Source organism: Trachymyrmex cornetzi, unplaced genomic scaffold (genome assembly GCF_001594075.2).
Source record: "Trachymyrmex cornetzi isolate Tcor2-1 unplaced genomic scaffold, Tcor1.1 scaffold16, whole genome shotgun sequence".
NCBI lineage: Eukaryota > Metazoa > Arthropoda > Insecta > Hymenoptera > Formicidae > Trachymyrmex > Trachymyrmex cornetzi.
In genome coordinates, this window is record NW_017296201.1 from 5,812,454 (window position 1) to 5,884,542 (window position 72,089).

The 72,089-nt window shown below is 37.4% G+C and overlaps 6 protein-coding genes across 6 annotated transcripts; 2 read left to right on the forward strand and 4 right to left on the reverse strand.

The window, feature by feature from the left end:
• Positions 1 to 8,630: 8,630 nt before the first annotated feature.
• Positions 8,631 to 22,592, reverse strand: LOC108758875 (uncharacterized). The gene is made up of 8 exons (XM_018504079.1): positions 21,861 to 22,592; positions 18,432 to 18,937; positions 17,784 to 17,987; positions 11,226 to 11,650; positions 10,184 to 10,554; positions 9,801 to 10,020; positions 9,502 to 9,721; positions 8,631 to 9,358 (listed from the first exon to the last, which is right to left on the reverse strand). The coding sequence occupies exons 1-8, from the start codon at positions 22,527 to 22,529 to the stop codon at positions 9,043 to 9,045; spliced, it is 2,931 nt and encodes a 976-aa protein (XP_018359581.1). The 5' UTR covers positions 22,530 to 22,592; the 3' UTR covers positions 8,631 to 9,042.
• A 919-nt stretch (positions 22,593 to 23,511) lies between these two features.
• LOC108758578 (uncharacterized) lies at positions 23,512 to 26,269 on the forward strand. Its single transcript, XM_018503577.1, has 3 exons — positions 23,512 to 24,328; positions 24,448 to 24,834; positions 26,238 to 26,269. Exons 1-3 carry the CDS (start codon positions 23,512 to 23,514, stop codon positions 26,267 to 26,269), a joined length of 1,236 nt encoding a protein of 411 aa, XP_018359079.1.
• LOC108758909 (histidine-rich glycoprotein) lies at positions 25,934 to 27,271 on the reverse strand. The gene has a single exon (XM_018504132.1). It carries the CDS (start codon positions 27,198 to 27,200, stop codon positions 26,463 to 26,465), a length of 738 nt encoding a protein of 245 aa, XP_018359634.1. The 5' UTR covers positions 27,201 to 27,271; the 3' UTR covers positions 25,934 to 26,462.
• A 1,193-nt stretch (positions 27,272 to 28,464) lies between these two features.
• Positions 28,465 to 31,554, forward strand: LOC108758910 (histidine-rich glycoprotein-like). The gene is made up of 2 exons (XM_018504133.1): positions 28,465 to 29,330; positions 30,865 to 31,554. The coding sequence occupies exons 1-2, from the start codon at positions 28,481 to 28,483 to the stop codon at positions 31,500 to 31,502; spliced, it is 1,488 nt and encodes a 495-aa protein (XP_018359635.1). The 5' UTR covers positions 28,465 to 28,480; the 3' UTR covers positions 31,503 to 31,554.
• Positions 31,555 to 35,059: 3,505 nt separating this feature from the next.
• LOC108758907 (histidine-rich glycoprotein) lies at positions 35,060 to 36,075 on the reverse strand. The gene has a single exon (XM_018504131.1). The coding sequence runs from the start codon at positions 36,058 to 36,060 to the stop codon at positions 35,209 to 35,211; it is 852 nt and encodes a 283-aa protein (XP_018359633.1). The 5' UTR covers positions 36,061 to 36,075; the 3' UTR covers positions 35,060 to 35,208.
• A 5,051-nt stretch (positions 36,076 to 41,126) lies between these two features.
• Positions 41,127 to 42,931, reverse strand: LOC108758747 (spore wall protein 2). Its single transcript, XM_018503832.1, has 3 exons — positions 42,673 to 42,931; positions 42,173 to 42,409; positions 41,127 to 41,671 (listed from the first exon to the last, which is right to left on the reverse strand). Exons 1-3 carry the CDS (start codon positions 42,902 to 42,904, stop codon positions 41,430 to 41,432), a joined length of 711 nt encoding a protein of 236 aa, XP_018359334.1. The 5' UTR covers positions 42,905 to 42,931; the 3' UTR covers positions 41,127 to 41,429.
• Positions 42,932 to 72,089: the final 29,158 nt, after the last annotated feature.

A 72,089-nucleotide genomic window follows, 5' to 3' on the forward strand; every position in this document is an offset into this window, starting at 1 on the left:
CTTTCGCTTGCGCTTTGATATTTTCTTTACTCCCAAAAATAACAATCCTCTTTGCTTGATGAAGCGACGGAAACTATAGTCTACCTTGTAATAATACAAGTTAATATAATTATTACTGAATATATGTTGTTTGAAAATATATTATTAATACGAGAGAGGAACTACATTGCTGTATAAACTCATCGTTTTTAGATTCGAAAAAAAAAATTGCATCTCGCTGGTGCAAATATCTATTCTATATTTTTTTATTTATATTTTAGTGCAAATGTTTGCAATACGAGAATATTTTATCTCTGGATGGGTTTGAAAAATTATGTTTTCATATTCCATTCATTAAAAGTATAAATACGCGTTATGGTGCTTATTGACATCGCGCGTTTTGACACCGACCACCGGCGTACCATTAATTTTGCTCGTTTACAACAAACACATAAAAGCGTGCAGACATTTACACGGGCGATCCCACAACCGCTAGCACCGATTCATCATCGACCTGAAACATCGCACGGAACATTTCGTTCCATACCGATATTCTGAACGTGCACTTTCCGCGGAATTACACCATCCCTTCTTAAATCGTTCACCCGGAAAGCGCGGAACGAATTTCAGTTACCAGCCTTAGCAAATATTCGTTCAACATCGTCGACGCGCGATGCAACTGACAGCAAAAGCAGACGATTCCTGGAAACTTCTGCGAATCCTGCCCACGTACCTCGTGGCTGTGGCACCTTGTGATTTCGCGATCTACAATCTCCTTTTTGTTATGCTCGATGAAAATCGCCCAACGTTGTACGAAGCTGCAGGGGGGAAAAAAATTCCAGTAGAGAGAGAGATGAAATTTAAAAAAAAATATTCATTCTTTTGAGATTTATTTTCAATTTTATTTAACAAAAAAAAAGCTAGAGGTATGGTTACCGCGGGAAGGATCGAATGAGAATAGTACGAGCAAGAATTTTCGAGGGCGCGAACACATTCGACGAAGTAATTCAACCGCAATTCCACTTTGACGATTGTATAATTGACCGCGTCGTAATTAAGACGTGCGGACCTCGTCACAGTTGTTAATTAAATAATCTCACCAACATCATCGCATGCACGTAGCGAATTTCCGCCTTGAATCTAGTACGGGTTTCAACGTCTCGGCCCCGTTCGTAAAGGGTTGCTGTGGGTGCTCAGCGGGGTAGCGGAAAGGAAGGAGGAGAGGGAATGTGGGAGATGGGGAAATGGTACGGGGGCTATGAGTTTCAACCGGAGTTGCGAGTGAATTATGTCTCCTCCGTGAACTCCACGCTCCATCTAAAGTATTCCTATTCAATTTAACGTATCCTAGTAGTATCTGCTAATTTCCCCTTATATCTTACGAAATTCGTTCGCCTTATTCGCACTATTCTGCCCGGCACCTATCCGTTCTTTTTGCTCGCCGCCGAGCTTTTCCTGAAAGGTCCTTTCAGACCCGCTTCTTTTGTGTCGTTTTCGGTTGCTTCTTCGTACGGACGAAAGGTAAAAAGCGTTTGCACGAATAAGAGGAGCTTTTTCCGCAAAACTCTTTGGTTGGCTCTTTATCCTAGCCGTTTCTTGAAGCAAAGTGCGATTTCATGGGAGAAGTGCGTCTTTGCAGAACCTGGCGTTGCGTCGGGAGAGAAGAGACAACACGCTACAACGTTGGTATATTTGTCATGAGGATATACCGATACGTATAGGTTACTGATTTTATGTTTAATTCGATGAAAAGTGCAAGAAAGAATTATGAAAAATTACGAATTTACACGTTACGCTCGAGGATACGTAACTCGCGAAATCTGCAGCGTTGGATATATACTATATATTCCGTACAAGTTTACATTGCGGGAGAGCCGCAATCCTCGACAGTTCGCTGTGCGATTTATCGTTGACATTAGCATCATCAAGAAATTCAGAGCGAGACGAGATTAAATGTTTATTCTGTTAATTGCCCCACTGTGGTAGCTTTCATCCACGGTGGAACAATTATTCGTCCGTCGATTGAAATTCTGCGGTCTTAGCCGAAAGGTAATTAACTTTTAATCGAGAAAGTTCAGTGGCTCCAGGTTACCCCCGTCTCCGAATTACTTCTTGCCTATTTCTCACCCTATCTTTCCCTTCCGTCGATCTTTCCTCAGCCGGGTTCCTGCCACTCAACGTGTCTAAACGTCCAATCGAGAAACGTGCGCGCTATGCGATATATCTCGCCTATATATACTAGCGCTTCTAAGCTCTTACACAAGTTTCGGCGTTCTAGCGCTGATCGATGCGCATTCCTTCTTCGGCAATGAATGTAACGGATCGCATTATTCGCAAGTACCCTGACTTTTATTTAAAATGCAACAAATTCACGCGTCAGACGACTGAGCAAAGCGATAAAAGATGCAGCGCGTTACGGACCATGACCAAAAAATACAACGGAAATGCTAGGACGGGGAGCCTTGCGCGCAATTGCGCCGTTTCGCCGTTTCGTCGTTACTTTAGCAGTCCGCCGCCACCGAAAGCGGATCACTCTCGCATTCAGGAGACACGTTATCACGTTTCGCCGCATCAACGGAATTTCGAGTATTTTCAATTTCCCACGGTACACAACAACGAGCGAGTGTTGATACGAGTGCGCGCGATTCTCGTAGACGAAAGCCGCGGCCCGCAGCCGCCAATAAAGGACAACCATGCAGAATCACATACTGATTCCGGTGAAATCGGTCGTCGCATGCACACAACGCCGCGACGTAAACGAAAAGTCGCATCCACGATATTGTACCATTGGATTGAAACGCTTGTCCAATTACAAAAATCCGAATTCTATTCTTATTGCACTTATTGCTAGCTATCCTTCCATTTCCTTCTTGTAATTCCAATTTGCAATCTACAGCTTCTATTGACGAAATCTAAATGTATATCACATGGCATAAAGGGTAACAGTCATACTAATGAATTTTCATGAAAAGAACGATTTCCTGAAGTGTCTAAAAATTTAACTAAATACAGATCTGAAAATTATTTTGTTAAACAAAATAACTATTTACAGTTTTTCAATACATTATTGCATCTTTCTAATAAGATACCAGATTCAGCATCAAATTATTAAATTGCTTATCAATTTAATTTGTCGGTCAAATTTTAGTCGGTAACAAATCATGACGTTTTAGTTTAAAATTCGACATGTTAGGACGAGCATAGCAATCCCTTAGGCCTACTCAAACGATACGACATGTGTATTTTTGTAGATATGTTTCGTAGTGAAAATAGATAATGTGTGTGTGTACAAAAAAACAGCCGATAACAAATCATTTTTTTTTTTCGCTAAAAATTTACCACTTTAGTTTGGTTGATGGCCCCTTCGATCCACAGAAACGATATGGCACCTACCTTTCGATTGGTTTTTTTAACGTAAACTATCACTAGAAACATATTCCAACAGGTAACATATTAGGAAAAAGGCAAAAAATTTTTTACAACTTTAATCACACGCTATCAATTTTAAAACCGCGGGAGGTTTGCCATACATTGCGTTTCATTCATATTTACCTAAATAAATGACGAATTATGACGATTTTAAGCGGTAACAAATCAAGACTATTTTAATGTCATCATCTCCCGGACTATTATGACGTAGAAAAACACTGAAATATTGAAACACATTTCATTTGATGCAATTACGTAGACATAGATGCATGTCTATTTACGTATGATGTGTAAGCTCTTCGACAGAAAGTTTCCATTAGAGTTCATTGAAAAGTCAAAATCCTTCTGACAACCGCTTTGCAAACTTTTATTAACAATGAAAGAGTGTCAGCAACATTCGTGGTAGTATTCTCTTCCCATCTCCCTCTGTTCTCGTTAGATCGGCTCGATCAGTCGATGAGTCCATCAACGATGAATCGAAATAATCAAGTACAGATGGATTTGCATACAACACGAGAGTCGGCTATATCTCTGTAAGTTGCAGTGAAAGGATTCCTGATTGCGCACCCCATCCTTCTACCCGGCAAAGGGACGCGTCCCTACCTCTTTGATCGAACGTTGCCTCTGTTCTCTTTATCGAGATCGCATTAGCCGAACAAGGAAGAAAGAAAAAGAATTCCAATATCGCGCAAAAATTTGTCTCCAGGCAACCAATAGTCCGCTTGGAACGCTAAGCCGGATTTTTATTTCTCGTTCGGTACTACAAACTCGGCGTGAAACAGTAATAAGTCAAACTAAAACGAAGTATATCCGCTCTTCATTCTGAAAGCCGGATTTGACTTTAATTTTGAGATTTAAACTAACGAATACATCGTTGAATTTTTACCAATGTTAATAAAAGTAAAGCGTGTTAATCGGGCGCAATTATTGAGTAAACGACATTAGTCTTAATGTGGGATAAAATATACGTAGAAAATACAGCACACAGCAGTATTTCTGATAAACTGGTAAACAATTAAATATTGCAGAAAAAGAAGAAAAATAAGGAATAAATAGAAATTCTTGTTTAAATTTACTTTTAATGTTTATAATAATTGACAATATACATATAAATTAAATATAAATATGTTAATTTTATAAATTTATACCGAAAAGAAAGAAGCGTTCGGATATTTTTAAAAGAAATGTAATTAAAAAATTAAATGTTTTAAAATACAGCAGCGCATCTGACTGCAATATTTGAATTTTTATAATTTGTATGAATTCCTTCCTCGCGCGCATTTCCTAGACACTCATAAAGTATTCTATAAATAGCTCTTATTATGTTGGCCAACAAGATCTTTTTCGCCCGCCAGACCAGCAGCCGCTATCTCTGAGATTTATTTTAATTCGTTCTCAGAATAGAGAAGGTTTCCGCAGTCACGGCACGAAGTTCAGTATAATTACAGATAGTAGACAAGGCACTCTGTCAGAAGCCGTGTGCGTATGAGAAGTATTACGCGTCTTCAATTTGTGAAGGTACGAATGAAAATGGAAAGGTGCAAGCGAGAATAGAATGCTTCGTATTTAGAGATCATTCGCTTCCATTTCCTTCATAATGAAGAGATAGTATAACACAAAGGAGAATTAATTGGAGAGGAAGAGTGAAGAGAGTTAAAACGAAGAAAAAATAGGAGTGACATTTTCGGTATAAGAGAAAGAGGGAAAGAGAGAGAATGAAAACGTAATAGAATATTTTTCATTAAAAATAATGAAGTATATAAGTAACTTTTAACAAAAGTGTACGGCAGGGAAGAAGGAGCACTTCCTTCACGGTCGATGATTTCTTCGAGCGACCTGCTCGTAAATATTTGCTCTTGCGTTAGTGCGGTGAAGGTAAATTCTGAACCAGGTCGTAATTATATTTGCATGATAGAGATTTACATTCCTCTAGCGGGTAGATTTAAACAAATCAAGGAGGAGGGACAGGAAGAGACTTTTTAACTTCAAAACAGCTCATAAAGCTAAAAGTATATAAATGGATAGAAAAGCACATGCATAGAACATAAGTATCTCAACCAATGAGATATCGAGTGTAGGTTGCTAGAATATTTTATAAAGTTTGCTTTGAGTAGTGGACATGCTTATATCTGCTATCCTTGTTCTTACACTACTTGACAGCATTTTCATCGCGACACATTATCATTTTATAAGTATCAGTCAGTTTCTCGATTGTTTGCTTTCCTCTCCAGGATTTAACAGCGAGATACGTCTTTTAAATAGTTATACATAAAATATTATAGTCGGAGACGAATGCAAATAAAAACAGGAAATGACTGAACTAAATTGTATCAAGATTTTTATTTAGGGTTTACAAAATTACGAAATTAAATGCTCATGTTATTTATTTGAGATATCTCCCGTTTCTCCTTTTATACTCAGTGATTTCGTAAATGAATTTTTGCGTCAAGAATACCAATTACGTACCAAGCTAACTACATTTCCAGAACGTTCCGGTTGGAAACAGTCCAATGCCGCTCGGCGAGGTCTGCCAAGTGCGTTAAAATCTATCGATCCACAAATTGCCGCGCGAATCCATTTAATCTTCGCCGTTGTAGGTGGAACGGAATAAAATAGACTAATAAGAAAGCGTTTTGCGGAGACCGTATTAGTACCGAAACTCTGAGATAATTTCGTAGGTGCGTCGATAAAGCGTGATTCTCTTTTCCATAATAAAGAGTTATGCCATTCAATCCGCTTTTCGAGATGCTGCAGTTAATAAAAAGAAATATTTATTTATTTATTTTTGAAGAGATATACACATCTGAAGTATATTTTTGATATTTGTATTATTTACATAATTTTTTTACAGATCAACGTCGTACGTATTATATGTATATATAACTTCGCTGTGCGATGAATAATTAATCTTTTTCTATTTTATTCTTGAAGTAATAAATTTTTACTAAGCTTTAATCATGGAATCTGTGCATTCCGAAATAAATAGTGAAGCTCGCTCGAATCACCGATCAAAATTTCTGCTCACTATCGACATAGAGTGTCGTTCTGTAGCAAAATCGTAATGCATCTAACGATTGAATGCATGGTGAAAATCAGATTTACATTAACAGTCGACAAGTGTAACGCAAACAAGGCGCATATCGCGCTGCGAGATGTTGCTTTCGTCGGCATTGCGTCCACATCACGAATCGCATTATCGTCGTGGCGCGCGATGCAGCATTGACGACAAATACAATAAACACCGAGGCGCGTTGATGATAATGGCCGGATCACTCCGTATATTACTGCGGTGAATTGAAGCGAGCAGGCATTATTCGCGAACGCGCCAGAAATTACGTTGCCTCGCGCGCGAAGCGGTTTTGTCGTCGTACGACGCGTCGCGGTTGCAAAAGCCGACCGACTGCTACCGGTGGCTCGGCGGCGCAGCGCGGCAAAGCATCGGGGGCAAAATTGCATACGGTACGGGTAATAAATGAGATTTCAACCGGTTGAATGCGAATAAACGAAGCGCGCCACGACGATGGACCGGCGCGAGGCGGAGGGAAAAATCGTCCAGAAAATTGACGTTGCCACTAGTCGTGCGCGCCGATCTGCGCCGCGGTGTCGTTTTCAGCTTGCCCACGATGTGGGCGAGGCGAACTTTCCAATTCAATTTCCAGATGGGTCGCACAAAGGCTTATTTATGAAACGTCCACCAAGAGTGGAAGCGAGCGCGACGGTTGTCAGGATGTGCGCGAGATGAACGGAGAAGACAAGACCTTCGTTCTCCTCCGGCTTCGATAACGTGGCCGATGCCGGTCCCAGGATCGCTGCCGGTAAAAGATATCAAAATAATTGAAAAAGTTTAAATAGACTTCAATGTTATTTACGGCAGGCTATGTAACCCGTGCCATTTTTGGCCTCCGAGTCCCTCATTTCCGCGCTAATCGCGCCAGATCGACTGAAAATTCGTATGCCGTAAAAACTACTATCTGAGCGTTAATCGTCTATCTCTTTAATTATTTTTTTCTTGCCGTTAAAAACTTCTATGTACAATTCAGTCAGCGTTGAGAACTAAAGAATGAGCAAATTTTTAAGATTTAACTTATATTGTAGGTAACATATAGGCTTTCTTCCTATAGTAACGTAAGAAAAAGAAAAAGAAGAAGAACTTTATCGTTGCAATTGACACGTAAATTGATAGGTAAATTACTTATAATGGATTAAAACATTGAAAATTTTTTTTCAATTCTATATCAAATTCTGAATCGATATCCTGATTAGTCAATGTTTCGCTTTCGCGATATGAATAGCGTATGCACGACTATATGTTACAATAGCGATGAATGCCATAGTCATCGGTGCCATGTGTACCTGTGTACGTGTTCCCCATTCACATAGGTTTCACACAGGCACTTGAAATAGCCGTAGATATGTATTCCACCCAATGGCAAAGGGGTTTCCTAATTGTTGTTGCAATGTTCATAGAATACGTGTGCTTGGCGTTTGGCCCTGTGTACGTGCGCGATGTTAGCATCGTATACATTATCACGCTATACATTCCTTGGGGCGAATATACGTGTTAATGGATCCTTGCACTCTGAATTAGGTCCATCTGCCAAATGGACGCGTGGACCGATGGCAAAGGGAGTCTCATTAACCGGATATTCGAAATGCATCGGTCATGTTAACAATAACATTTGACACTTAGTACCATTTCCGAAACTAATTAAGTTTTGAATTTCTACAAGATCACAGGGAATGTATCGAGAGGATGTATCGGAAGTACGACTAGGGATGCATTCGAGGAGACGCTATTAGCGCTATTTGTGTCACTATCTTCATCGTTTATTAGAAACAAGGATAGAATGATGTAAATAGCGCTAATAGCGTCTCCCCGAACTCACTTTATGCATAACAATAGATCTGTTCGCATTGCTTCTACTTTTTGCACTTAGCATCTTTGCTTTCTCTCTCTTCAATACCCAAATATGTAATTTTATTTCTTGTTAGATCAAAATATAGCTTAAAAAGAGATATATTTATCTAATAACAAAGTATTCAAAAGGCTTCGATGAATACAATTCAAATCTAAGATATATATAAAATAGTCTCCCAAACTTTTATTTTATATACATACTCAACTCTTTTTAAGTTTGAAAATCTTCGGGGATTTCGAACAACGCGAACAGATCTAATTATATATTCTCGTAATTATAGAATGTAATGTAATTAGCTTCTTTGGTTTTGCTTTTTTTTAGGCTTTTATTAGTTCCTTTATTTCCTATATCTCGTAATCTGCAAAAGCTACGCGCAAATGAACATAATGGGCCTTGGGATGTAATTTCGTGCGTTTACAAAACCCATTTCACTCAACCTCCAGTTTTATATTCACAGTATTCTCTTCTTGCCGAAATTTACCCTCTCTCACTTTCTCCGACTTCCATGCTTCCCTATTTTTCGTATAAATGAGCACTGTAAAATTCACATGCAAATGCCCGAGGGATAAAAGAGGTTCACAACTATTTCATAGTTTAAACGATTCTATTTCAAAACAATTCTATTGTTAAGTCAAATTACGCTCAAATTCATACACAGAAAAATAAAAAAGTACACAATAATGACTTGGATGTTTTTTCACTTTACACAATTTGATTATTCCGATTTTATCTTATTTTTAAGCCACATGTATCGATTGCTTATATTATTATAATGCGTATTATATAACTTTTTCGAAACCCATCCTATAATGGCTAAAATAGCGCATAAAACTAAAAATAATGTTATCGTCAGGAATACAATGACATCTAAATCGAATTGCTGATACCACGCGATATCGACTCCATTGAAACGTAAATGAGGTGCGCCATTGTGACGCATTACGAACTCGATCCACCATATAACATTCTCTAAGCTATCGTAGGGCTTGTCCTTTGTGAGAGCACGCAGCGCCAACATTCTATCTTTGTATCTGCAAACAGAACGCCAAATATGTGTGCATGTTAGTTATTATATGTGAACATCGCGATTGTTGTTCTCTATCCACATGGAGATTCATTATCATACATGCTCGTATATGCGCGCGCATATACTAATAATTGACATTGTAATTACCCTTTATCATCTATGACTTCTATTATAGCATCGTGCAATTCTGACCCCGTAAGCCGGACTATGTCTAGGTATCTTGCAACTCCCAGAGAAACCATTTTCATAACTTGGTACACCTGATCGAAGACAAACGGTATTCCTATGAGCGGGACGGCGTAATGAACCGCTTCTTCGGTGCTCTGCAGCCCGCCTTGATAAATGAAGAGCTTGATGTTCGGATGAGCTAAAATAAGGATAGAAGAAACAATTAATAATCTCGGTATTAATTTTTATAAAATACGAGCTTGTCTGCTTCAATTTACCCAGCACACCCTGCTGCGGGATCCATTTTGAAATAAAAACATTAGGAGGAACATGATAGCTATCGTTCTCGAATTTCCACAGTACTTTATACGATAAACTGGCAAAAGTGTTGGCAAAAATCTGTAATATTTTCTTCGGTAATAATTTGCTTTTTGTATTTGATCCCAGACTCATATAAACGAAGCCATTTGTCGCGCTATCCAAGAACGCTTTTAAATTCTGTAGATGAAAAATTTTATGAAAATATTAATTTATAAAAGTTATTGTATTATATATATATATATATTTTTTTTAATTGTTTATTGCATTAAAGCGCGCGAGAATCTGTAATAAGAAATAGAATTTTTATACTAATCGATAATTATATTACAAAGTATCCTACTTTTGGTAACGACGGCGGTGTCTTTGTGATGTGCAGCCCACTGAAGTGAACGATATTAGGTATTTCGGGTCTCGCGTATGCAAGTAACGGTTCTTGATTGATCAAGACGAGACTCATATTCTTCGCAACGTCAGTGATATGTGGTATATTATTACCGAAATACTTTTCGGCAATCTTTTGCTGTTTGATCGCGAAATTATTAAACCATGAATGAATACTCCACCAAGTATTGATGAAATTTATCAATCGCCTCCAAAATGGTAAATTTAATCCTGTGAGATTTTCGAGCTCCCAATTCGAGGAATGCGATGGTAGCACGGGACTACCAAGAGTGAAACGATGACAGTTTTGTAAGTCCATAGACATGATACCTGTAGTTATAAAACTCGTTGAGTAACACCGTTTATAGCTGTTAGAAGAGAGTGAAGGAAATGCGAATATCTAAGGGAAAAGTTAAGTGAAACCGATTATTTATGAATTATATGTAGAAGTCTTTATTCAAAAAATATATTTCATTTAATTGACTTTGAATTTCAATAATTAACATTCATATTATTAACATATTATTAATATAAACTGTAATTTTAAACAAAACGTTTTTGTTTATTTTGTTTAATCCACCACACGGAACAAATTCCGAATCGGATTTTGTATTTATGTATTTAAAATTATAATATATATTATATTAATTATTGTAGTTGAAGTCCAATATATCTTTTAAATAAAAACTTTTATAGTTATTATAATAATAATTGTCAACTTCATTTCACTTTCTTTAGGTATTTGCAATTTTCTTACTCTTCCCTATATCCAAAACATCGAAAATATGTAACAATATTTTTACAGCGTGTGTATTCTGTAGTCTCGTGTTGTAATACGACGTTAGTAAGTATGTATCAGACTATCACAGGAAATGAGTTATCACTATTCTAATATATATTGTAATAATATCGTTCGCGTTTACTCCGTATTCGCAATTCCTGTTTTTCATAACACATAATATCATTAGTTAATAATTACATAATTTTATTTAATCTCTTACCTATTAAAGGTGCATTAAATCTGTGCGCTAGCATGTAAATCGCAGGAGTCATAATCATCTCCGCTATTACTGCATCAAATTGCATATCAGTTCTATTCGTATAATACTTCAAGAGATCTGGATGGCTAAGAGCATCCTCAGCGATATTATGACCTAATGTTAGTAACCTTGTTTTTAATCCCGCTAATTGTGTGAGATTCCAACGGGTCTGACTCATGTCAGTATCATCAATTTTTTCGTATATAAAGCCGAAGTCTATTTCCGTATAATTAGTTATGCCAGTATCGTTTAAGACATTAGGAGTCAATGTTACTATTTCGTGTCCTCGCTTATTCAAAGCGAGACATATTACCCGAAATACTATCTGATGACTGTAGGATGGAGTTGGGGTAATAATCAATAGCCTTTCACTGCATGTTAGGTTACTTGTAACCAGAATCCATAGGATGGTAATTGGGGAGATAGCAGTAATTAGTCTCATTCTGTGAGTAGAGCAAGAAGACTGACAATTATATATACTTAACTTCTAACCACTATATATGAGAATAATATTGTTCCTTACTTCAAAATGTGATTTTCGAGTTATTACTAAGAATGAATCCTATAAGTAAATATTACGCTATTAATTATCAACAGTAAACTAACTTAACTTTACAATCCGTTTAGCACTTATATGTCATTTTAAGGGTCTTCAAAGAGGTAATAATAGCTTCTACAAAAGTGATACATTTTCTGTTATGTCGTCTTTGTAAATAAAAAGGAAAGTCTTACAAAATTTTATAGAGAACATTTAAAGTCAAGACAGGTGGTCGAAATTTGAAGAAATTGTTTTAATTTAGATTTAGTTATTTTAACTGATCAAAGTAAATATAAACTGTTGATAATTCAAGCTATGCCACTTTTAATAAATCATTCAGGATTTGTTATAATTTTGTACAATATCAAAATAATTACAACTCAAAAAAGGATTAATTTTTCTTTAATTGTGTCACTTTTGAAGTAAGAAAATAATACATACTATATGTATGTCGAAAAAACGTAATAACTTTATTTTACAATCGAAAAATTACAAGATAGATATTATATATAATGACGTGATAAATTATATTTTTCTGTTTTTTGACATAATCTTTCGAAATAATATAAAATCAATTTTTATATTTAAATATAAAAATTAATACTATTAATATTTAAAATAATTAATATCTTTTTATATACCGTTTACACACATATGCCCGAGCAAAATAACATTTTTCCTTTATATAAAAATATAAATTTAATTATTAATATTCTGTAAAGCACTCGATTGAATGAGATTGCGTGTACTTACGTTGTTAATAAAATATTCATATTATTTTAATTAATCCTCTGCAGGGATTACACTAATACTGAATTACCACAGTGCAGTATATTGCATGGTTTCGATTGAAGAGACACTCTTAGACTGGCTCCATAGAACGAATCAATAGCATTATGTAGATTCAATCGAGGTAAAGTTTTTTTCTATAATTCCATTTTAATTTATGATCTTGTCGCATGTTAATAATACTCGGTGAGTAATATTCAAATGTGTTTGTATGTTGAATCCGATAAAAGATATTAAAATCAAGAAGCTCACCTCTAGAAAAATTATTTCAAGGAAACTTACCTCGATACTGAACAATTTGAAGTTTTGTGGTTTTATAAACCTTTCTGATGTGAAGAATATGCTTGTGTATAGTTGTATCTATAATCTATAGTTATATAATATATTACGTCTAGTTTATCTATATTATTCATTATATTAATTATACACGGAAAAAAACAGCTACGTTTGCCACGTCCAAAAATCCTATCAATGCATTTTTTTTATGTAAGAACTATATCAGTATGATTGTGATAACCGTAAGATTGGCATATTTTAACGGTTATGGCTGTAAAGATATGTCCATCTTACAGTTATTACAACTAAATGTTTGGATGGGCGAAAATTATCATTATTTTCGGTTTTGGCAATCGTAACATTTTTGCTGTATATAATTGCACAATTACATATAATTTTATCGGATGATATGTGTAACTATTTTATTATATTTCTATTTTATTATATATATTTTTTTTATTTTTGCTGATAGAATTTCTGTAACAAAAAGTGCATTATCCTTTTATGTTGCGTAAATAATTAGTAGAGTTAAACTCTTGATTTTTTAGTTTCCGACATTGAAGTAACTTTATTGATACTTATTTCTAATTATAACATTATATAAGTGCAAAAACACATGAAAAAAATTTTAATGAATTTCAATTCCGATTCATTCAATCCAGGAAGTTCCGTCTTTGAATCCAGGCTGCTTACATTTTTCACATCTAGACTTTAATATATCACAACGAAAAAGAGCAAACGAAATAAGGGTAGCGAACTGCGAGACAGCGAAATCCAATTCTTTTACCGATTAATATTGTCTGTTGCACCTGGAAACATGGCGAACACGGTGCATCGTACATGTATATTTCAACGTACGGAAAAACTGATTTATTCGTGGATTGCCGAGATCTGTTTGTCAAGTTATAATCACTTATTTGTAATATTCGCCAAAGTTTGATAGTAAAAATATTGGAATTAAAAATACAATTTGAGGAAAGAGAAAATATTTTGCCGTTTTGTTTCGTTCTCATATAATATATCGTAACATCTTTAGAAGATTAAGGTGGTACGACTGACTCTAATGCGTAGTTCGTATTTTTTAATTAAGGATTATATGGAATCGTCCGCTTACGCTATAATACTGCCACTAAAATTATACACATTGAGTGCATAATAATATACGGTACTAATTTACCGACTAATTTAAGTCGTAAACAAATTAATCATTATTATACACATACTTTTAATTCATTAATATGTAATAGCTCATTAACATGTCTAGGCAAAAGCCACTGCTCTGTATTCCATTGAAATTATCATGAAATATATATATATGACCAGTATAATAACTGTAGCTCGTATACGAAATGCGTTTTTCGTCCTTATATAACGCTTCTACATATATATAACACCTCGTAAAATTATGGAATATTTGAAATTGTCTATAAAACGGAAAATTAATATAATGCAAGAGATCGTGCGGATTAACACGATATATTGAAAACGATCGTTACGAGTAATGTACGTTTCCATGAATTTGATTAGAAATACGTCGATTAACATGATTAAATCCCGTTCTGAGAACTTCATTCGTACTTGAGAGTATTAAGACGTGAAGATATTGCAAACGTAGCAGAATCGTTGATAGAAGCTATGATTAACGTCTGCACGCATGATTACAATCGCGGAAGATTCAAGGCCGGAAGTCTCATATTGAACTATTTCAATTTAGCAAACAATTGCCGATATTAGCGGACTCACTCAGAATAGTATTTACGATGCGCAAACGCATAGTTCCATGTAGGTACACAGACGTATGTGCTGCGCTGAGGATTGAAATTATGCAGATTAAGCTCGTTCAAACTGTCCGAAAGCCTAGGTGAGAACGTTGACTTCGATTACATGTGCGAGCAATTATTTCTGCTGTACCACTATCGACGAAAATTCAAGTTTTAATCAAATATAGGAAAAATATTGTTTTGTTAGATGGTATAATTACAAAAAATATTGTTTTATTAAATTGCTTTGTTAAAATGGCAATTGAAACAGTTATACGAAATAATTACAATCTTTATCTAATAGTAGATACTAGTAATTGCAATAGATACTAGTAATTGCAATCGGATTGTTCGGACATGTCCAGATGTATGTATATTTTGAACTGTTTCTATAGTTCTGTCTCGCACGCGTATATATATGTATAATGGCATAGCAACACAAGTAAGAGCTTATCGCCGTATCGGCCAACGGAAAACGTTCATCCTTAGTCGATGCACGCGCGCCTGGCACGCAAGCACGTGTATTAAATGCGTTTCTAGTGTACGTCGAATCAAAATCAAATCGAGCCTGGTACGTGATCGGATGGCTGCGGAACCAAACAGAGACGACGGGATCCTTTCCCGATCGAGACAACGACGGCTCCCCTAACTCGCCCCGTGTAGTTTCTCAACTGTAATTTCAACTCGATAGTTGCCACGGTATTACGGAACTGTGCGCGTAGCTCCCTAACTCCATTAATCATTACGGCTTCGGAATCGGCCCAAGATCGTTTTTGAGAGATCCGAACAGTTTCTACTTCAATCCTAATCCGTCTTGGCCACGTCCTATCCATTTTCTTAACCTCTGACAAGGGCACGTGTTAATGCGAATATATAAATCAACATGCTGACGTGCAATGGAATACAAATACTAATTTAAAAAGCTTATAAAATACACACACACTGAGAGAAAAATGTATTCAATTTTAATAAATAATTGTTTGAATAGTACTAATATAACATTTACTTACGGAAAATGAATATTTGTTAAATAAATATAATAATAGGTAAATCAAGTTAACGGATCTTGTATCAAATAAATATATTTTTATATTTAGTAAATATTTAACTGGCACTATTCAAACAAATATTTATTAAAATTTAGTACATTTTCTTCTCAGTGTATTCATATATGTACATTATTACATAAATCGTATTTATTTTAGTAAAAATAAATTGTACCTATATATAACAAAACTTTTGTCCACACATATGCATGTAATGCCCTTAGAAAAGAATATATTTGAAATAAACATGTTATACAATAGTATTGTGATATTCGGATCTTTTACATTTAAATTTTTATATAAATTCTGACATAAAAATTGGAATATTGTATGAGAAACAAGTCTGGCAGGAAATCTAGGACGAGAATAACCTCCGGCGCATCTTTTTTTATAAGCAATTTATCCATTTTATCTCCATTTAATGTTGAAAGCAATTTACGATACAATCGTGGAAGATTTGATTATATAACGATTAATGCGCAGCGGACTATTATTCGGAATTCAATCTCAATTAGGAACGAGTTATTGCAGCGATCTTATCGTACGGATAGAAAATAAATTTATCTGTATGAGAATATAACGCATGCAATTTTCATGAATTCTTAGCAAATACTAAAATTATATTGTAAGCATTTTGTATTGACAGTATACTTAAACCATTTTAATGATGGCGTTGCAAATACATTTGGAAGCTTTTAGAAACGTATTCTATTGAAATTGAAAATTAGCGAAATAATTTTAAATGAAAATACTATTTATGATTTTAAATGCAAATATTGCAATACTATTATATAAACAATTTTTCTTAATAAGCTATCTCACAAATGCAGATTGTATCCTGAATCGTACCGTTATACTTTCTTTAGATTAACAACCTAATTTTCGTAACGTTAGCAATTGAAAGAGTTGCAGTCATCAAGTCAATAAATTGTAGTAATAAATACAATAATTTTTTAGATTTATGATGAAAATTTATGAAAAATTTATGCAATTTGTTATCGTAGAATCTATGACGTAGATTAAACGGAAACTTTTTTAATGTTGCACCAACTAAACGTTTATTCTCTTTTTTCTATTGCTTTAGTACTATTGCTTGAAGATAATGGTCTACTTATTTTACACAGGTTCAGTAATAATAGATCCTAGTAGACAGTTAATATCCGTCTTAAATTGTTTTGTAAATGAGTTGACGTAATTGACAATAAATTATCTCAAGCCTACAATTTAGCCTTTATCATTTTCAAACATGCTTCAGCTTTATATTGCGTATACACGCAGTAGAATTCGTTGGACGGATCATTAATGTTTTATGACGGTAGTTGATCGGTGAATGGCCTAGCCTGTTTAGCAGGCAATTACCGATTCTATGATGCCCCCTTCGGGAAGACTCGATAGACGTTCCAGACGCAAAAGAGAATCCGTCTCTTTCCGCTTAAATTTGGGAACCGAGTTCGGTACACTCGCAACTCCGAGCAATCGTAATTTCGCAGGCAGCAGAAGTTTAGCCGCCGGGTTTTCGTTCGAGAGATAGAGCTTAGAAGTCAAATATCGGGAATTTCATTTGCGCGCCGCTATGTATTATTCAATCGTACTCAAAGGAGTTTCCTCGCGGGATAAGCTGCCGTTGAACTCATCAATCACTGTTCTCGGCTCTGACAGACTATTCCAATAAGCTCAACTGTCGGGATTAGTACTTGTGAAATCGATGTATGTCATCAAAGTGAACAAAAAGTGAACTTTGTTTCAGACTACTGAAGGCACAAGAATGCCCTGCGCTTATCATCATGGGCTTTATTATAATTTTTTTCTTCATTTCGATATCGCATGAATAGAGAATATACACATAATGACTGTGGATTATAAATATTTACTTACTAGCAATTTGGAATCGTATGGAGGAAAGTACTTATACATTTAAAATGTACAAATTTCCTTATAAATTATCTTCACAATAGAGCACAAAGTAACAAAACGCTGGATTGTATTGTGGTATAAAGATACTACATAGTATGATATTTTTATGAAATATTTATTAACGTTTTATTGATGAAGCAACTTAGCCTTATGTAGATAATAGTCAAAGCAACATTAGCTGTCCTTTTCAGATATTTTTGGTGCTGAAATAATTTTATCGCATGTTTTATAAGGTGGACAATAATCCTTGCAAAATGTAACTTGATCAATATAAATCTGCACTTCGGTATGTGGCTCCTTAATATGCTTAAAAACAAGTTCGCCATCCCTTGCATATTCATGAAATGGTATTATGCATACTCGTTTCCAACCGAAACCTTTCGCAATTCGTGCAATATATCTGTAACGGATATGCTCATATTAGATATCAGATTACTGATTTATCTGTGTAAATCTGTCGATTAAATTTTGTACGTTGCGATCCTATTCGCGTAATATATGAGATGCAAGGATACGATAGATAATGTTTCGTATCAAGTAACACGCTCATACGCTAAGAGACGCATCAAATCATCGCCTGCTAATTCTAATTAAAGCGATCGTTATTCTTTTAATACGACACGAAGCCATATATCAGCTGTCTCCAGTTTGAATTACAAGGTAACAGTTACGTTGTTACACGTGATGTACAACGGATAGAGTTCGACGATCTTTCTCGTTGATGCAGCCCGTCGCGAAAATTACTCAAGATCCTGTCGAGGCGAGCGAACCGCGCCGAAACGACTCGCATTCCTTACGAGTCTGTAGCCTAACCAGAATTCCACGGTCAGCCAGCTGGACTTACCTATTGTTGCAGTCAACACGGAACAATCGATAGCCGCAATCGCGCGCGAGATACCAGCTATCTAGCACGAGCTTTCTAGCAATACCCTGGTTCCGGAAGTCCGGCCTGACCGCGAGATAGCTGCACTCGAAGATCTTGAGAACGCAATAGCGTTCCCAGAGATTCGGTTTGCCGGTCACGTAAGCCTCGAACTCGATCACGTCGCGGGTCGGCTCGCATTCACAGCACCTAGCGAACTCGACGAACTTGTCGGGATCCCAAGGACAAGAGCCGGCGTTCACCGCAGCACCTATGATACATTCGTCTTCTTCTTCTTCAGCAATTAACGTCATACCCTCTCGGATTTCATCGTACATAATTTGTAGTAATGATGAAGCAGGCTCCTGTTTATTCAAACCAATGTTCACCATGGTTGGATCGTCCTTGTAGAATGCGTCGCACATGAAAGTCATTACATTGTCATAGTCCTCCGGAAGAGCCAATCGTGTCTTGTAAACTGGTCGATTCTATTACACATATTATTATACATATATTTTTTTATACAACACACATATATATATGTATATAATATAAATTTTTCTGATAATAAATGTAAATATAAGTATCAAGAATTTGAGTTTATAGTGAGATTTTTTTACGAGTATATAACACTTAGGATTTAACTTATTTCACAGATTGGAAAAATATTTGTTAAAATTAATACATTATGTATGTGTGTGTATTTTCATTTCTGTAATATTTTTATAAAACATAAATCTCACATAAGGAACTTATGGAACTTATGGAACTTATGGAACTTACGGAATAATTTTTCATTATGATGCGCAAATGATAGTCCCGATTTCTAAATGCACCAAGGTGCGATTCGTATTTCACACATCTTGCAACTGGGCAAATAAATCTTGACAAAATCGATATCATATTTCTGTCACAGTGACCTCTTTGAAAACATGTATCTACTCGGTTTTGCAATTCTTTATTAAAATATGCACACGCCTCGGAGCGCCCCTATATGCATTCCACAATAGATCTGCTGCATTGACGTCGATTGACATTTTACGTGTAGTTTTCCATTTTTATTATTTTTAGATTCGTTTATTTATGTATACGTTTACAAGATGTAATACGCGAGATATTATAGCGGCATAAAAACCAAAGTCCCTTACCTGGCTCTTTTTAGCATATTAATAATAAATTGTAACTCGTGAGACTACACACATGTGCTTGATGGAAAATTAAAATATATTATTCACGTTTCTCCTGTACTTCTCTACGATGTAATACTCTCTACTTTTCTGTCATTTTTTTACGATAATCGCGTACTTCGTGTTATTCACAAATTGCGAAACAAATGCCTCCAAAATGTAGTATTTTTGGTAGACTTTCTTGCTGTTTCACTGCTAGGGTTTTTTTTCTATTGAAGATAAACGGTGACAATAAACTATCGCGAAAAGACGATCAGATCCCCGAAATCAGGCGTTCTCAGAGAATCACACGAGCGCATCGGACGTGCGACGGTCAAATAAAAAGGAAGGAGAGCAAGATACGAGGTGAACGTCCGCTTTCGAAGGATTGGAGATTATCAGAAGATAAATTGCATTTCTTCTCGGGATAAAACGTCTCTGTCGAGGCAAACTGTCAGATCTACTTCTTTGACGTAAATTATCCGAGATCTGATGGTTCGTTACGTACGTGTTGAGGTTTCGCGAAAACGTTGATTGAACGAAATAAAACAATTCAGATAACGTTTGTTGTTACTTTTCTTGAATTCCATGTTGAATTCTATGCAAATTCGTAAAGGAGAGCGCGCTTCACTTCTATTAAGGAGCATTCCGGACGGTAAAACTTAACGCCGACGTTCCGCAGTTTCTAGAAGACCAGGTCGGACGATAACTCAAACACGGCTCTATTCATTCATGGCCGTTGTACGAAGTGATATGGGTGGCAGCCTGCAGAGCGGCATCTGATTTATGTATTCGCGCCGCGTTCCACCGCTTCCGATATACATGCACCTTTATATACACCGTGTACATAGCCGACAGATACATATAATACAAGCATCGCGTGCGTGCACGTGTACACGCATCGACGACGTGTTTACGTGAGGGTGGTAGCTACGTGCGAATATACACACGTACATATTATATATATATAAGGTGGTACTCGCAGATACGTATGCGAGAACGGTAGGTGCCGCGGCTTATTGTTGATGAATGCGGGGAACCCGAGCTCACTGAGCCACGAAGGGGATGCGGGCTTTATACATACATATAGTGTAGTCAGACTACAGTGAAGTTGGTAGGAGGCCGATAGGTATACGTTATCCAAGTGAAATGCTCTCGCGAGCTCCGGTGGCGAGTCCGTAATGAGAACGCAAGGAGACTCGTATATGCATCAATTATGTGCCTTGATTCTCATTTCGCGGCAGGACTACTCGCGAAAGATTGCAATTTATCGGTACAACAATGCGGGCATTGTTTAATATCCATTAACCGCCCGCCGGCCGAATGCGGTTACTGCTGGGTCGTATATTCGATCATTTGCCAGTTGCATAAATAAAACTAGACTCACTGCGTACTGATGAATTGGAGAAGGTGGAAAATTAAATTTATTGCCGAGACTCTAATTATGACTGCCAATTTTCATGCGAAAATAGAAAATTGTTAAAATAATAAAAATATTGTCAACTTGACAAATACACGGAAAAAATAATTTTGCTGAAAAATCTAAAATTTTATTGGATACAGATCTGAAAATAATTTTATGGTCCATTAAAATATTTATGTTAGAAACTAAAAAAATGATGATCATGCTCTACAAAATTTTAATCTTTTAGCAATTAGTTTGAATTTCCAACAAAATTATTTTCAGATCTGTATCCAACAAAATTTTAGATCTTCCAGCAAATTCTTTCTATGTAGGGGGAAAGAAATTACAAAATTACAATAATATTACAATAAATAGTATGTTTATCTTTAATGGATTTATTAGCAAAACATTAATCAACTAAATGTAAAAACAATATAAAAAAGTCAATCAATGTAAATATAAAACGTGAGAATTAAGAGAGAAAAGATTCGCGTTTAATAATTTTATATTTCACTAAATGTGCAACGCGTGTATTAAATGAGGCGGAATACGATAAATGTTTGAATATACAATAAATGTTTAAATACGTATATTGTACATTTGTTCGAATCTTTTTATATTTATCTTTGAATTAGCGGCTATAATATTGTGCTATTGCGACTCACGCAAGCGTCATACATGTTAATATAGACCGTCGTTGCTGAAAGCGAGCTTTCAACCCCTCGTTAAGCCTGCCTGCTTTATGAATCCGCCCAAGTTCCCGAAGAATCCGTCTTAGGGTGATCTTAGGCTTCTCGGTTGTCTCATCTTTTTTTCGTTTCTCTGCTTGTTGGCTTCCACCTCGATGAATCTGGAATCGTTATTTCTGCGTTTCGCATATTTGCCTTCAGCAGCAGCGTGTTTTTCACCGTATCGACCATGGTTCTTGAAATGTCCACTCCGACGCCCGTTGCTGTAGAAATCAGCGTCCTTCTTGAACTCGTCTTTGTGATAAACGTTGCGATATCCGGCGGTGTTATGAGCTTTCTCGTGACCATCTCTTGTCTCGTAGATAGCTCCCTTCTTTTTCGCAACTTCTTCTTTATGATTCTTCGCGCGATCCTCGTTTTCGGAATGGCCTTTACTCTCACCAGAGACTTCGGAGTACTCAACCTTTTCGTTCTCCTTTTTCGTGTCGCCCTTCGAACCTACCTCGAAGACGGCGAGGCTGTCGGTACCATGATCATCTCTCGCAACTTGCGTCTCATATTTTGACGCAGCGTAATGCGCATCGTTATCTTGATTAAATCTGTTGGATTTACCAGAGTTCCCGTCGTTCGTCGCCGAGGCTCGTAAGGTCGCACTTTTGCGATTCGGGCTGGTTTGCGGTTTCGCAAACGCAAGTTCCATATGGGTGACTCCAGGTGGCTTCACGCCCTTATAACCGACCGGCAACATTTCCGCTTCAGGTTCTATAATCAAGGGTAACAAGACCGGACTGATCTTTGCCTTCGTAACAATCGCTCTCATTGTCGATGGTCCCCTCTCCTCGAACTCTTCACTATCTTCGAGAATCTCGAACAAGTTAGTCGCAGATAGCTGCTTCTCGAAACCGTAGGCGTTAGATGTTGATTTTGGATTGAACGATCTCGAGCTGCTAATGTACATCTCGTTAGATCGGTCTCTCGACGGATGCGCGCAAACACAGAGCACAGTGCAAGCGGCGTACCATGCTGCATAGATCTTCATTTGTTTCGTGGATATCCCCGTTGCTTGGAAGCCCGGGTAGTCCAATCTAATTCACGAATTTACTCGAAATTATATTTATATATCTTCGTAGAGATAGATAGACTAGGTACAAGACAGTAACTTCTGATGTGGTAACGCGCCGGCATGCACTGTAACAATCGCGCAATAATACCAGCTCTTTTATATCGCTCGACAATCGTTCAGCCGAACCGAAGACCGATCATCGATTTCACATGGCCTTAGTGTATCTATCGTAGCGTATAGTCAATTCAAGATCAACGGCGGTTTACGGTACTAGTCGATCAGTGATGCAAATCGAACTCATGGGATTAGATTGCAGCTTCGGAGAGCATGAATGTTGTGAAATATAGACATTCTTGCAATTTGTACAAAAGGAATCGAATGCTTGGGAATTTTATTTTTTCAACCGAAAAAAATGAAATGACTGAGACTCAGATATTCTCTGTAGATTCGATTAATCGACGAGTAACTCTTCGAATTATTACGCAATTCCGTCGGGATATTGACTAATGTCGTGGTGAAAGAAAAACCGTTAATAATGCGCTCCGCATTTGAAGCACCGACGCGACCATGAAACTCTCCACGTCGCTAAATAGCGTGTCACTTACACGACGCGACAGAAGGATAACCGTGTCCTTCTGGCATGCGTATATAAAGTGATAACGTTGACGAACGGATATAACAGTGCCGGACAATTCGGCGACACGAGACGGTAACATTGTTATCCGGCGTGGTTACCGGGATGCGGGATTTGGTTAGCATGATTGCGAGTTTAGTGTTGGCCCTGCTGTTAGCTAATACACGCGGCGATGGTGCGTCATCGGCAAGGACAGCACACATGAAGGTCTCTAAGATGAGAATGACCGATCTGGAGACCTCGGCAAGCGGATACGCGTACAATCAGCAAGGGGGTCTTCCGGTCTTGTACATGCGGTATACCAATCACGGAAGCGGACGTTACTACCATGCACCGGCGGCAGTGCATTACATCGTTGGCAGTCCTGCACCTGTTGCGCCCACCGTTTCTGAAACTGCGTCGTCGCACGAATCCGTTCCGCTCGCGTATGCGACTGCGAAGCACGAAATTGCACCGTACGTAACGCGCCAGCCTTACCCGCGCGATGGATTCATTAATTATGGCGTGGGCCAATTAGCGAAATACGCGCAACCGCTTGAGCTGTCCCAACTGACTGCACGTGCGCCATACTATGTGCCTGACACATTTAAACCGCTTGAAACGGATAAAAATATCGACAAGAGAAGCGACAACGAGGAGAATGAGGACGATTATGACAGCGATGAGAACGACGACGGCGATAAAAAAGAGAAAAAAGGGCATGTGCCTGAGAATCGCGAAAAAGCAGTTGATTTTATAGCAACCCATCCTATTCACGGCCTCGACAACTCTCGTTCAGATATCGACGTTTCGTTTGAACACGGTGAAAAGTATTCGGCCGCGCAGAATTCCGCTCATGGAGAAAAGGGTGACAAAGGGTACAACAAACGAGTGGAATTTGACGTGGGTGAACGCGAACTGCATGATAAAGGCAGGCAACAAGGTGGATTTTTGCTTATTTTTTCTACAGACATTGATTTTCTCAATACACTTTTAAACATGTATGTTTTTGCATAAAATGTATTTACTCCGGGTGAGACTACTTTTTGCTGAATCTTTCAGAGCATTACGATACCGAAACTGGGCGCAAAAAAGAACACAGCGACGTAGCTGGAAATTATGGCCGCTACGATGAAACTGAGAATAGTGAGAAGGGTAGTAGTTATGGGCAGACGTCATACCACAAAAAGGGGCAAAAGACCAGCGGCTTTCATAAAGTCTACCACAAGGATGAATATAAAAAGCATACCGATTTCTATGATGAGAGCCACAAGAAAGGTTATTTCGACAAGCACTTCGTTGCTGACGAGCATCATAACGCTGCGGAAGGTGAATCCGAGAAAGGCAAACATCATGAATCCAAGTTTGATAATAGAAATAGTGGGAAAAAAGGATTTTATGACAATGGACATATACAGAATCGCGAACGGGGCTATAATAAAGAAAAAGGTGAAAATTCTTTTCATAATAATTATGAAAATTACGGCTCCGACGAAGGCACGCGTTTAACTAAGAAACACGGGTATGACAAAGTTGATTGATATTGTCGAACATGTATAATTTAAGGAAAATGTAATTTTATCTACTGTTATTTTATATTCATTGTCATTTATACCATGCAATAAAAAGAAAAAAAATTCTAATCGTATTTTTATGATACGGATTCTCGCTACGTATATTGAAAATGATGCTTTATATACGTATATATATAACGTTGCTTATAAATTATATTATTACATTATGGTTAGAATGATTATGGAAAATGTAATTAAGGTAATATTAACTTTGAGAAATAATGCAATTAACTATGTGGAACGATTTTATTAAATATCTAAAAATTTAACTATACTTACACATTAGAAAATAGTTTTGTTGGACTACAAAACAATTATATATGTCTTTCAAAATTGCTAGAATATCAAAATTCCTACATGATTATTCTGATGGTCCAATAAAATTATTTTCAGATTTATGTGTGTGTGTGTATCTAATTAAATTTTTTAATATTTTTTTAACAAAATTCTTCTATACTGTCATAATATTTTAGTAAAAACGTTCTGAGACCATCCTAATATTATTCCTTATACATATAATCATTTGTTTCTTGTGCTTTTTTTTCTTTAAAATATTAGAAATATTTGGCTAAATAATGAGCTCTATTCTTTTCTTTTTTTAACGTACTTTATAAATATTTTTTAGGGGAACAGAACTTATATTTTTATTTTAATTTTTTAAACATGTTAAAGTATATACAAGAATTACTTTTAGAGTAATTCTTACAGAGAACAATTTTTATATATTTATTATATATTTTATATATATAATTTTATATATTTATTATTAATACAAGAATAATTTTTATATATTTATAAAAGTAATGAAAATTAACCCGTGACACGAATGACTTATCATGTGCAATAAAGAGTTGGAAAATTATCATCGAGTTATATACGTAGAATTATGTTATATTTGTAGAAAAAATACCAGAGATCAATTCAAATATTATAATGTAGATAGTTAATATTAAAAATACAACTCCTAACCAGCACCTGATAAAACAAATATAAAACCGTGTCAATTGCACCACTGAATGCGGTAACTGGCCGGTACTATTGTTTTATGGAAATAGCATGTAACGAGCGGCCATATTTTCTTGTGACAGCTGTTACACCGCAGAAGCGTGACTGATGTAGCACAAAACATGAAACTCCACTGAATTATTACGACAGTTACCGATTTCGTAACACACGTTATGGTTGCAGAAATAACTCAAATTTCATTTTACGTCGAGTATACGTCTATAGCGTTATGAGGGTTTGATTAATACAGGCTATTGCACATTTTTTTTGCAGAAAACATATACGCAAAGAAAATTATGACTTAATAAATGCAGGTCGTATTTTGTAGTCAATTGACATAATACAATATGAGATAATATATAAACGATGTGTAATATATCTACTGGAAAAGATTTATTCTGTTTGTCGACATGTACAACAATTAATGCAGCGATGACAATCAATCAACGCAACTCAACGAGTAATAGCAGCTAAATTATAATTCTCCGCATGTCCGTATTAATGTCCTTTCTTGAATCCCCAGTGTTTATGGTCTTCATGGCCACCTTTCTTGCCATGATGATGATGATGATGATGATGCTCATCGTGTCCACCATGGCTTTTGTGACCCTTATGATCATGATGATGATGTCCTTTCTCATGATGACCCTTTTTGCCGTAATGATCTTCGTGATGATGGTGGTCATGATGCCCTTTCTTAAAGTGGCCACCTTTCTTATGTCCGTGTTCATGATGATGGCCACCATGTTCTTCGTGATGGCCATGATCATGATGTTCGTCGAAGAATTCCTTATCCTTCTTAAACTCGTCGAGTTTGTGAACGTCGTGATGTCCCTTCGTGCTGTGGCCCTTCTTGAAATCCCCTTTCTCATGGAATGCGTGACCCTTCTCTCCCTTCTCACCCTTGTGGTGTTCGCCATAATAGCCATCGTCATGATGATGATGCTTCTTATGACCTCCGTCCTCGTGATAATGTCCAGAATGGCCTCCTTTATCGTGATGTCCCTTTTCTCCTTTATCGTCATGATGCTCCGACTTGTAGCCTTTGTCACCTTTCCCGCCATGTTCGTGATGATGATCGGAATGATGCTCGCCTCCGTGGCCGCTCTCATGATGGTGATGAGAAGCGGCTACCTGCAGATCGTCGTAATGCGCCCTGCTGATCTCACGTGCAATAGTCACGTAATGGGAGGCGATACATACTGCCAACAGGCAGATCGCCACCAATCCGTTCATCACGCGTGTTGTGTTTGTGTTCTTGTTTGGTCCAATATCAATGAGAGATATTTGACTTCGTCGCTGTGATCGGTAGGTATGATTTAGCTAGTCGCCCCGCTCGGATTATATATTGATCGCAGAATCGATATGAGAGTAACCAGAGTTCTTTCTTGGATCTTAGATCGTTGCGAAAGTTAATGTCTCCTTAACCTGTTTAAATTGTAATGCGGATTTCAGTGAGCCCGCTACAATCGCTCGGGCTATTACATAATATCATTGAAATCGTTGCAGTGCTTACCAAACTACGTTTATAAAGTCTAAATAATGCATTTTTATCTTTTTTTTAGCCGAACGGTAATACGCTAATTTCCAATAACTTCAATTCAATGGGAGGAAATTTATATGATTAATATATTTGGAGATAAACGTAGAGATGTAGTATAAATGACCGGACATTACCATTGTGTGTTAGCGAGTAGTACAATTTTTAAAAAATAATACTTCGATTGACATCGGAAATAAATTGAACGGTTATGAATGAAAGACGGTAAATCGTCCTGCTGTGCTGCATCTCGTTCCACCGGTCGTCGATCGTTAAACTGGCAGATAGCTTTTATTTATTTATCAAAAAATTCTATATTAGCTTCATTATTTTAAATGCATCTAACACTCTCTCTCTCCCTCTCTGACGGACTATTATATTTAAATTAATTGGATTTCGAGGGTTGTAAATTTCCGTTATTTATTTTTAACAAAATGTTCAAAATTAATTGATATAATATTCTTTACGTCATTTAACAAAACGTTCGTTTTTTACTATTATGTTTGAAGTTTCAGTTTTGAAAAAATATTTCATAAAAATTTTACTGCATATGTGTGAAAGATAATATTTTTTCAAATATATACATTACATGTTCGTATATTACACGCATGTTGCAATTTGCTTAATATTTTTTAACAAGTTTTGATATAATTTTAATGTATAAATGATGTAACAATAACATAATTGCATATCTTTTAATTTGTTTTCTCTTGTTTCTCTCTTTTTTATTTTTCTATCAAGTTTATTAAGTAATTTGAGATTGACAATAGTTCTATATAATTAACAGCGCATTCAAGCAATAATATATAATACGAACAAATGTTTTACGAAATACGAGTGCTATATTGTGTCCGAACAAGAGCGAAGGAACGAAAGTGATTACGTACAAAGCATTGGTGGAACCGCAGGTATATAAGCTTTGCTTTAAAGATTGTTGGGCAGTCAATTGCACTTGTTGGTTCTACAGAGTTCCAACATGGCTAAATACGTAGGTTCATGTTTGTTTTTGGGATTGGCTGTGATATGCACAGTCATTGCCATATCTTCGGCGCGAGATGTCCGAAGTTTAAAAGGAGATTTGGAGACGGCTGATACTCATCACCATGGCCATGGCCATGGTGGCCATGGTGGCCATGGTGGCCATGGTGGCCATCATCACGAACATGGTGGAGGTCATGAGCATCATTCTCATCACCATGGAGAACACGGTGAAGAGGGTCATAAAGGCCATAAGGGACATCATCATCACGAAGAGGGAGAACATGGCGATCATGGTAAAGAACATCATGAGGGTCATCATGACGAGCATGGCGGTCATAAGAAAGGTCATCACGACGAACACGACGAGCACGGTCATCATCACGAGCACGAACACGGCCATAAAGAGTCGAAGTTCGGTCATGGAAAGGGTCATAAAAAGGGCGAAAAGACTCATGGCTATCATCACAAATCCCATAAAGATGAATTCCACAAGGAACATAAATTCTACGATGATTATCATAAGGGTGGCCATCATGAGAAGCATGGCGATCATCATGAACATCACCATGGCAAGGAAGGTCACCACAAGAAAGGCGGACATCATCATTCTGGTCATCATGAAGATCACCACGGTAAGAAGGGTCACCATGATAAAGGGCATTACGATGAAGATCACCATGGTCATCATGGCAAACATGGTCACGAAGAACACCATCATCACCACGAAGATCACGGAAAGAAGCATGAACATCATGGCGGCAAAAAGCATGGTTATTCGAGCGGCCATGGCGGCCATGGCGGCCATCACGGACATCACGGCCATCACGGGCATCATGGCCATCACGGTCACCACGGCCACCATCATCATCATTAACGATATAAAACTTGTCAATTTAGTGCGACACAAAAAGAATAAATTGTTGCACCATTTGTTTATTGTTCTTTCGTTGATTATTTTTAAGATGTCAAATAATAATGGATTTACTTCGTTACTGAAAAATTAAAATGCCCTATACCAACCATAACTGAATGCATTATTTCTTCTAATAACCCCTATATATTTATAACTGAAATTTTATAATGTTTATCTGAAATAATATATTTACTCTTATAATGTTTATCTGAAATAATATATTTACTATTTCTTATATCAAAACACGCGATATTGTATTTAGCTGTTATCAAATGAAATTATGCTTTTAATATACAAGCCTCATGAATACGAACTGCATTTTACTATTTTATTTATATCTATCTATAAAATATTTACCTAAATATCCTACATATTTATTATTATACTTTTATTAATGTTTTTACATTTAAAGATTAAATATTATCTAATGCACATATTAAAGAATTAAAAGTTTATCGAACATATAAATTTTTCTTTAAATAAATATATGACTAGGACAGGATAAACACATAGATAAGCATGAAACGTTAAGACACTTTAACATTCTGAAAAATACCTTATTAATGCACGCAGCATCGAGTCTTAACTGTATCTGGTCTTAACTAATGTTATGGAGATATTATATGAATATTTATATCAATATTATCTTTTATATCAAATTTAAATTTGAATATTTAATTAAATGTGAATATTTTGAAAGAATTAATGGAATATTAATAGTGTAACGTCAAGTTTTTCCGTGCACTGAAAATTAAAACCTATAAAATCGTTAAAATATTTTTTAATAATTTATAGAGATGTATAAAATGATATATGATAACCCATATTCTGTTGACTATAATAGATGTATATAAATCTGGATTAAATTATAAGAATAAAGATTCTCTCATAACTGTTTTAATAGAAATATTTATTTTAATTTTTTATATTTGGTTTTAAATTTATACAATAAAAGACAATATTGACACAGTGTAACTTTCTACCGTAGGTTCAGCGAACTATTGAAAATCAATAAAGGAAGTTTAATCAGTATCACGTAATTCCATTTATATAACTTTAAACAAGTGGTAAATTACAAAATAGAACAGACTTCATATAACTTACCGCAACGGAGGAAATGAAATGGAACTCCCCCACTCATCTTTTATTTATAAAAATATATACTTCTTCTTACAAAATTTGATGGCTCACTGCACCAGAATCGCAATATAAATAACACCCCACGAATCGCTGCATCATACAGCTTGCATTGCTAGAAAGCGCTTGGACGCTTTATTAAGAAGACTAGTCGCTAAGACGATTATTAATGTGACTAAAAGATTGAGTATTCAATATAATTGTTATCATGGTTTCACTACGTCGTGTATTACCACTAATAACAATTCTTGTAGCAATTTATATTGCCACTAATTGCGTGACCACCGCACGTGAAATTACCAGGAATCATTACGACGATCTTCAGGTAGCCGCCAGTCATCATGGCCATCATCATGAACATGGCGGCGGGGGGGAGCATCATTCCGGTCATCATCATGAACATGGCGATCATGGTCACAAGGGTTATAAGCATCACCATGATCACGGAAAAGGTGAGAAAGGACATCATCACAAAGAGGATCATCATGGACATCATGACGAGCACGGAGGACACAAGAAGCATCATCATCACGACGATGGTCATCATCATGAGCACCATCATGGTGAAAAGGGAGAGAAGGGTCATGAGTTCCACGAGAAAGGACACTATGGCAAAGGCCACAGCACTCATGGCCATCACGAGGTAAATAAGAAGGATGAGTACAAGAAGGATAAGGAATTCTTTGACGAACATCACGATCATGGTCACCATGATGGACACGGTGGAGATCATCACGAACATGGACATAAGAAGGGTGGTCACTTTAAGAAAGGACATCATGACCACCATCATCATGAGGGTCATCATGGTAAAAAAGGTCATCATGAGAAAGGCCATCATCATCATGATCATAAGGGACACAAAGGTCACCACGATGGTCATGAGCATCATCACCATCATCATCATCATGGCAAGAAGGGTGGTCATGAAGATCATAAGAAATGGGAATACAAGAAGGGACATTAAAACTTGTTACTACTCAAGAGATACCACCAGCTGCTTTTGAATTGGATTCTGTTACTCTTTCTCATTCCTATTACTCATATTATATAATAATCCAGTAATGTATCTGTGTTAATTGTTAATTGTGTATACGTTGTTGAAATAAAGTAACATATTTAACATATCTTTTTTATATTGCACGCAATTTCACGCAATTACACGTGTGATACGTATATATAATATCTATAGTTACAAGATTCTACTTCAGCCGAGCAAATAGTTAAAGAAATCCACGATTATTATATAAGGCTTAAAAATTGCTATTACCTATACCAGATTTCTTTAATATTAAAGCGTTCTGTGCAATAATTATCAAATTGCCAGAAACGTACTTTCTTAATTGAATAGACATATATGCGTTATTGATCGGCAAATTACGAGTACCGTAAATTATCAGCGTGCTTGGGATCTTCGCTTTTAATAAAAATTCCTACGCTCTAGCTATTTATCAAATTCCAATATTAATAAACAGCATTAAATTTGCCGTTGGTTATAACGCATTATCGGGCAGCGGTAAATAAAACGTATTCCCGCGGTAGTACGTATTAATATTTAGTTCAGCGAACACTGCCGAGGGTATCCTATAACTCGTCTAGAACGTTCATTATTAAAATAGAATTTAATTAAAAAGAAACTATAATTGTTATTGTCATATACGCGTGAAAATCGTATATAAGGTATACATAAAAAGCATTCTATAATTTTCAATTAATATTCGTTATTCATTAGCACACGCATTCTCAATCTGCTTTGCAAGATAATGATACTGGACTACTGCACTTTCGACCGCGTTGCATATGCGTCGTTCGTTTGTAAAAACAGGAGGGCAAAAACTCACAGGGGCCTACTATCGTATTCATCGCGCCGCGAATTTGATTAACGATCCCACCCTGCAGCAAATGAGATCGCCACTTCCATGGCGTTCGTCCGAATTGAATTCCGGTACGCCGAGCACGGATTAACGGGACTTTATGCACTTCTTTACTGCCACGTACGATGTAGTGAGTGTTCAGGGTTGTGCGAGCCCATTCTCCGCCGGAGATTGCATGCGCGCGGCAACGAATCTACTTGAAATGCTCCGCCCTGTGACAATTCCGGCGGCCGTCGAAAAGGTCTGCTATTGTTTCGCTTGTAATGCGTGTACGTGTGGGTGGTTTAATTAATGTAATTGAAGTGGCTCCGGTGCGGAACGAAAAAGAAAAAAACAAGAAAAGAGTGTGAAACGCATGAGCTCAAAGAAGTACGCACCCACCGCGGTGTACTGCGATTTCGCGTGCTTTCATGAAGCCAAAATAATCGCGCCATTTAACCAAATTAATGAAGACTTGGAAACACGTGGCATTTGCATTGCATTCCCACCAATTGTTGCCAGACTAGAAGCTTTTAACGAAAAGAAAAATAATCGTTACTTTTTGCGGGACAAAATTTACATTATTATGTCGCATGTTTTGCCTGTGCGGCAAATAGAATAATAAGTTATTATTTTTTAAGAATAAACACAATAAGAAAACAAGAGTTCTTTAATAAAACGTTGCTGAAAACTGGCTAAATAAACTCTTCCCTGCCTTTGATAAAATTTTCACAAAGTTGAAGCAACCCTTCGAATAATAAATGATCTACCTGCTACAGTCGTATAATGAAAATTGCATCATGAGGCTGCGCAAGAAATCCTTTGACGTAAGCTACTAAATTAAATATTTGGATTAAGCTCATCTTGTTGGCGTATTCATTGTATTATGCTAAAAACCGATATAATCAAATATGTTCATAATCAAAGTAAACTACTAGAGATAGTAAGTGTTCTAATCTACATATTTTCGTGGAGCATCAAATAAAAGCAATGAAAAATCGATTAAAAAGTTCTGTTTACTTTCGATTCAATTTGAATCAGTTTTTTAGTTTATCTTTTTCAATGACATTTTTATTTTCAAAGATACCAAATTGACATTTTTATTTAATAAAAATACTGGTTGCGCATGGTTACTGGAGATTTAGTTTTTATTATTCACAAACAATTTATAGCTTATAGATTAGACTTATAAATTATATACATAACGTAAATGGATTTAAATAACATATTCTAATATCATCATTGATTAATCAACGAATAATAAGCGCTGACTATGTATACGCATTGCAGAAGGCATCAGCAATTTACATTAAGTGGTCATATGTTTTCGACGGCACGCATCGGCTGATCAAATCATAATAATGTGACAGTATAAGAAAAATACAAATCAAGATATAATCAAATATACTTATAATCGAAGCATTACACTACCAGAGATAGTAAATGTTTTAATCTATTTATGTGGAACATTAAATAAAAGCATTAAATGAAACCTCGATTGAAAAGTTCCGTTTACCTTCGATTCAATTTTAATCAATTTTTTAGTTTATTTTTTTCAACGACATTTTTATTTGGTAAAAATACTGAATATCGAGATATTTAACTAAATAAGTCTATAGAAAGTTAATTGTGCAAAACTAACGTCAATATTGTTCTTTAGGAAAATAATTGACGGTAAAATGTTTAATTCGATTTCTGAAAGAAATTAACGATATAAAGAACAATTTGGATTAAATTCGAGCATAATTATAGAATAATACGATTTAACTCTGTTTTTTTTTAATACCATTGTAGTATTGATATCATATAAAAGCATATTTTTATTTTAACGTTTTACAATGGACAACATAGTATTATGTTGCATACCATTACATGAGTATGTTGCAACACACACATGTAGACATATGCGGTATTTATCTACAAATTTAACCGTGTCAACTCGCAACGCGCGTTTCTGTGGCCCATTAATATCCGGTAATCAATTCAATCAGCTGACCAATCGATTAACCTCAATTATTGGTGCATTAATGATCTGTGCTATATGTGACATTAAAATTCATACTGCAAAATTACCAATATATATTACTCTTGCCCGACAATAGAGACCTAGCTCTGATAAATATTTTTATTGTATATACAGTAAATCAATTTATGCCTTCTTGAACCAATCAAATTGTCGTTTTCTCAGAAAAAGTCAACAGGCCATATATCATTTTCAAGACAAATATTCAATCAAATTTAATTTTTTAACCGAATTGATGATAATAATACGCAACAATAACGCGATAATATGCCATTTTTCGATTATTTCTTCGAGCAACTATAATGTGTGAGTAAAAATTCTATTCACATGATTTGAGAACAATGACGTGTTCTTTCATGCGCAATTGTTATCTTTGTCAATAAGCGAAGGCACAAGGCGAGAAGAAATGGCAAAATTACTTTAGTTTGCCGATGGGAAGTGATAAAAGGACGCTGAGAAAAACGGCGGCAATAAATCGTAAGGAATCGATAAGGCGTAATATCACGTTGCCGTCTTGACTGTAATGTAGCTGCTGGGACAAATATGGGCTGGGAGGGGAGAAGAAGGAGAAACTTATTTGTTCCATTAAGACTTAAAGAAGAAAGAAAAGTCAACGAGTCGCAATCAAACGATTATTTTTTTGCGCGTGTTAGTATTCGCAGGTTTATTCTATATAAAGAATGGTACAAAATACAACAATCGCGCGACTTGGTCGCGTGACTTGGTCCGGAGCAGGTACATAAGCCGTAACAGTAGAACGAGTAATCGCTTTTTGATACGTATTTGAACGTACAACTCTAATGCCCCTTCTTGTAGCCGTACTTCTTTCCGGAATGATGATCGCCTTTCTTGCCATATCCATCGTGATGGGAATGGTGATCCTCGTGGCCGTGTTTACCATGATGACCTTTATGTTCCTCGTCGTGATGACCTTTGTCATGATGGCCCTTCTTGCCATGGTGATCTTCATGATAACCGGAATGATGATGACCGCCCTTCTTATGCTGGCCTTCCTTTTTCTCATGATGACCGTGGAAATCGCCGTGCTTCTCATGGTGCCCACCCTTATGATAATCATCGTAAAACTTATGTTCTTTATGGAACTCATCCTTATGGAATTTGTTGTGATAACCTTTGGTTTTATGACCCTTCTTGTGGCCCTTCTTTTCACCGAACTTTCCACCTTTGTGACCCTTCTCACCTTCGTGATGCTCACCATATTTTTCGTTCTCATCATGATGGCCCTTCTTCTTGCCTCCGTGTTCCTCGTGATGGCCTGCGTGATGCTCCTCATCGTGCTTACCACTGTCACCTTTGTCATGATGATGATGGCTCTTATACCCCTTTTCACTTTTTCCACCGTGATCCTCGTGATGATGAGACTCATGTTTGTGACCACCTCCGGACTCGTGATGATGGCCCTTGTGTTTAGTCGCTGCTGTTTCGAGATCGGTTTCGTCTATTTTTGCAATCGAGGACGATTTTGCGGCAGGCTCTAAATGACCTACATGGTGGTCATCGTTCTCTTGTACATTGCGTCGACTGATGCGCGATTTCGCACTGGCCAAATCTCGGGCATGACACGTCGTGTGCAATGTGAGCGAACATATTGCAATGAATGACAGAAATAACATCGTACCTCGCACCATCTCGATCGCACTCGGTTTCGATCGAACTGATGGCCGATGTTACTACGGTTGACACTTAAATATCGATGGTCCAGCTACTTCCGTCACGGCGCGGCCGTATGTTTCCGCCGAGTCCACTTTCATCCGCACGACCGCAAGTATTCCTAAATTTCGTTCCAATCTCCGTTGATACGGTGGGGAGGCACACGGTTTCACACTTTCTCGCATCGCCGCACATTGCGTTTATTCTACTAGAATATTCCGTCGTGCTATCTTGCAGCGTTCAATCGGATGTTAAAATATTATTCGTTGAGTTGGATCTCATTTCTTGCTTACGAAGTGACATAACAAATCGACTCGTTAACGTTTCTCTGAGTAATATTCACAAAATTATGGGTTTCCAACGATTGTTCCGAACAACAATGTAAATTTTTATTTGATTAATCGTATCTCGATACACTGCGTGAACGCATTGTTTCCGCAAAAAGTTGTATCCGGCGTCAGGAAGAACTTTCCATTACCACTTTTTCCGCGAGCATCGGTCTGCCGCAGGAACAATAACCACGGAAATTTCTAGACCGCAACAAATCGCATTATCGATCTTCGTATCGATCTGTTCCTTTATCCACTTGCAATCAACACTTGCGTTTAAACATACTTTAACGTAAATATTAGAATAAAATATAAGATATAAATTGAATTTATATTTTTACTTACTTAAAGAAAAAAAGGAATTTCTTATTTTCACAATGTTTGTTAAATAAATATTTGAACATCATTTAAGTAATAATCGTTGTTAAAATATTTATTTAACAAACTTTGTGAAAGTAAGAAATTTCTTTTTTTTAAGTAAGTAAAAATATAAATTTAATTTATATCTATTCTATTCAATAATAATATTTACGTTAAAGTATGTCTAAATGATAAAATGTTACTGTTATTTTTATTTTTTAACACAATAGTAATTAATTAATACATGAAACGTAAAAACTCAATCGCGAATGGCAAAATATCTATTTTAAATCAAAGTGGCATCTTGTTGTCCAACACATGCATGCGCCCCGATCAACATCTCACGTAGCGATGGTGACCTCAATCGATATTTGAAGTTAAGTACCCTACCAGGTGCTTGCGCAATCATTTTAATTAACGTCATGACGTACAAATACAGGATATGCATATGTCGCGCTGAATGCCCTAGAAGCGTTTTGTTATCACAGCATGTGCGCGTCGTCGCGTTCGCTAGCTCATCGATAAGCTGTCTAATTTTACCATTAATTCTATCACCTGTGACATAAATTCGCCTCTCGTAAACACAGCGCCATTTATAACGTCATAAACCAAAAACAATTTATTAAGTTTTACAGACGTCGGCGACGCGTATATCACGCGTGGCGTTCGTTGCGCGGATCGTTTCGCTAACTGTTGACCCATTTGTTCTGGCAACCCTGACAGTTTTATTAGATGATCTCGAAAACCATCGAAAACTAAGGAAAACTAATAACATCCGCAGCCTTAATCATCCAACGATTCTAATGTCAATGAAAAGACGAAACCCGATATTTGGAGTTACTCAATAAAATCAGAAAGTCTGTAAATGTTATCAAACAAAAAATAAATTTCAAAATTTGTAACTGATGATTTGGTATCATTAAAATTTAATTTGATGAATTCCGTCGGAACGGAATAAACAAATAGCAGCGACTATGATGTATATGGTAATAAGAAGTGGAAAATCGCGATAGTATCGGTGTTGATTTCCATTGCAAATCCAAAGTATCGGCCCGTTTTGCAGTCTGAAATACTACTCGATAGATTCTGATTCTTTACGATCTTACTTGGCAACCACTTTCGATTGGAGATTGGCTTTCGCCGGTGTTGGCGCTGCATAATCAAGATAAAGATTGGTTACTGCCCAGTTTCGAGGATCTCTCAGACAGAGAGAAGACTAGGGGTTCTGCCAAGTTCGATTTCGACTCAGCGCCGTAACGGAGATTAGATTAGGTAGCGTTCGCCGTAGATCTCGACTCAAATGGAAAGATTGCTTTGTAAGCAGATCCAAGGCGGCGTCGGACCATCCAAATCATTCGTCTCTTTGTTTGGCCAATGAGCTCAGCGCATGACTTCATTTCAAATCTAAAATATCATTGAAATTTTTACGTACAAAGAAGCGTTCGTGAATCGTGGCGTAACTCGTTGATTCATCAAGCGTTTTACTCTCGCTCGGTTGCGTCGTTCCCGAGGAGTGTTAACAGTCGAGATTTGAAAACTTTCCGGGCATAATCTTCATAATTAGAAACTCAACCATATCATTAAATCTGACGTGCGAGTGGTGCATTCTGATTATAATCTTATTCATACTAATATATTAGTCCTAGTATTATAAAAAATGAAAGTTATTATTTACAGGACTTTTTTATTTTAGAAATATAACAAAGACGGAAAAATCACGAAAAATAGAGAACTTTTGAAAACTCTTGTTCGAGATAATGCCATTAAAGTACGTAAGTTGGATAAGTTTTTTTTTGTTGATTTTGTTCATAATGAAAGAAATAGCGAATACCGCAGACATCGTCTATTCCGCGTCACTAAGTTGTGAGGTGTGCAATCAGTTGATGGAACCGTTAGTCCGGGCTCTCCCAATCCAACGACTGAACTGTCTCTCACATTCAAGTCTTACCCTCGCACCATCTTTCCTTCTTCCTTTCTTCCTTCTCCGTTCCCCGCGTTACCACTCTCGGTGCATTCTCGCATGTTGAATAAAACCGTCGGGTTATACACCGACGCGAACAAAAGGACCTCGCGCTGGCTTCTGGGCTGCTAATGAAATTGTTTTCTAATTTAAACCCGGAGAGACCACCCCGACATAGCTACCATTCTACGGTCAAGAGCCCTATTCGAGCTACAAGCTTTTCCGACGATCGCCGCGAGAGAGCTGACAGTGATAGTCTCTAATTTGAGTTCCCTCTCGCTTTGCTCGCCTTTTAAACTCATTTATGCAAGCAAACAGTTGATATTTTCAGCTGATCCACCATTGTGATATTCTCTTTTTCACTGCATGCGATAATTGAAACATATCGCAACGAAATATTTAAATAAAATGAACCAGCAGAGCGGTGCGCGTATACCTTAATATCTATTGATCAGAACATCAAATAATGTATTAATTGTTTGCATATACCGTTTTGAATATGAATTAAGCCGATTATTCGTTCAATAATGGCATGTCTTTTTAATTCGATAATGATAGAATAAATATATATTTTCTCCTTCATTTCTAATTAAATATACGCACAACGCGATATAAAGACGAAAGTATACACAATCAGCAAAATTTTTTAAAAATCCTTTTCAATGCATACACACCCAGATATCTAGATATTGAATTTTAAACAATAAAAATTTTTATATTTTTGTGTGAATTTTGTTATGACTTAAAAATCCCATTTTCGAAAAACAAATAACAATTTCGCACAGACTTCATATTGTTTTCACTTTTACATTTTTAACGATAATCTTGTGAAACGTGATAGTGAAAAGGTGCAAAATTATGTATTGACAGTTGAATTAAATCATATTTGATATATTAGATTGCGCATAGGCTCCGGAAAATGGTTGAGTGAAGCGATGACAACAAAATATTTCTTTGTCATGTGCAGCGTTTAACGATAATTATCTCGCACAATTAACAAACTGATTTTCCGCTCGGGGATGGGCAACCACCTGGAAAGTTTCCTCGTTATAAATAATTGCAAAATGCAAGCCGCTCGTAAATGTTACCTACACCAATAGCCAGATTTAAAATACGAGACACATTCTTGCGTGACGGAAAGTACTTTTTAACAAACACTCACGTTTTTATCGTATTTGTCTTCTATCAGCTAAAAATGTATTTCATTGGCGATTAACCGTGTCTATTGTCTACCAACTGAACAGCAATATCTACAATCTAGTACAGTTTCAAGCCTCCGCTATTAAACGCGTAATTAAACTGTATCTGTAATCAGTGGTGAAATAGATTCGAAAACCTATTTGCTTTTTGCGCAAATAATACAATACACGTACTGATTCGAAGCTTGACAAAGACAGTGAACAAGTTATTGCTTCTGACCCTCGGGTGGTGTTAAATTAGAAATTAGAACTGCTCTCCGCAACAAACCAAACTACATTTGTACATTCACGCGGAGAGATTAAACGATAATTTGATTAGTTGGTGTAGCTAGTGTACGTAATAAATGTTAGAGTGCAGCGTAATTTATTCGAATTAAATACTTTATCCTAAGTGAATGTCGTACGACATGTATAAAAGCCGAATCGCGTTAACTCGAAGAATAAATGGCGTGTCGGCTACTGTGGTATTAAGTCGTAACTTTATTTCTTCTTTGCGAGAAAAAAAAATTCTTATTCTCTTCTACCATTATATTCCCATTCTTTAAAGTCTAATTACATCAGTGACATTGATTTTGCGCAAAATGTGCATACTTATTTCTGCGCATCTTTAATTACATATACATATTGGGATACATATTGGGTTTTGATAAAGAAACGAACCACTTAATGGATTAATGTTTCGACGAACAGATACGTATCCATCCATACCGTGAGAACGAACTATTTGCATGCAACGCGAAATGTACCCCAGAATGGATTAGCTGTTGATAATCGATCATGCACGGACATTGCTAATGTAACAAGTTTCGCCGGGCGGTAATTTCAAGCGTACGCTCGTACTTTCGCGATCGATCCAAGCGCGAAAGCGTAAAGGCAAATTTCATAATGGAAAAGCTGTTATAATATTAATATAGCATTCAATTTGGCCGGCAGCGTGCTTTATTCCACATTATTTTAATGCGACGCGTCGATGCAAAAGATTTTCGCATCCTTTAATTAAAGGTGTTGAAAAATCATTTGTGTACAAATATTTGCATCAATTATGAATAAATAGTGCTTATTACAATTATGTAGATGGCACAAAAAGTTCAAAGTTAATAATCAAGTGAAATTAACACATATATTGACGATAATATTTTATTGATTATTAAACATAAATTACTTTACGATCGATCTATATTACAAATTTAGTTGCAAAGTAAGTATTAATCGCTTGTAACAAAAATGTGTATGTGCGTTTGCGTGCGGGTGAATAAGTCATTTTTATTAAAAATGTATTTACGCATATACGAAAAAAAATATGCACTATTATTTTTGATAATTTCAATGATGACGCGCGTATTTTATATTTATGATAACAGGTTGCGGTTATTACAGGTTGCGGTTACGAGTTGCGGATAACATTAATATCTATAATAACAGGTTGCGGTTGAAATTAAAAAGAAGGCGCTCCAATTAGGACTGAACATTTAACATTAAAATGATATACGCTGATAAAATTAATAATGATCCCCTTCTTCTCCCTTTTCTCCATCAGAGCTGTAAGAGCTATGCGTTTCGTAAGATCCCTCGTCACTATCTCCAGAGGAATAATTTTCGTTGTGGCTGTAAGATTCCGGTTCTTTCTCTATGTAATGGCTACTATAATGATCTCCATCGTCGCCTCCGGTATAGTGCGAGTATTCGCTTCCTTCATGGTGATCACCCCCATCAGCGGCGTGTTCCGTATCGATCATAGTACCTATAATTTTCATATCGTATTAAACGCTAGTTTCGCTTTATTCGTAATTTATTTTAAAGCGCTTTGGTGTCTTATAAACTCATGTGTTTCTACAGTTTGGTTAAATTTTATCAGATATATATATATATAATTTTTAATTTTACTGTTAAATTAACAACAGTAATATACAGTAGTATTTAGTAACATATATAGTCTTTGCGAGATAAATAAATAGAAACGAATCAGAACCTTTAGTCATTTAAATTTACAGAAGTATAGACTGTACATTCCTATATGAAGTTGTCACTTGTTATCGATTTAGGAAGGGAAAGAGTAGTTTGATTCATATCTCTCTCTGTCTCTAAAGTATTAAGTTGAAGAGAAATGCTGATACAATCAATTTTTTCTATGATGCTTGGGGAATGCATCTATATCTATTACATCTATGATCAGATTTTTTTTTTTCATTATTGTGTTAGTATCTGCTATTGATTAGTAAATTATAATTTGACGATTCTTTACCTGCGCCTTCGTGATCATTCTTTTTCTCGTTATGATCTTTTTTGTGACCATCATCAGCATGGCCTTTGCCATAAGAGGTTTGCGTCTCGAACTCGTATTTATCTCCATCCTGTTTGTGGAAGGTGTCGAGAGTCTTGTAGCCATGATCACCTTTACCGTAGGTTTCCTTCAAGTAACCCTTCTCACCCTCCGCATCGCTCCCGTAGGTTCTGTAGTAACCGCCCTCGTCTGATTTGCCTAAAACCACATTGTTGTCCGCCCTTGTTACGCTCAACAAGACATCTAACGCGTTCCCGAAATTCTGCACTCGGCGATAAACATTAATTTAACATATCTCAGAGAGAGTAGGAGAAAGAAAAAATATAAATTATACTCGTTTCAACTTATTATTGATTTCTTTATAATTATTTAAATAATAAATTATATATCTAAGATATTGTGTGCATATGACTTTTTCGTATTTTATATTCTATTAGAAACATTAATTATGAAGCACATACCAGATGCGTTTTTCATGTGTTTCTTAGTATCTTGTGGCTTCGGTGCGTTACCAGCGCTTATTAAGTCCCTCACTCCCGCAATGAGACTTAACGGCGCCGGTTGACGTACCTCACGAATGAGTGAACCAACAGCGACAACATCGTTCTCGACATTTTCATAAATAACAGATCTGGCCAAGCAATTACAAATGAACAGGTGCGGGAGCAGTGACACAAACAATATCCAATACATCTCGCAGAAGATTACTTTAATCTCGTCGGTTTCAATGATTCCTTGCTCGTTCAATCCATCTCGCTGAATCTTTTATATCACTCCCACCATCTCATTGTTAGATAAAACCCTTCTGAAAGAAACAATAAGCATTGTATGTATTCGTATTGATCTTGCAAGTCGTCGCTGTGGCCAATCGTTTAAACGAGCAATTTGGCTTGGGCCTCGCTAATTTCGCAACAGCTTCCGCGGCAGTCGTCTCTACAGAAAAGAACTGTATTGTGCGATTGCCTGTCCAAGATTTTAGACAGGTTAACGATTGATCGATCGCAGAAATTAGAAAGAACCGGTGATTGTGTCATTCACTGTCGTCTTACGTAAAAGCATCTTTTCGTCATCAAGGAAGTCATGCCGGTTTCGTCAATCGGATTCGCCAATAATGGCAACTGATCGATTGCACTTCGTCGTCAAGCCGAACTATCGATCGATGCGATATTATCTGTGCCGTGCGTATCGCATGAGTGATCTCACGCTTTCCACGATTCTGAGTATAAAAACCGTGGAATCGAGTTGCCGATAGCTGATAGAATTGTCTGACATAACGGGCTCTAGTACGTTGCTCTTTCAAAAACATTACGATTCTACTTGCGTTACGCTGTAAAAGTTTATTTAAAGCTGAAATTAAATTCTTTCTCCCCCCTTCCCTCTCTCTCTCTCCCTGCTCTTTCTCTCCGCCAAATTTTATCAATAGAATTAAATTTATAGGATACAGATATAAAAACCAAAATCTAACTCCGCGTTCTAAATTAATTTCAATGAATGGAGCACCTTTGAAAAAAAAAAAGGCGTGGTAAAGACTATCGTAAACCATCATATTGAATTCACTTTGATACAGGATCTGCAAAGGATTAAATTCAGCTGTATTTAATATCGAGAATATTATGGGAAAACGCATTTGCGTTTTATTGGTTTTAACTTTGTGCATATATTTCTGTGTTTTGATCCGTACTAATATTTAACATAACGACATAAAATGTAATATGGGAGAAGCAATTAGTCCGGAATCGTTATCGCCAGGCGATGTTATATTAACGACTTGCTGTAAGTGAGAACCAGTAATAATTATTTCTCGATCGTATTGAACAGTATTGGATGTAATAAAAACGCCGAGATGTGCCATTGCCACATTTCAGTTTATAATGCAGCGAGATGAATGTTCGCTTTTGAAATCGTAACAAGAAAGAAAAGTGTTTTAATCGTATTTTACTTGTTACCTTAGCTGCAACATGTTATCTATGCCCAAATGTGTATGTATCTAAATAGTTCAGAATAATTTGAAAATACCTAGGGAATATTGAATTACTAATTATTTTATTAAACATATTATTTCACAATTGTTGCACGATTGTTTGTTTCACTTAAATGATTGTTATTCCGAAGTTGCTAGTAGTAAGCAAGGTAAAGTTTTTGCCAGAACAAATGGGAAATCGATACAGAGTGGAAAATACCCTTCACTTACATCGATTTGTGACAACATTGTGCTACTTACTTTTTTTTTTAAAATTAATTACTTTTTTATAGAAATGTCGCACTCTAAATTTTATATTAATTGCAAAATAATTTACTTCAAAAAAACAAATGAAAATTTATCTTAATTATTTTTTACAAAAAAAAATTATATACAATATATAATTACGAAGAAAATTATTTATTTCTAATTATTTAATTACAATTTATATTAATTTAAATATTGTAGAATGTGTAAATTTATTTATAGTAATTTTATAAAGTACTGTAATTACATCAAGCTATTACAGCGAGATAAATTGCTCAAATTTAAATTATCCTGTTATTACAAAATTTTAAGTAAATTTACGTAAGCTTATGTTAATAGTGGCGGTGTCTTTATTTACATTTCTATTTTGAAAATTATTAATCTCGGTACTTTAATAGCATAATTGTAATTGTGTTAAACTTAATACAAATATGTGTTAAACTTATTGTCAGTGTCTTCTTCCAACTTGTGTCATCGTCTAATCTGTACGTCAACGAAGACATTCAGGAAGTGATCATTAATACTAGCAGCATCATTCGTCAGATGCTGTCGGCACAAGAAGCTACTAAATCTCGAACTTCATTCGTCCACTTGGTAAGAGGAGTCGCGAAGGGTGAAGGGAGAAGAAGAGATGTTAGGATGATCGTCACTTAAAACCATGCGACCCGTGTCGACGACGTTAAGCGTCTTAGATAGTTGCTGCGCCAGCCAGTTTCCGTGGCATAATCCGGTAATTTGAAAATCTCGGATGGAATGTAACACCTCGTACCAACCATCGTCTTGAATGTACTAAGATCCTCGTTTCATCAACCCCTGTTGCATCACAATCTCCCTCCAAGTTAGCCAATGCGCGCTTCGAGCCGCAACCCTCGAAGCAAAGTAAAGCCTATGGCACCAGAAATAGTTGAGATGGAGGGGTTGCATCGCGTCAAGGGCTGCATCCTGATTAGGGTAAAAGGAGAAGTCTGAGTAGTCTCATTGGTATGCAAGACCCGCCGATCCCTGCGATTTACTCAGTACCCTCTTTATACAAATATGCCGCATTATATATGAGCGAATTTGTAGCAGATAACGAATTCATAAATCGACCTTCTTAATATTTGATATATTCTGATTAAGTATTTAATAATTTCTTAAATAAAGATACCTTTTTATTTGAGTTATATGAATTATTTATACAGTTCTAGATTAATGTACATATTTTTTAAGTACAAAAAAGTTAAAAGTAATGAAATAAATACAATTGAAAATTACACATACCATATCTCTAATATATTTTCAATATATCGGAAAACAATATTTACTTATTAAAATATTTATTGTCTATGGAATACTTTAGACGAATCTTTTTTCACTGCCTGCTATGGTTGAAAGGAGGAACTTTTATACAACTGTTCTTCCAAATAATAAGATGAAAGTAAATAGAGATACCCTCAAGCGGTAACGTTCAATATTTTATGTAATAAATAATCTAGCGTTGGTATAAACGTCTTGTGTATCTATAGAGTTTAAAATACTGATTTTTACTTACTGAAACGCTTCTAGGACTGCTAAATGGGAATGTTAAATTATCATATACCGATATCATGTCATCGATGGATTGCTCTTATCAACAATTAGTAAGACAGGAAGCAAAGCAACTTTCTTGATACAAATCTTGATTCTCCAACATTGGATAACTGTATTATAATATTGATACAGTATAATATAAGTTTGCAAAAGCATATTTGACTATTGACCATCGGTAACAGACTTACTGTTAGTACAAATTATTATTGCATTAGTAGATTATAATTTTATTTTGCAATTATTGATAGAATTAATAGCATTGTGAAATACGTGAAACATACATTTATTGATATAAATGAATTAATATATAAAGATAATTAGATACGTAGATATACTTATTAATATTTGTGCATATAATACAAATTCACACAGTAATACAACATTAAATAAATAAAAGCTATTTGTACGCATATTTAAAAAATTTTGAAAAAATTTTTCATTCATAAATCGATAAAGTAATATATACTTCTTAGTAGACTCAAGAGATGTCGATACTGTACTTGCTTTAGAGGTTTCCCGTGCGTAGGGACGACCGATTCGCAATCATTTGAGCTTTGCAAACCCACATCCCAACTCAATACGTTACGGATATTTTCACATACATTTATGTATTATATATACATTTTTCTCTAATTAATAGTTATTAAGATAGCAATTAAAGAAGAATAAGAATAAAAAGATAAAGACGAACCGATGTGTTCGATACAGATGGATCAAAAGACAATTAAAGCTAAAACTTATTTTTATGTATATTCTTTAAAAAAATATTGAATATTCTGTTTTATAAATTTTTCGTATTTTTTAAATATGTATTTTTTACATTTTAAATAAAAAGAGTCTAACTTGTAATAAATTATTTTTAATTAGTCTATATTGCGTAATAACTGATAAAAATCTGTCTGCATTCCTGAATGCAAAGCAAAAATTTTAATTAACACAAAATGGCATTGCGAAGAAATTTTATTCGACATGTTAGCTTCAAAGGCGCGTGCATTACTTTAATTACTTTAATTGAACATCTTTGTTAAGCAAGATACTCTACATCATAAAAACATGTCATTTCACATCAAATGTCGGATTAATCTAGTAAGGATGTTAGCTCAGCGAGTGGAGGATGGGTAGCGTAGACGAGATATGGGCAGACGAGGGGGAAGAGCGACGCAATTAGGAGAGAACATAAATCCCGCAGTTTAGCACACTTCCTCGCCATGCCAGCAGATCGCAGAATACAAATCAATCAGCATAACGGTCGACTGAGCATTTAATTTCCATTCGGCTTCTGATCGAGTGGGATTCGCCGATTCCACAGCGCTGCGTGTCGGTGCTTTGCCGTAGAGCCGCTTGTGTGTGGCGGCGGGGCCACCGTAGACACATACGATATCTCGATCCCGCATACCCCGTGTGTTCGCCACTCATCCTATTGTGGAATCTCTCGAAACGGGTCAAACGCAACGGACGACGGGACGCAAAAAGGATTTTGCTCGTCCCGTAACGAGCTCAACGATGGCGCGATCCCGATACGCACGCGATGCGTAGTAATTCGAGTTTGCACGAGTGGCCGGTTTTTATGTGCTCTCTCTTTAACACGATACTGGAACAAGATGTTACTCGAATCTAAAAGCCTAGTTTTCAACGAATTAATAGCGTACGCTGCACTCTTAACCCGGGAATAGTCACCTCCAGTGTTTTTATATCCCAACAGCGAAAAAAATGTGAATTGTAAAATGAATGTTGTTTTCTTTCTTTTTTTCAACATATTTTCTTCCTATTTTAATAACTATTTCTTACGAATCTTTAACAATTCTGTCGAAAACCTACAATAAAAAACCGTTATATTCATTAAAATCATTATTTTTTTTAAATATTGTCATAGTAAACTATTTAATATTCTTATTCTGTTTAATATTTGTTTGGTTTTTATTTACGTTTTCCAGAAAATTGTGAGTAAATTAATATTCATAAAGTTCTTAAATGCTAATAAATCGGAATACAATCAATAATATACAATGTATTGTTAATAATAATTTTAATTATAAAAATACCCCGGTAATTGTTTACGTAAAAAAATGAGATGACTACTCCTAGATTAAATATTATATATAAACTATAACGCGTAAGCCTTGTGCAGAATGAAAGAAATATTAGAAATATGAAATAAATATTAAATATAATCAGAGAAATAGAAAGATTATTAGATAGAAATTAAATATAACGCACAATGGATACAAATAAGATACACGACATATATAATATTTCGTATTTATATTCCTGTTCCTAATACTTTTTCCATTATACACAAGACTTAATATAACGCTAAAATCTAATGTAAAAATTGTTTATCGTTGTTTAACTACCCAATGATATTTGTTAATGGATATCGCATTTATTTTATCTCTATATCCTTTTTATTGACAATTCTATTCTAGTAAGCACGAACCGTTATTGATGTCTCTTTCAGCGTATCAGAGACGGTCAATATGTCGACGGCACTTTCGCTACCACTAAGCGCGGAACATACATATCGCGTAGGATTCTCGTGCACTTCCGCACCGCCTCCCCGAGATTTTGCCTCCAAACTATCGCCGCCACCGTCCGGGCTTACCTAACTTAGTCGGCGGCGGTGGCGTGGGTCGCCGTCATTGCCAACCAAGTTTATGGCCCAGACCAACGCCCATAAACTGTACAAATGGTAAATCTACCGTAAGATCATCCCAGCCGAAAATGATGTATCGTAGGTTCCGCGGGACGTACGTACCCGAGAGCCGGTCGGCGCGGTGGTGATCCTGCTTGACCTCCCTCCCTTAAAGAGCGTACATGTATGTACGCGTGAACACAGAAGAGAACTCGATGGCGGCGAGGAATGGTGGCGATCGGGCACGATATTCGCCATTTTGCTTCTTGGTTACGTTACACCCTTCAGCGGATACCTTCGAATGCCATCGAGGCATCCGGAGGGCCGTCTGTATCTCGGCTATGGTGCGAGTGTCAGGCTCGAGGGTCAATGACAACCCATGACGATTTAGGATATTGCCTGCGTATGAACCTGACACCTGCGTGAGATCGTGTTGTTGTCATAGGACTGTCGGCAAATGAAACATGTATTGGACGTGCTGAATGTGTTGATAATTGACAGTGTTAATTGAGCTGTTGAATGAAATGTAAATAACATTTTTTTAATGTTTAGAAATAAAAGAACTAGCGAATAAAGTACTTAATGCGATGTTAAACAATTTTTTTTATCTTAACATATTCTTTATGATTTTATTTTGCTCATAGCAATGGCTATTTTGGAATTTTAGATATATATTACTTTTAACCCTTTTCGGCATCATTCCTAGTGCAGCATAATTAGAATTTCTCTTACTTAGATTTGCTATAAATTTTTATTAAAAATACGCTCATTTGTTTTGTTACCGTTATATCTTTTAATGTCTGATATTTTAATATGAAAAAATTTGTTATATGTTAATTTTGTACAATCATTATGTGATATTTTTACGCAATATCCATATGGTAGATACATGCATAACAAAATGGTATATGTAGAATGGCATCGAAGGGTTTAAGTTTAATACTTTCTAGATAGAATCGTTTCACACTGCTATCAAAATTCGATTGAATTTTATAGAATATCCATTGATTTTGCGGATTGATATGCTACAGGACAAAAACGCCGAACGGATGTACGTGGAACGAACGTGGATAGAACTCTTTTTTTCAATGAATTTCGTAACTCAATCTTGCTCTTAGAGAAGTTAAATGTAAATGGTTAGATCCATAATATAAAAACCAATCTCTCGGTGAACAAGCTGCATTCTGAAACTAATGGAAAAAAAAGTATTGCAACCGTTCTGTCCACGATACATACATCGAAAATCGCGACCATTCGTCTCTCCTGAGATTTTAGACGTGTAAGTGTCACCGATGACAATACCACATAACATTCAGGAAACTATACGAAACGAAAAGAAGTCTCCTATATAGTTTAGAAAGATTGGTCGATATAAACCACGGCTTTTCAGAGTTTATTTCGGTCATATTGTGAAATCGTTACGATACGCTGCCTCGATTGAAAAATGCCATTGTGATTTTAGTTTCAATTGATGTGGGCGAATTAGCTTGCTTACGTCTTCTGACTTCGCGATCATCATTAGATATCAAATGATATGCAAATGATACAGTTATTATTATTTATTTTATTAAGAATATAAAAATTATCACAATACATATTTTAATCAAAATTGGTATTTGAATATTTAACATGCGTGCGATCCTCTTCTTTTCGCTGAAAAATAAGTCTGGCAATAACTACCAAATGTATTTTATGTAGCATATAATATACAGTATTTAATAAGTATATCCAAAAATAATAATAAATAACCGTTAATAATAGTAAACAATTGTTTGATACTAATTAGAAAAATGGGATTCAGAAAACTAAAATTAGCATTTAGTTGATTTTGATTATATTAACCAATCATTTGATTGAAACTATTTTACCAAAACTTTAATGATTATCGTCTAGGTTTGACTATTATTATCAGACTTTTTTAGTGTTTTTTATGTAAAAAATTATTTTATTTTAAACTCGTTACTTGTAAAGATTCTAAACGAATAAAACTAACAAGGAGAATTAAGTGAGCGTAAGTTGATGCAACGATGTTTTTATATAAAAAACTTTGGCACGTGTTACTTTTTTTTAAAGCACTAACGCGTGCTTCCGGTAACCGACTCATTCATATAACTATTAGTAGCGGAACCAGTGATTATGACGCTTTACATTGAAATACACCGTTAAATATAGCATAGCAAATTTAACTGTGCCTCCGCGTGGTAAATACCATGATGCTACAGGCGATAATAAAAGACGCGCCGCGTGCTGATAATATTGATCCACCTACTTACTATTTACGTGCTTGTAACAAAGGCGTCTCGATTGTTACAGAATGAACCGTCCCCTTCTTACCTCACCACCGGATTTAACTTCCCGATACCCACACCTGTACTTACCTGCACCTCAAGTGAGATGAACTGTACGTAATGGGACAACCCTTACTAAATCCACCATTGTAAGAAATCGGTCGGAGTTAATAATAGCATTCGGCTTTTGCTTTTGTGGTCTGCGGCCCATATTGTGGTACGGAGATCGCGGCGCGCGTGAGATTGGATAGGGTTCATTGAGCGGTGCCCTTTCGTATTATAACGGAGGAGATGCCTTCCTCCCCCCCCCCCCCCCCTCTCTCTCTCTCTCTCTCTCTTCCGTTTATTATAGCTATAATACACTTTCTTGATAAAAAGGATGAAACGTTTTCAACGGATACGCAATCAATACTTCTCACGACATACAAACTTGAATCGTAAATGAAAGTCACGTAGTCGCGTTTCAAACTCGTGTATATTCGCAGTTATCATTTTCAAATGCAATTACATGCCAATTAATGCGTCAGGCGATAAACTCCGTAACGAACTCTCTTTTTAACTCTTGGAGTTACCGCGCGCGAAGCTGTCTGGTCTATTACCCATTGAGATCGACTTGTACATATTATCACATACCCTTCACCTGCGGACCCTTCGTCAACGCGAAGGCGGAAAAAGCTGTGGATCATCGACATAAAACAGAAGTAAAGACACGCGAACGCGGGGAACATTGATGGCAGAGAGTGGGAACATACGGTGCGGTCTCTCTCACTTTAGAGCCATCCCTCTTCAATCAATTCGGCCTCTCTCTTTTGCTCGCCGTTATCACTCTATCCCGCTCTCTTTTTAACGCTCAGTTCTCTTCATCTCTGTCGTCACTCCCGTTCAGGCCGCTGCCGTTGTCCCGACGTTACTTCCGTGACGATGAGCTTCAATACGCGCCGATAGTCGCGGCGGGAAACCAACGAGCCTACCCAAAGTCGTCCATGGTTTCCACGCATCCAACCCAACCCAAGCCCGGCCTAGCTCAACCTGGAACGAGCCAACACACACACACACACACACAGAGGCATATACACGCATGAACGTAGATACGTGCACACGTGGTGCTGGTGATGGTGAACGCACACTCCCGCGCGCGAGCGCGCGCCCATCCGCTCCTCTGAAATAATAATAGAAGAATGAAAATGAAAGAAAACGAAAAAGTAATAATCTCGGGGATCTTTTAAAATCCATCGAAGCAGACGAAGCCGCCGGATTGTGTTGTGTGTTAGGGGCTTCTCTCTTTCCCCGCCTTCCACCATCTTCCAGCACTATCCCGCCTCCCGTCCCTCCCGCTATCTCGACTCTTCTTTCGACGCTGTATTCCTATTTCCTTGTCTTACTTTTCCTCGTAGACCAAGCCCTTACACCCCGGCCCGGCAAGAAGAATCCAACGACGAGGTATACAATCACATATTGATGTACAATGCGAATGCGAATGCAGGTACAATGCAAGAAAAAGATGCGTCTACGATACATACATATGTATACGTGCATGCGTTCTGTATATGTACAGTGAAAATTTATATCTTTTCTCCTGGTGCATCCTATCTGTCGATCCATCGATCTCTCGGTCGGTTTATATAGAGCATCGTTGCACGACGATAAATTCCAACTTACGCTGATAAATTTTCTGCTCTGTCGCCGTCGCTCGAACTTTTGTCACGTAGAAGCATGGTATGACAAAGTGATACATACACACACGCGTGCACGCACATATACACACTTATTATATGTACGAAATACAAATTTACATTATGTGGATTTCCATACTCTGTGAGCTATATATATATATATACATATACATGTAATTAAATATTTAGAGTCAATTCAAGTCGAGAATTTACCTAATTTTTCTTAAAAGCTGTGGAAAGTGTAACTTATACATAAGTTTATTAAATTCATCGCAAATTCAAGAACCTTGCGGCCTAATTTGACAGAGCAAAGTTCATCGTCGGTATATCTCCGTACCTTCGAAAGATCGGCTAAACCAAAGTCGCGAGAGGGCTACGCATTTGACGCATTAACACAGTAGAAACGACTGGAAAGGGGGTGAGGAGGAGAGCGAAAGGGAACTCGATGTTCGACGGGAAACGTGGATGGCGGGCGGGAGGTTGGAGGCGGTTGACGGGGATCAGAGTAAGAGGAAGACATAGGGTTGGAAAGAGAGACGAGGCAGGGCAAACGGCGGCGAGAGAGAAACGGAGAGAGAGAGAGAGAGAGAGAGAGAGAGAGAGAGAGAGAGAAAGAGGGAGAGGCAGAGAGCGAGAGACCGGGTTTCGTTTCGGGGTGAGTCGAGGGGGGAGGCACGGGATTTCACGGGAGGCTGATCACGAATGGACGCGTCTCCCGCAGCTCTGCCGCTGACAGCCAGGAATTGGAATTGCATCGGCGTCGCTCGATAGCCAGCCATCCCGCCAGTCAGGCAGCAAGGCAGCCAAACGGCCTAACAGGCAGAGAGAGCCCGGCCGTCCACGAACGCTACTGTGCCTGCCTACGTACCAACCGAATCCACTGCCGTCGTCGCGTTTCCTCGCGCACAATCCTCTCCGTCAACGATCCCTTCCGATAGATCTCTCCGTACTCCCAGCAGAGAGAGAGAGAGAGAGAGAGAGAGAGGGAGACAGATATAGAGACGTAGATCCGGAGATCCATGCGAGATGGACGGACGGACGGACTGAGTGCCGATATCACATCCCGACGGGATCTCGCATCTGCGTGAATACATAGGAGTTTACATCTAACACATATGTATTCGCGTATGTGAAAGTAACATTAGATTGGAAGATCCGGCCGAGGATAGATGTAACAACGAGACGACTAATGTCTAAACGCATAAAACTGTTGAGGAAGTATTGATAAAATAAACTTGCTCGATACTTCTTTTTGGTCAATTTTCCGTAACATTAATTTTCTATTTCCTTTATCTTAAGAAAAGAAATAAGTTGATAATGGTCTCTTTTACATTTGATGCTTAATTAAGTTTTGTTATCCTATGTTGTTTTATTATCTATGTAGATATTTTTTATTATATAGTGTAATATACAATTTTAATTGCTATACGTATAATAATTATAATGACAATAATATTTCTACACTGACAAAAAAATATAGTCAATTTTAATAAATATTTAGTTGAATACATGCCAACTAAATATTTATTAAATATAAAGATATATTTATTTGATACAAGAAATGTTAATTTGATTTAACAATCATTTTTTTTACTAAACAAATATTTATTTACTGTAAGTAAATATTTAGTTGGCATGTATTCAACTAAATATTTATTAAAATTGACTATATTTTTTTCTCACAGTGTAGCAATATTCGTATGTTTAAATACGTAAGTTAGGTACAATTACACGGAAAGAGCAATTTTGCGCTGAAGAATCTAAAAATTTAGCTAGATACAGATTTAAAAATAATTTTGTAAGAATCTTAAGCATGATGAGCAATGCTACAAAATGTTTTGCTATTCTAGCAACCAATTTTGTCGCCCTACCTGATTATTTTGATTGTCTAGCAATATTATTTTCAGATTTGTATCTAGTTAAATTTTTAGATTCTTCAGCAAAATTGCTCTTTCCACGTATATACATCGCGAGGTAAAATTGACGAATCTCATTTACAGATCTTCGCATAGCCACTATATTTTGTGTGCCCTAGAGTAAGGTAGCTTTCTGTTTGCCCTTCTCTGGAAACTCGTTATTTGGGTTATCGAGGGTATATAGATGTACGCCGTCGGACGGTAGGTAGGTAGGTAGACACGTTACGAGCACGTATAACCCGGATTGACGCCGGTCCATGGGATCTCCGCGAAATACCGGAATACCCGCCTGCTCGCCAGTATTGTCGGACCTGTGTTTTCGAGGGGATTGGATTTTTTGATTTAGGGAGCATGCAGACGCCTGTACCTCGTTCCCCGATTCAATGCCGATTGCTATTCCACGCGCGGACTCGAATTTAACGCTGTAAAACAGACGTTATCCCGCGATTACGAGTGTGAGTACATGGAAGAAGCTGGAAAGACTTGTAGAAGCGCCAAGTTAGCCAATCATCATTTTTATCATTTTTTTTTATGTGACAATAACTTAGAAGATGATTAAAATTATATGAGAACATAAAAAAATCAGCATACATTTTACCAGTTTAATGGAACATTGATTTTTATTAAAGCGCGTAACGTCTATGAAGGGGTAATTTTTTTAGTCCGTTAAAAAAATAATGTCTTCAGATGTGTAAAGATAATCACTTCACGAGAATGTAGGATGCTCGTTTCCGGCGCAAGCGTTACGAAACATCGAATCAGAAGATGGTTGTAACGTGGTAACGACCGTGAGGCTATAACCATTGTCGGAGGACGAGAAAAAGACCCTGGGGAACGCGGGTGCGTGCCATCATTCCTCGCCCTAACAAGGCCCCCCCGTTGCGTGCAGAAGCGGCCACGTATCAGCCATGCTAAACTACAACCCCCTTTCGCCTTCACGATCACCCTCGACTCGCCCATGTCCAATCCTTTGGCCGACCACCCCTACATTCGTATCGATGGTCCTAGAAAACGGTCTCACCTCAATGCTAATAACGCGCTGATAGTACGAGCAACACGCGGCTGCTCCCACAGAAAATGGGGGCCCCCCTGCCCGTTCTTTCTTCAACCCTTGGTGTATCACCACGCTTTCCTACCCACGTGTTCGCCGCACCCTCCGTTTACCCCTTTTTACAACACTTCCTCTCCTCCCACGATATGACTTATATCCACGGGCGATGTTGTTCCACGACATACCGTACCGAAACGTAACTTTGCTTTCATCCCTCTCGTCGCGTAATAGTCGTCGACGAGCCGCGACGAAGATCGGTGTCATGACACGGGGGAGAGGGAGATATCCAAAGCAAGGGGGGCACTTAATTTTCATGAACTCGGGACGCGACCCCTTTGTACAAACGATTCTCCAGTCAGAGGGATGTTGACCATTACGAAATAATAAAGTCTCGTAACGACGATTTTTTGAACGAGTGACACCGAATCGATCAAACGAAACTTGAAGAAATGAGAAATAAGTTTCTTCCAGAATGGACGAGAGTATCCAAAATTTCAAGAATTTATTTCGTAGTTTGCTAAATATTTATTCACATTAATCTCGCCCATTATTCTCTACGATATTACATAATCCTGTAGATCTCTTATGAAAAAATACTATTGGATTAGTGAAAGACTATTGCAACAAATAGTGTAAGATATTAGATTGGAATGGTTTTCCAATTTTATTCAATCATTTTTTTTTCGTAAGTTCAATAGTATTTTTCTGTAAGAATTTTTTAGTATTTTGCTTCAATGTTGCGCTGTCATACATTTTCTTAATGACTATTTCTCCAAGTTATACTGCAAATATCTTCCGCATGAGTAAGTAGCCAAAAATTAGGTTAAGCTATTTATGGACCTTGCATTTAACCTGCGATGGGATGAATAAAAAGTTAGATGTATAAAGAACGTCGCAAATCGCTTTTATTGTAGCTCACGGCGATAAGCCGTAGCATGTAAAAGCGGCCGCCATTTTCAGATATTCGGTGACAATTCGAAGAGGTCTCTCTTCACCGGTATACTTACATTCACACGCACACACGCTTCCGTCTGCGCGTGGTTAAATAGACGAGTACAGTAGAGGGGCAGAGAAATAAAGATGGGTACCGGAACAGGCCGAAGGGCGGAGATTAAGGGTCGCCGAGGAGATGAGTTTGTTAAAAAGGCAGAAGCGGGCCAGCGGCACGCATCAGGGACATCAAAGCGACAAGACGAAATGAAATCCAACCGTCGCCACTCCGCACGGAGAATCTTCTCTTCTCGTGTCCTCATTCCCGTTCCTTTATTCGCTTCCCCTTTTTCCTCGGAGTTTCGTCCCGCGCGACGCAATGTCTTTCTTTTTTATCTCTTCATTCTTGGCTCCTTCTTTCTGCTCCTTCTCTCTTTCTTTCTCTCCTTCTCTCTGTCCGCGTTCCGTTGAAGTACTTCATATCCGTTCCACCTCTAACCCGGTGTAAGCGAGTAAAGGAGGCGGAGAAAGCACGGGTAAGACCGGAAAGTGCGCGAGGAGGGGTAGGACTAGAACCCTTTAAGGGAAGTGGAGAACGGTGGGTACAGCGTCATCTCTCTTGCAATTTCAGCGCCGTCGTTTCTAAGGCGTTGCTCATATTTCTCTCTCTTTGCAATAGCATACAGACCAGAGTAATTAATCGTATGTTCGTACTTACTTTTTGACCGTCGAGTAACGCGCGAGTTTTCCTTATTATAACGTCGACAAACAGCAGAAGATGAACTAAAGTACAAATATTTTAAAGAAAACTCTAAAGTAGATAGTCCTATTTTTCGCCCCTTCTATAAAGCAAAGTATTGATATTTTTACAAGTTGTTTTTACAATTGTTATAATATTATTATTGCCACATGATACTGTTAAACTACTGTTTCCAAAGCGCGCTAAATAATCGAATTGAGTACTTTCGTATCCAATTTCAAACGCAGTTCTTTGATCCGCTAAAACTTCCGAACAGCAGTCGCGCGGAAACCTCGCATACCCGGCATACCTATTGCGAATTCATTTCGTGGCGCAATATTCTCTTCAAGCCTCGGTTTATCGAGTAATTCGATTACGTAAAAAAATCTTACGAAGATTCGCCAAGTTTTATCGTCGTCATTGTCATTGTCGTTGTTGTCGCTGGGGCTAATAAAAGTCGGCAGTTACTTCACTGACTAAAGCTGGAAAGCGAGCTCTCTCTCCGCTCGATTCAAATTTCCTCCGGAGACACGATCAAGATCATAAATATGTATCCATTCGTATTCCCTAAATTCATGGAAATTCTTTAATTGAGTTATTTTGATTTTCCGCGAGGCAGTACGCCCGTCGGAGGAAAGAGAAACGAGTAGTCCACAGGAAAAGCCGTGTGGGAAGCACGCAGCTTCAAAATCTTCTTAGACGGTAGCAACTTTAGATTGGTGCAGCACTAAGATAGTATTATTTAACGATATATAATTTCACGTCTACCATTATTTTGCGAAATACACGTCAATAATAAATAAACATTATTATCATAATTCAGCAAAATCTTGCTGATTCAAACAAATGTATGAAAAAAGTGAGTATATAATTTTTTAAAGTCTAAATTTAAAATATTTTTAACTTTTTTCATGTACGCTCTTACATCGATGCTATAAAAATATATTAAAAGCATAAATATTTGCAAATAAATTATATTTTTTGTATAATAATAATAAGGCTCAATAAATTTAAAAAAGAACTGAACGAAAAAGGGCTACGAGCCTAAAAGTTAATCGTTATAAATTGGAAATTTTAAGGAGTCACAGAATAAAAACATGTCATTTCGTTATAATATAAAAATTTAATTTGCCAGCAATAAATAATAAAACATAAACAAACAAACGTTTCGATTCCTGTTGGATCATTATCAATGTTAAGATACAAAAATAAAACGGTGAAGATATTACAAAGTTAGAATATATAAAAATTATAATTTATTACATTGTCTCTGAACATACTAGAGAGATGACTATTCCACTCTCATCGCATTGTCTGGCAATAGATATTTTTATATTATACTGACACACAAAAATTATAAGGTACAAATTTTGTTTAATCTTCAAACTATAACCAGGAGTTTACGTTGTTAATGATTTCAACATTTATACAATGTTCAAGTCATACTGAGCGAGGTTTATTACATTTAATACTGTGAGTTTTATTATACTAAAGTTTTGCGATTGAGAGCGAATTATAATTTTTATATATTCTAACTTTGTAATATCTTCACCGTTTTATTTTTGTATCTTAACATTGATAATGATCCAACAGGGATCGAAACGTTTGTTTGTTTGTTTATGTTTTATGGTTTATTACCGGCAAATTAAATTTTTATATTATAACGAAATGACATGTTTTTATTCTGCGACTTCTTAAAATTTCCAATTTATAACGACTAACTTTTAGGCTCGTAGCCCTTTTTCGTTCAGTTCTTTTTTATATTTTTTGTGCATATACGGTATCAGTCATTTGAACGCTTCTTTATATATATTTTTTACATTATTTATAAATAATATTTTTTATTTATTAAACTATAAACGCGACAGGTAACTGCGAATCACTCAGAGTTTATTTTCGTCATGGCATTATTCGCTTCCGTGGCATATTTCTAACTTCTTCAAGGAGAGATCGCGCAATGTCCGGTAGGTCGTAAGTTAACTCCTTTTGCCTCTCGAGGGCAAGTTAGTTCATGGCATTCCGCGAGTACTTGTGGCATTTTAATATCTTCGGTGCGAAAGGGTTAGCACGCATAAGAGGCAACGACGTGAACACGAAAGGGACGACGACGAGTTAGCGGGTGACGACGGTGATGAGAAAGAAGAGAAAGTAACGAGAGAGGCTTGAAAGAGCAAGCGAGCCTGAGCTGCGCCGACTTTGTCTAATGACTTGTTACCAACGACGCTATCGTAACGAGGCCATCGATAAGTGGCAGCGGGTGTCGTATTTTTGCGTGAGTGAGCCATTTCGAAGGGACAGTCGAGGTTACTTACGGAGGGATGAGGTTGCTCGGGTTACGTATGAGCGCTCTTTTGCCCTGACGATTAGATATACTCGTCATCTAAAGGCCAACACTAATAATACTTGTGTTTACTTCGTTTATATATTTCGTGGCAATGGATATATTTTATATGACTCTTTTACAATAATAATAGAAATAGCAGTTTATGACAATTCTATCTTCACGATTTTTATTTATTACATATACAAGGTATTATTTTCAAATTTGAGTACATTGCGCCAACGGAAAGGCGATATTTTTATCGTGTGGTAAGGTGGTTTTCTCTTTCCCTTCTTTATTTGTTGCCTTTTTTATCGCCCTTGTGCTTCTGCGCTAGATATCTACGCGTCTCTATAGCAACCCGTCGTCACTGCAGGGAGACAAGAGACCGATTACCTACACGCACACCTACATACTTAGAAACATGCGTGCACGTACTTACCGGATATTACGCATGAGATAGCCTAGTTTAAGAAATTGCAGCGTGAAGCATTAAAAAAGCATAAAGACAATTACAATGTTACCACATAAAATCTTGAAAAATTTACAAATACTGAGACAAATTTTAATTATGTTGAGCATCTTGTTAGTACATATTTAATAAACAGTTCTTACATGATTAATGTGTCTTTTAAAATTATTATGCGAGCATTTTAAAATTATGTGTTGCAACTAAACTAAAAAAAATCTGAGCTGATTAATTAAGTAAAGAGTGACTTAATTGCATTTGTCAAATATAAAATAGTAAATTAATACAAGTAACATATAATAAAATCAACAAAATAACAATCGGATAAATTTGTAGTAATATATTCGTATTTTATAATAGAAATAGCTGAGAAATAGTATCTTCTCATCATCTTTTTAATTTTTTGCGTTATATTTATTATAAATTATATATGTGCAATTATTTTATATAACTATATAGATATATACAGCAATAAAAATTACATATAAACTTAATATTTTTAGTTTGCGCGTTTTTTTGTCTGTTTGTCATTTAACGCTATTGCACTTTTCGAGCCGCTTATGGACGCAGTAGGGTGTAACTAATGCTTTACCAATTGTGAAATCGTGGCATTAATATTAGGTAACTTAGGCAAAATGCCGCGTGCTCGTAACACCCGTAAATGGCATAGTATAGGTCGAACAGCGCTGAGGGGAAAAGCCCCCTGATGAATTGTCCGCACGTGTCTACCCACGTACCGCCGCCTAATTACATGCTGATCATAGTGACTACCTATACCATCCCCTGAAATGCGAAATTGCCTATTGTCCACGGTTTCGCGGTCAAAACGACCAGCGGCCTACAATCTACAACTATACTCTAACTCTTGATACGCACCAAATGGCATTATTACTATTTCCATAATGTCTATTCCAAGAATTTCATTCTCATTTATGCTTCCGCGACATAATTATTATCAATTTTCTAAACGAAAAGAATATTTTTTTATAATTTTCTCGCACATTTCAATCTTTTAAAATAAGAAATTAATAATATAGAAAAGAAATTACAAAATAGTGAGAATTAGGGCAAATGAGAGTGTAACGCGGTTGTTGCAGCGTGATTAAATATACTGTTATTCAGTGCAGTATTTAATTAAATATATTTCCAAACGAACGTTTCGACTCTTTTTAGAGTCATCATTAGCGTTACTCTCTCTCTCTCTCTCTCTCTCTCTACAGATCTTCAAAAATATGAAATATCCCTCATGCATCAAAGACAGTCACTAAAGGATTAGATGAACCTAAATGAGGTGCATGAATTTCGTTGTAATTTTATACAATTTTTCATTACATGATGAGAGATGTAATTACAAGAACAAATAGATTATAAGAATATCGTCCATGAATTCGTGCAGTAACCATTATAATAGATATATATCAATAGTCAGAATAGAAGAGAATATACGTTAAGACTGAAAAAAAGAAATTGATAATATAAAATACAATATAAAAAAAATGATATACGAAATTGGATATTACACTAATATTTATATATATTATAGTTTATGCATAAAATTAAATAACTGTACTTATGATTTAATTACAAAAATTTATTTTACACATTTTATTCTTTGGAACAATCCAGTCGATACCATTTAAAAGTAACATAACATCTACATTATAATTTCGCACTGAACAATGTAACTGCTATACAACATCTTGTGTTATATATTACATTTATATTATTAAATGCGAAATTATAACATAGATTTTACATTATTTTTAGTTGGTATCAACTAGAAATATACGCAACAATATCTTCACCTACATTTTCATGGACCTCTGGTATCGCGTGAGAAATGGACGGCATTTGGGAAAGGCGATCGGTTCGACCGATCGACATTTATTTTTATCTCACCCTTAAAATTGTCCATCGTGGCGTGAGTCGTGGATTGATGTGTTTGCTGGAGCCGCTGATAGATGGAGGCGTCCGTGTTGTCGGCGCCCTTTCTACCCCCTTAACATAGACAAATGCTTCCTACCCACCCTAACAAATATCTCCTAGATTTATTATGCGAAACCACCCCGGCCTCGCCGCGCTACGCCACGCCACGCGGCGGCTACGTTCCTGAAAGTTTCGAGAGCAAAAAATTGGCGTTCTTTCGTGCGCACTCGTGCGTGAGAGTGGCAGACACGCTACGAGAAAGGCTGGCTCGGTTTTTCAAGTTCACGACAAATCTGATAATGAATTTTATTCTGGAAAATCGCATTCTTCCATCGCATCAAGTAATTCGTATTTGCTACTTACACAATATATTTTAATAAATTAAAAATAAACATTACTCTCTAAAAGAAATCAATATTTGTTGATAGTCGCTCATAATACTAATGGAAGTGCAGCCACGGTTTCACGAACCGGTATTAAAAGTTGCTAATAAGCGTCCGCTGTTACCCCGATTTAATAATCGTCTCGAGTAATATGACCAAATTGAAAATTGATTACAAACGAGAGCGCTAACTTTAACGCGACGTCGCAACTCTTTTGTTTTCTCCTGTGCCAAAAATGTCGATAGTAAAAGAGATCCAGCAGCATTAAAATAAAAAAAAATAAAAAAAAAAGAAAGAAAGAAAAAGAATGACGAGTGTAAATCAGCCATCAGCCGGTGGTTCGGAGTTCATTATCATTACTCGCGGTTCGCGTGACGCGACACATGGTAAAAAGCGCGGCGGATGACAACGTCGCCGCTACCCCCGCAAATTATAGTGGATATAAAAGCGCGGCGAAATGATGCTACTGAACGAACGAATAAACGAATGAACGAACGGGTCCGGCAAGCGGATGGACAGACGGACGGATGGACGAACGAACGTAGGTGCAAACGTACATACGTGCGCCGGCCCGGCGAACAAAACGCGTCAGCCGATCTCGTCGCATATTTGTGGCTCCGCTATCCGGTCGTAAATAAAGTCCCGGTAAAAACAAAAACACGACGAAATAACGAACAAATGTACCCATCACTTCTGGTACATAAACCCGTATAGCCGTGTGTGCTCACCCTGGGGTGCGACGCCGGTGGTGGTCGCGCGCGAAACCACGAGAGCGCGCATTCGGGACGCGAGAGAACGAGAAAGAGAAGAGATAAATTCGCGAATAGTGCACGACGCTCGTTCAATCGAGTGTCGCGCTCGATATGGTTCCTTTATTACCGCACGAGACATCTCGATCTTGAGGTAAACATGGGACATATTTCCTCATATCTGTAGCATGTTCAATTTTCTCTTTTCAATTATGAGGTTTTATTTTAATAATGCTTGGATAAATATGACTTTTTATTAAATAAAATTAATTTACGGATATAACGTTATTCTCGAAAATAATAGGGAGTTTTTGCAATAACGTGAATCCAAATACGGTGAACATTAAAGTTACGTTATCCTTTTTTTAATTAGCTTTTAAGAAGAAGATAACCTGATCTTAGCGTTCACCGTATCTGGATAAACGATATTACAAAAACTCTCTATTAACTTTCACTCGGTGACGGTATAAAGTGATGAATTTTGATAAGTGCTGTAATTGATCTTCAAACTATTTTTAATAAATATTAAGTCATTAGCATATAATACATTTTTTGTCATATATTATATCTGCATTTATTATATTAACTTGCGTACAAATTACCACGCTCTTATTTATAGTATTTATACTCTTCTTTAGCTACCATAATCATTTTTTCGCACAGTATATATGTAAGGAAAATGTAGTGGTTAGTGGACATGACCCAATTGGATGAAATGACAAAAAATTTAAATATTAAATTTTTAATGAAACTTACTTTCGAAATAAGTTCGTCTTGTTAAATTTTTATAAACAACGAATTTATTTAGAGAGTATACATTATTAAAAACTTAATATTTAAAACTTTTTTGTTATTTTGACCCAATAATTCTGTCAGGTCCATAACCGGTACCTACATTTATCTTATAAAAACTAGATTTACTTATCTTCCGATATACCGCGTGTTGCATCAACATATTGGTCAGTATGTCAGATTATTTTATAAATGTAATATCTTTTCTAGCAGGTATTATATTTATAAAATTAATCGATTGATTACATTATATTAGTAAAATTGATCGATCGATTACATTTTATAAATGCATTGCCTTCTCTAGTAGGCGCATTGCATTCATAAAATAACCGACGTCTGACCAATATGTTGATACAACTCGCGATATGTTTACTGTTACATTAACGTCTGTTCTAAATGTGTTTGTTTCCCTTGTTTTACGCGGTCGATGTTATACTTAGTATCTCATTTGAGTTTAATATAGACTGTATATATAACTCTAAACTTTTATATAGATTTAACAGAGTAACAAGAAAACTTATCAGCGACAACATAAAAATTAACAAATGAGGAATTTACAGGTAGAATTCTGCACTTTGAAAGAAAAACTCATAGCTCGTGAAAAAATAAAACTGATTTACGTTCGCAATCGCTTACAATCATTTACTGCGGATTATAAAATAATAATTCGTCGAACTGGTTCTTGCCCCAACCCCACCGAAGAAAGAAGCTGTTCGAAGGAGGAAGCAAGCACGATGCTGTTCCATCAGCCGGAATTCCATCGGGCGATCGTGCGCGTAGCCGGGGACACTCGCGTCGTCGGCCAATAAAACGAGATTCCCGCGGATCGGCGCAGGGAAAGATAAATTGCGGTATTCTTGGATAGCACGGACGCGATATCGGTGTATATTTACGAGCCGTGGGTGCCATGGCGGGTCGCGACGGAGCAGAAAGCGACGCGGGGGTTGAGAAAGGCGGCGGCGGATGGCGGTGGCGCGGTTCGGGGGAGATGGTCGACAACGCTTCTTGCGAGACGGAGGCCCCCGGGCCGTGCGCCGCTCAAAAAACATTCAAATTAATTCCGCCTGGCTTGTTCCAATGATGGCGGCCAATGTTGTGCAACATAAGACGAGACCCCGCCGCGCCGGTCTCGTCTGTGCGCGGAGATGCGATGGTAGAACCTACTCACGTACGGCGCGCACGTGTGCGCGTGCACACGCGTGATCCCCCGCATCTACGACTATATGCTATGTATATGCACGTACGTACTACGTACGTATCATCGATGTACCTGCCGTGTCGGTGTACATATCCGCGATGTACACGCCGAAGACCAACCCCCTGACCCCTTTCGTCGTTGTATATATCGGTGCTCCCTTTTCTCCCGCTGCCGTTTCCTTTTTTTTCTTTCTCTTTCTCTCTCTCTCTCTCTCTCTCTCTCTCTCTATCTCTCTCATTTTTCTTTGCCGCTAGTCGCTTGCTCCGCCGCGCGACGACCATCTACCTATCTCATATACGACACGGGACTCGGAACCGTGTTGGTAACAACGTTCCCGGGAAGAAGCTTCGGAAAGAGGAGAATTTTCTCGTACTCGCTTCCTCTTTTTCCCTCTTATTTGCCCGCTCGTCCGTCCTTTTCTTTCGCGTCGAATTCCACCGTTCTACTTTGCATGTCTTTGCAGAGAAAAGGACTCGGCCGGGGTGAGCTTCCTTGCAGGATACAGAGAGGAGACCGGAGGGAGACTCGGAGACGGCAAAGGGGTTGGCGGAGAAAAAGAGAAACAGAGAGGGAGAGAGAAAGATAGAGAGAGAGAGAGAAATGATAATCCATTCGGCGGTCATAACGCAGAGCCCGGCACCGTAAAGCTCACCAGACAAGAAATACGGCCAACCAACCGGCCTCTCTCCCTCTGTTTTCCTCTCTTTCTCCATCTCTTTCCATGGCCTCTCGCCCGTCCTCCTCTTTACTCCTTTACCCCGCAGCGAACTTACCCCTGGTTATATGCAAACCGCCATCGTTCCCTCCGGGCCAGTCATAAACTTACTGAATTATATTACGCGGACCCGCTGCCTCTCTGTCCACCCCGTCTTTCTTCCCCTCTTTGTTCCCGCGATGCTCTTCACTCGGCTGTCTTTTCTTTTTTTTCTTCCCTTTTTTTCTTATAAATCCCGTAGCAAGTCGCAACAGGGTGAACGACGTCCTTTAGAAACCAATGGAATGCTAATAAGACGAGACTCTGTCGTGAATACCATTCATTCATTGTTTCAGACTGCAGTACGTATATAAATTGAAACGACAGTCCACCTTGTAAAATAAAAATTATAGCTTTTTAATAAGCGACAGAGAGAGTTGCTTATTAATCGAGCTCGATACTATTTGTAACAATGTAACAACTTTTTTTATAAATCGTGTCCGAACCATTTCCACAAAAGCGCTCAATAAGCTCAGTTATTTTTTTTTTAAACATTTTAACATTTATTTTAAACATATTTTAGTTGTAACCAAAAAAATCAAGAGATACACTTTATTTATTTACTCCAATTATAAATATAATCTGTAGTATATTAAAACGAAACAATTTTCTGTGTACAAAATTTCTCGTGTACAAAAATACCTTATGCTTTGATCGATTTGATCAACGGATTCAAAGTCGATTTATAAATTCGCCGTACGTTCTTGCCTCGTTTAGCCTCGATTTTCCGCGAGTTAATTCACACCAGGCGCCACAAGTCGACGTGCATGATGACATCGATCGGTCCACTCTCAATGTCGTCACTGCGACGATGGGCGAGAAGCAGCGGCGACAAACAGGGGTCATTACTGAATGCAAATCATAGTTTGGCGCGATCGATGAGTTTGCACGGTGTCCCACGAGCGAACAAGCGAGCGAGCGAGCGAGCGAGCGAGCAAGCGGCGTGCGTAACGCCGTTTAACCGTTTAGGGGTTCGTGGCGCTTCAACGGGGTGAGAATCGGCCGCCACCCGGCTCGACACGCGCCTCGTTCCCCGCCGTGTCGATCAGGCTCTTTTTTCCTCCTCGTCGCATTTTAATAACCACGCCACGTAACCACCCTTCTTTCACGTGGGCGTCGACGCGCTTATCAGCGTTTATAATATCCAGAAGAAGTAATACACGGGGGAACAACTTCGCGGCAACTTCGTAGAGACCCGTCGGAGCTAATGTCCCATTAAATCCCAACACCGGGGAACGTCTTTAGCAGAATCTATTAAAAGAGACTGGCTGAAGGAACATCGTGACGCGACAGCCGCACCGTTGGTGAAGATCGTTTGATTTTCAAGCCAAACTCAAACCCGAGAAGAATAAACAATCGCGGACATCGTACTTCGAATCCTGAGATTTTTTTCTGCCTTAACCGACAAAATCCGTAGCTTTACGGATAAAATAGATATAAGTAATATAACTTGATGTAAAAAAAAGAAGAAATTAATTTAGCATTAATTTTTTTATTAATAAAGAAACTACATTACATTTTGAAATTTCTCACAATTGGTGCACAGAACATCGAACGTCGTATCTTTCTGCAAGAAGAGACACATGCGCCTATCATTCAGACACACTCATCGCCGATCATACCATAAGCTATCATGAGCGAACGGGATAGGAAAATCTCAGCGGATTGAGTCGTCATCATTGTTCTCAGTTTCAGGACAGAGTGTATCAAATCGCGCATTATAATTGGAACACTGGCACGGCACGTGGCGGAGCAACGAGCGCGCGATCACAGTAAGACCTGCTCGTATATTATTCCTACGGAATCATAACTCCGAGTCTCTCGATATCGAATCGAATTACACGGCGATCGTTGGCCGGATGAATTTGGACGAGCGGGCGATGAATCGGGCAAGGGCTGGTCCACCGGCCGGGGCCGTCTTCGCACGCTTGTGTACGCACGCGAGTGCACGCGCGTCGAATACGATAATGCGTTTTCGCGCCGTTGCAGCCACCGATCGCTTCTCGTTGCGTGTGCACGCGTGTGTGTCCGCGCGCGTGCATGTACGCGTATATATATACAAACCAGCTCGTTCTTTTTACGTGTCGCCCTCCTGCTGCATGGCACGAGCGGTCACGTGCCTCCGGTAACTATCCCCGCCCACCCTGGTTCACCCTGTCACCAAGCCACCCACTTTAGACGCCCCCGAGAGAAACCCCGGCCCGACCTACCCTCGTCACCTCCGCGATGAGCTTTTTCGCTCGCTTTTATGTCCTCTCGGTCCTTCTTTTTCACCCTCCTCGCAGCTGATGCAGCGCGCGCGTCCGTCACTTTAATAAAAACCTACTTACCTCCCCGGCGGCGCCGCGAATGAGGACGTGGCGCGTGTCGCTCGTCTTGGCGCGAAATTACCGTTGGACGATACCGCGCGATGTCAACGATCCCTTCGAACGTGATATAATTGTATAAAGCCCATGGTACGTACAAAAACGTAATAGAGCGTAAGCAATAAACGTAAGCAATAAACGAATTGGCCAATATCAGATTATTGCTTAAAGGACTTTCAATAATCCGTTAGTCACCACTCATACTAGTGGTAAGTTAGAATTGAAATATTCATCAATCTTAGGACACTTACATCTAGAATGAATTATATTAGATCGTTACGTCATCAATGTTTCAATCAATCAGAAGGATAGTTCTCAGGGCAAATAACAATACACTGTGTGATTAGTTAGTTATAACGTAATCTAAGTTTCAAGTTGTAAGAAATAGAATTTGGCCACCCCCCTCTCTACAGCCACCTCTACATTGATTACTGAGTTATTGTCGCCTTATGACGCACTACTGACTCGCTTACAATTCACTTCTCTAACTTCTAATTACTAACGGCTTATTGTAGAAAGCTCATTACGTTTTCTACTGTGATTGGTCGATTCACTTATTGCGTTTTTCTATGTGTTTCTTGCCTAAGTATATGTACATAAATGTAAGATATAAATTAAGAGCAATAATTATACCGGGAATTCTAGACTTTTTACGTCCTACATATACCCGAGAGAAATGTTATATAAATGAACATATTTTATATATGTCAATTTTTTTATATAATTATATATGTATAATTACATATATGAAACATTTTTTCCCGGGGTAGAATCTACAAAATTTACAAAATCTTGTTAACGTGCTTACTACCCTTGTTGCAAACAAATTATTACTAATACTGTTTAAACAAAAGTCACGAAAAATAAACACCTCTTATCCAGACGACCGAATGTCAACATGAAGAATTTGCGAGGCTGTGATCAACGATCAAAGATTGTTCCACGGGTAGTTTGTTGCGCGCTCGTTTGACGAGAGGTACCAACCCCCGATCGTTTTGTCACTCGCAGTTCCGTCGTCGCACGTCGTTTGCATAAGCAAGCGTCAACAGGCGAGAGGACAATGCAAAAATGCTATACGATACAGCCGGACACGCCGACTAGCGCCGTTGAACTTTAATATTACAAAAAGCTGTAATCCGGCGAGCGAACTACCTGGAGCGTTAACCTCGGGCGCCCAATTTATAAAAATAACGATGAAATTACTGTTGCGTGAAGTGTAGCGTCATACAGGACACCGATGCACCGGCGTTGCATCGCGCGCGAAAGGATGACGGCTATTCGGAGCGAGGAGAACGGGACGCAGGGGGAGGGGAGGCTGGCTGGCCACCGGGGGGGTGGGTTGGGACACGGGTTGGTGCAGCGTTGCGCAAGGGGCGCCGTGATGTGCGTTTTGTCCGTCATCGGCTACCGGACCATCGGGGCGTCGTTGTTTTAGTCCGCGCTCGCGTTTTACGTTCGAAAAAATATGCGCACTGGCACGTGAGCTAATCGGTGGTAATAACGAAATCTCGGATCCGATTAATTAAAACGGCAGACGCGCGGCGCCGCTTCGAGAAAACGAGCTCTTGGAATTCTTCCGGTTGTACCGTGTGTGTGTGCGCCGATAGCGCGTATCGTCTCCTATTGCGCCGCGTCCGATCCTCCCGGCCTCCCCCTCCTTCCCCCTTCCCCCTTTCGCTCTCGTTTTCCCGGAGGCGCTCTCCCGGAATAAATACCCGCGAAAATGTTCGTCGGAGATGAAATTAATTTTTTTTATTTTTATTTTATACGCAGCAGGTTTCAAGAGTGATGCAATTTGCGTTATTGTGTATTAATAGCATTAGTGGCCTTGCGAAAAATTCCGATTCAATTATGAAACATCAATTGAGAGAAGCAGCCACGTATCCAGCTCGTCGTTACAATGCGATAAAATTCGGCGCGATGTTTCCATCAGCTTTTTATAAATTGGCTGTCTAACTGATTAACGAACTTCGCCAATGAGTAAAATAGATACAAACGTAATATTCTACTAGTAATTTATCTATCGCGCACACAATTGTTACTACCTGATCAAATAATTAAATAATATATAGGATACAGCGGGATTTTTTGGCGATAATGCACTGAAAAAAAAGTCTAGTTATAACTACCAAATATTGAGTGAAATAGTTTCAACTAAATGTTGAGGTAATATAACTAAACATAAGTTTACTTTTACAAATATATAGTAAGTATTACCGTTGGTAATACTGTTTAGTAATATTTACTAAATATTTGTAAAGGTAAACTTATGTTTAGTTATATTACCTCAACATTTAGTTGAAACTATTTTACTCAATATTTGATAGCTATAACTAGACTTTTTTTTCAGTGTGTTCATGTTTCTGAACACGTATGGAATATTGAAAGGTTGCGCTTTTGCTCAAGAAGCAATCATGTTTATATAAATTAATAATTGTGATTGTAAACACGTTATTGCAAAGAGATATTACTTGCCGTCATAAATTTTCATGTTACTTTAAAGTTGAAACTGAATTGTCCGGCATTATTTTAAAAAATAGCGATGCCTATACAATAATTCTCACTGTCTTGGCGTTAATATTAACACCAATATGATTTTAACATCATCCGGTGTTGATATAAATACTAGAGGTTTGAAATCCACACAAGTTAGTGTGTTACATTCATATCATATTGGTGTTTATATTAACCCTTACTGTACTATGTACAATTTGATGCCTCATTCTACTATCAAGGGTCACTAGAATCTCTTCGTTTTTTCACCTCTTCAAAATAATTCAAAAAAATCTATTAGAGGTTTGAAATCCACAAGTTAGTGTGTTACATCCATATCATATTGGTGTTTACATTAACCCTTACCGTACTATGTACAATTTGGTGCCTCATCCATACTATCAAGGGTCACTAGAATCTCTTCGTTCTTTCTCACCTCTTCAAAATAATTTTAAAAATCTCTAAAAATTCACCAACATATTTTCAACTTTCTAGAATAAATATTAACTCTTTATTTTGGAAAATAATAAAATGTAGTATAATTTATAATTACCGAAAGATTTAAAGAAACTTGCACGAACATGAATCGCTCGGTCACTAGTTATCCATATTAGCACGGTAAGATTATATTAATATCAACACAGTAAGATGAATTATATAGACTTCACGTAAGTGTTAAATCCACATCATGGCTGCAGGGGCGTGAAATCCACACCGATATTTTTTAGAATGTTATATTATTAATACAACGCCGGCAGCTCATCAAATAAAACAAGTTCGGTAATGGCATTGATGCCATTTTTGCAGACGCCTCACGATCAAAGTAAGAACGTGAAGTATGATAGCGTCGTTACGATAATCGCGAGGGGAAAAAGCGACGTCCGAGCGAGCACGTGTTTCGGTCCTCGCAGTTATTAGATCACGATGAATCACAGAAGGAGAAGGTTTTCCCCGCGCGAGCATCGTTCTCAGAAAGATGGAAGGGTCCACCCGACAACCACTCGACTTCTACCATCGTCCTCCCGCACCACCACCATCACCACCTTCTTCTCCTCCCTTACCTCCGCAATCCTCATCGAGCCGATGCTAACAATGTTTGCAGATATATTGCGTCTCACGCATCACTTGCTCCGCAAATTGTTTTATAAACAGATTATAGCGACAGCCGGGTCGCTACCACCGTAACGCTGGTAATATACCCCGAGACCAACCCCCGCAATCCTCCCTCAACCGCTACCTCGCACACGCGGACCATTTCGTGCTCGAGAACGACAGCGGCAACAGTCCTCTCAGTGAGGATCTTCTCCACACAATTGGAGAAGGAACTATATCTTGCGTGACCTTAAACCTGTATTTCAAACGACTAAAAACGTGGAAATTTTTTTTTCAAATTCTCTTCATTA

What these genes read in the sequence shown, in the direction of transcription:
- LOC108758875 (XM_018504079.1), bottom strand. Translation starts at nt 22,529, where the DNA reads ATGAGAGCGATTGTTACGAAGGCAAAGATCAGTCCGGTCTTGTTACCC. An exon ending in CACCGCCGTCGTTACCAAAA is followed by an intron (nt 10,021 to 10,183) that starts GTAGGATACTTT and finishes TTTCATCTACAG; the next exon opens with AATTTAAAAGCGTTCTTGGA. An exon ending in CCCGCAGCAGGGTGTGCTGG is followed by an intron (nt 9,722 to 9,800) that starts GTAAATTGAAGC and finishes TCCTTATTTTAG; the next exon opens with CTCATCCGAACATCAAGCTC.
- LOC108758578 (XM_018503577.1), top strand. Translation starts at nt 23,512, where the DNA reads ATGCGGGATTTGGTTAGCATGATTGCGAGTTTAGTGTTGGCCCTGCTG. An exon ending in TGATAAAGGCAGGCAACAAG is followed by an intron (nt 24,329 to 24,447) that starts GTGGATTTTTGC and finishes TGAATCTTTCAG; the next exon opens with AGCATTACGATACCGAAACT. An exon ending in GGGCTATAATAAAGAAAAAG is followed by an intron (nt 24,835 to 26,237) that starts GTGAAAATTCTT and finishes TTTTTTTTGCAG; the next exon opens with AAAACATATACGCAAAGAAA.
- LOC108758909 (XM_018504132.1), bottom strand. Translation starts at nt 27,200, where the DNA reads ATGAACGGATTGGTGGCGATCTGCCTGTTGGCAGTATGTATCGCCTCC.
- LOC108758910 (XM_018504133.1), top strand. Translation starts at nt 28,481, where the DNA reads ATGGCTAAATACGTAGGTTCATGTTTGTTTTTGGGATTGGCTGTGATA. An exon ending in CGGGCATCATGGCCATCACG is followed by an intron (nt 29,331 to 30,864) that starts GTCACCACGGCC and finishes ATCTTCAGGTAG; the next exon opens with CCGCCAGTCATCATGGCCAT.
- LOC108758907 (XM_018504131.1), bottom strand. Translation starts at nt 36,060, where the DNA reads ATGGTGCGAGGTACGATGTTATTTCTGTCATTCATTGCAATATGTTCG.
- LOC108758747 (XM_018503832.1), bottom strand. Translation starts at nt 42,904, where the DNA reads ATGTATTGGATATTGTTTGTGTCACTGCTCCCGCACCTGTTCATTTGT. An exon ending in ACACATGAAAAACGCATCTG is followed by an intron (nt 42,410 to 42,672) that starts GTATGTGCTTCA and finishes ATGTGGTTTTAG; the next exon opens with GCAAATCAGACGAGGGCGGT. An exon ending in GAATGATCACGAAGGCGCAG is followed by an intron (nt 41,672 to 42,172) that starts GTAAAGAATCGT and finishes TGAAAATTATAG; the next exon opens with GTACTATGATCGATACGGAA.